We start from the raw sequence: 69,465 nt of genomic DNA, 5'->3' as shown, positions 1-69,465 counted from the left end.
TAAAACTGGGTTCAGGGTTCTAAGTGAGGTCTTACTAAGGCTTTATAAAGCAGTTCTTATAAGTTATGAAGTTCACCATGGTGAGTTGGCTGCAGTGAGTTGTCCCTTCTGGTCTTCCAGCCCCCCCTTGGCGCTCTCCTACCCTGCATCAGCCGGGACCTACTTTGTGGCTGGCATTCCTGCTGGCAGAGTCCATTGCAGCACTTCTTCCGTTGCGGACAATCTTGGTCTGTGCGGCAGTGCATCCCCTTGGACTCCTGGGAACCCTTCTTGTCTCCTGTGCAGAGAAGAGCAACAGAGATGATCAGGGGACTGGCGGCTAACACAGAATTCTGGGAGTTGAAGTCCATGAGTCATAAAAGAGCCAAGGTTGCCTACCCCTGGTCTAGTTTAATGAAGAGAAGGATGAGGGGGGACAGGATAGCAGCCATCCAATATTTGAGGGATTCCTAAAGAGACAAGGGGAGGGGGCTGTCAAACTATTCCCCAAAGCAATGACCAATGGAGCTCATCTGGCAGTTGTCCTTGGAATGGATCAAGGAAAGGATGGCCAATGACCACAACACCACAACTACAAGGGTGCTCAAAGCCTGATTCAGGAACAAGAGGTGAAGAGCGGATGGAGAGAGGGAGGTGGCCACCCAGAGCTGAGTGGGTGGACAGGCTAGAGGAGTGGATGGAGAGAAGAAGGTGGCCACCCAGGGGTGAACGTGTGGATAGGCTGGAGAAGCTGTTGGACTGCAAATGATCCCCTGGTTGCCTTGTGGGGTTCTTCCTCACCTTTCTTCTGATCCTGGTTCTGGTCCTGTTTCTGTTTCTGTTTCTGGTCCTGGTGTTGGTGGAGTCTCTCAGGGGGCACACAGTTCAGGCCACACTTGTCAAAGCAGCACTTCATCCCAGAGGAGCAGGAGAGGTCATCATTGCACTGGTTTGGGCAGATGGTGGGGACCAATGGAATACGCTTCTTGGGGCAAAGGCCATCCGTAACTGGAAGCCAACAGAAGGGAATATTTGTGGCTTAGAGTGGAATGGTGGGGCTCTGGTGGTTTTCTTGCAGGCACTGATGATGTTACCTAGCCTGATAATGAAACATCTGTGAGAAAACCACCAAGATGAGGGTGGAGGTTCTTTCTCCAAGCTGGTGGGTCGGTTTCCAGATGTTTCATTACCAGGCTAGGTAACATTCTCAATGGAATCAGTGTTGGTGTTCTTCTGCTTATGAGGGCTTCAGGCATGGTGAAGAGGTCTTGGGATGGGAGGGTCACGTCAGATGAGGGTCCTGTGATGGGTCTTGTGAAGGGTCAGGTGTGGGTCATGTCAGGTGAAGGTCTTGTGATGGATCTTGTGAGGGGGCTGGTGTAGGTCACATAAGGTAAGGGTCTTGTGATGGGTCTTGTGTTGGGTCAGGTGTGGGTCACATAAGGTGAGGGTCTTGTGATGGGTCAGGTGTGGGTTACATAAGGTAAGGGTCTTGTGATGAGTCTTGTGATGGGGAGGTCATGTCTGGTGAGGGTCAAAACCATCAAGCTCTGAGAGCACCAAGGGCCCCATGGTAGCCAGATGGGAGGGAATGGATTAAGCATCCTGGAGCAACAGGGGCTAGGATTGGGGGTCAGCAAAGGGGAAGGGGTTGCACTCAGACACCCAACCCATCAGAAGCACGGCTCCCTTGGATACCCATTTGGGTTGCTTCCAAGGATTCCGTGTCTACTTTTCTTCCCTCACCAACTGACTCGGTAGGGCCTCTCCTTGAACCAAATTAAAGAGGAAAGTGGATCCTCCAGAGCCTCCAGCCTCATTTCCAGGTGAGCTCAGGGGTTTCCATAGCAACTAAGCCTGGGGGGGGGGCTTCATGGGTCACACATCCACCCTACCAGAAGGTTACCAGGAAGGATCTTGGATGGCCTCTCTCCGTTTGGCAGCTATTTCAGCAGTGGTCAAGTCTGTCTTCTTTGAATGCCCCAAGGGGTGATGATGGCACCCCCTAAAGATGGAGAACTCTCATTTTTTCAGAGTTCACATACCATGAGGCGTCCACCTGAGACCCTCCAGGTAAGAGGGAACCCGTGTCCGGCAGAGACTCTACCTGGCACAGCCTGGACACACTTCCTGTGGCCACCCACCCGTCCTGCAGCATTTCTCATGCCACCCGCACTGATGGTCTCCAGCACAGGGATTCTTGTAGACGGCCTGGTCTTCTCGCCCGGGGCAGTAACCTTGATGCACTGGAAGAGAAAGTGTGGGCAGAGAGTGGGCAAGAAGGTCTCCTGGCATCTTCTGCAGTTGCGTCCGAACGTGTCCCTCAGGTTGCCCACTGCTGGGCAGATCTGCCATCCCAGCCGATTACCACTAGTAGACGCGGCACAAAGAATGTGTGCTACAATCCTATCTGTGGGATTGTTCGGAAGGGCACCGCAGCACCGGGAGGGTGGCATTCTGCCCTTTCCCAAGAAGGAGAGCCCTGGCAAGAGCGGAATCGGATCCTGGGACAAGAGGTGAACTGGGCTGTCCGCCTGGACTCTCCACCTTCCACTTCCGAACCTGTCCCCCCCAACCCTCCATCCATCTTGCCCCAAATTGGGGAGGGGCTCACCCACCTCCTTTAGGAAGGGTGCATTTCCTCACATTCCCCACTTGGCAGCATTTTTCATCCCCTGGGCAGGGTCTACCCTGCATGCAGTATGGTACGGGGTGAAGAGCTGTAGTTGTAGGTGGGCACTGGCCGTATGTGGGGAGACCTGAAGAGGAAGGAAAGCAGACTCGGTCAGCATTGGCCAAAGCAGGGGGGGTGTTCTCTTTCGCAGTCAAGCTGGGCCGCAGCTCAGAAGCCCCCCACTTTTCCTCCGCTATCAGGGCTGCCCTCCTGAGGCAGGGCTGAATGGGCGGGGGTCCTGTACAGGCTGGGGGTCAAGCCAGGGGGCATCGAGGTCTTCGCTGCTCCTTGACCTGAACCCCGGACCCTGCAGGCAGGCAGCAAAGACTCGGAGGCTCCGCTCCAGGAGGGGACGGAAGGGCAGGGGCTCCGTCAGACAGGCAGGCGGGCAGGTCAGGCTTGGGGGGGATGCAGAGAAGATTCCGGAATGAATAGGCAAAATGACAGATGTGTTGCGTCTGGTCACATCTATGCCTAACCCTGAAACAGGCAGGAGGAGGGAAGCAACCTGGGAGGGAGGAGGGGGCTGCATCCCCAGTTCTTCCCCATTTGTGCTACGCCCAGCAGGAGCTCCTGCCTGCGCCCCCATTTCCAGGGGTGCCTGCCTGAAAGGAAGCCCCAAATGCCCAAATACAGCTGAGGGAGGAAAGGGGGAGGGCATGGGGGGAGGGAAGGCTGAGTCCCTTGATGCTGGGACTGCCCCGAGCTCAGCCTTCTGGGTTCCTTCCTTCCCTTCCCTTCCCTTCCCTTCCCTTCCCTTCCCTTCCCTTCCCTTCCCTTCCCTTCCCTTCCCTTCCCTCTCCTTCCTTCCTTCCTTCCTTCCTTCCTTCCTTCCTTCCTTCCTTCCTTCCTTCCTTCCTTCCTTCCTTCCTTCCTCCCTCCCTGGCCCTCCCTCCAGGGGTGTTGGAGAGCGCCCTCCCCCTTATTGCTAGGCTGGCCTGTCGGAGAGGCAGAGAGCCACCCGTCCCCGCTGTGAGGGGCTGCTTCTCTGGAGGGGGAGACACCCATCCTCCACCATCGTGACCCCCCCCCCAGCTAGTCTGGGGGAAGCTGACTCCTCTTCTGGAATAGGTTTAGGAGCGACGGGAACCCACCTAGCTTGGGGGTGGAGCAGGGGGTCTTCTGGGATATATGACTGACAGCATTCCAAGGGGGTCCAGGGTCCCCTTTCCCCTCTTGGCCAGAGGGCCAGACCCCCCAGCACTATCTTGGGGGGGGGGTGCAGGAAGAGTGGCTTCTTTTGCTGTGCTGCTTGGGGGGGCTGGCTCTCCTCCCCCCTTCCTCTTCTTTGCACATGGCCCTCAAGTTGCAGATTGAGGGGAGCAGTCGCTGGACCTTCTGCTCCTTCTTGTGGAGGAAATTTAAAAATAAAAATATATATGCTTTTAGTATTATCATGTAATCATATTTTATATTTTATAAATATCATTGTATAATCAATTGCCTGAGTAGATGCTTTGAGTATATAGGGAACATACAAGCCTCAGGTGGAGGAAGGGGGGAGAACAGGAGTTACTGTGGGCCCAGTTGAGTCACCATCTAGGAATTGTTTTTAAGTACCTTTTGGTGCCTGGTACCCCTACTGGATCTAACAGGTGTAGAAGATGGGAGACATCTCTCCTCTAGGATTGATATAGGATAGTAGGGGAGGGATCTAATTAGTATAATGTATTCTGTTTAGGCGCTTCTGATAGATTGTAACCGCCAAAGCCTAAGCCAATGGGGCCATGGGGGAGGGAATGGGGCGTCACGATAGGATGTATAATAATATGTGATTTTGGAATTTGGGGTGTGGTTCAGTGCTTGGCTCCATTGCATTGCCTTCCTGAATCCACCACGCTTTGCAAACCGTTATTTTTTTTAGACTTGGGTGTGAAGTCTAATAAACTTCTTTTCTATTTGTAACTCAGAGTGGATTTCAATTTGTGACTATTTTTGTGTCTAACATTCTGACCCACCCTTCAGCCACCACTGCCCACCCCCGCAGCAATGCACACCCACCTCTCCAGTGGCATGTCATCTCGCACGCCAAAGAACTCAGGAAGTTGTTGGCATTCCCCCTGCAGCGTCCGAAGATGAAAATCTTGCAGCTTTGGGTGTTCGGGTCATAAAACCACCGTTGTTGGTTGAAATTGCAAGAGCTGCGGTCATGAGGCAGGTGGCAGATGTCTACAGGGTGGATGGGGGGGGGGATAGAGGTTGGCATAAGGTGGACAGCTATATGGATGTGCAAGGAAGGAAGGAAGGAAGGAAGGAAGGAAGGAAGGAAGGAAGGAAGGAAGGAAGGAAGGAAGGAAGGAAGGAAGGAAGGAAGGAAGGAAGGAAGGAAAGGACCCAGAAGGCTGGGCCCAAGGCAGTCCCCCCATCAGGGCACTCAGCCTTCCTTCCCCCCATGCCCTCCCCCTTTCCTCCCTCGGCTGGATTTGGGCATTTTGGACTTCTTTTCAGGCAGGACCCCCTGGAAGTGGGGTGTGCAGGCAATAGCTCCTGCTGGGCACAGCACAAAGGGAGCAGAACTGGGAATGCCTGTACAGGACCCCTGTCCATTCAGCCCGACCTCAGGAGGGCAGCCCTGATGGGTGAGGAAAAGCAGGGGGCCTTCTCATCTGGGGCCCAGCTTGACTGCAAAAGAGAATCCCCCCCCTGGACTCTGGGAAGCTCCCCTCATGCAGCCCCATAAAAGGTGCTAGAGAAAACCCATCAGAGACAGGTGGGCAGGAAAGAGGGGGGCCTCCCCCCACCCCGTATTGCACCCTGAGGTCAGCTGGACCAATGGAGAACCGGGGAAAGCATCCCAAATGAACAAGAAGAGGTGTGAAGCTGGGTTGGGCCTTTTCCCGCAGGGGCTCAGCAGACCCTCCCTCCTGAAGACCCGCCACTCCTCAGCCTTCCCCCATGACCCAATGGAGCGCCAAGGGGAGACCGGGCCTTCTCTACGGGGCCTGAGCCCTGACTCCTCTCTGCCCAGCAGCTGGACTCACTCTTTGGTGCGCAGTAGTGCTGGCATTCCTCCAGGGTGTTGTAGCGGTTGACCTTCATGGGGCACCCATAGTCAACGAAACGCACGCAATTCCTGGACCTGATGTTGTAGAAAAAACGATCTACAGGCTTCCCGCATCGCTCGTAAGGGTTGGGGGAGATGACACAGTTGCCCTCAACTGGCAAGAGAGAAGAGGATTGGGAAACTCAACCCTTTGCCCAGTTGTAGGTGCTCAGGGGGAGGCAGGCGGGTATAGAGCAGCCCCTGAATGCAGGCTGGGGAATTCTGGGAGTGGAAGTCCACACAGCTTAAAGTTGCCTATGTTGGAGACCCTCCCCTTTGCAGTCCTCTCTAAGCGGTGCACAGAGTCGGCCTCTTGCCCCCTATAATCTGGGTCCTCGGAAGGCTGGAAAGCTGAATTGACCTTGAGCCAGTCAGGATCGAACTGCCCAACTGCTGGCAGTCAGCATCAGTGCGGGAAAATGCTGGAGGGAAAGGGGGCTGTCAGGTGAAACGAAGAAGCAAAGTCTTAAATGAAGAAAAAAACTGACCTCATGGACAGGAGGGGGGAGCTCCTCCCAAGGAGCATCGCATGGGGGGGATGCTAAACATGAGCCAGCGGTGTGACACCACCCGCCAAACCCCTGGAGAAGTAGAGACTCTGGCTGAAAAGAAGCCACGATTCCCGGCCTTCTGTGCTGCTACTCAGTTCCCACCTAGGACGTTGCGCTCAATTCTGTGTCCTGAATTTGAGGGAGGAAATTGACGGCCAGGACCAGCATTCAAACAAACAATTGTGGGGAGGTGGGCTTAGCCTTGGGAAGGGAAGGGAAGGGAAAGAACAGGGACAGAATAACGAACAAGGTTTCAGCGATTAATTTGGGGAAATCTTTGAGCATAGACACAACTGTTTGACTCTGGCGTGGACACCCGTGAGAAGTAGGGAACTCTCCTTTATGGGAGGGTCTGAACAGAGCTGGGGGGGTGTGATCTGTCAGGGAGCTTCCTGCCCTAAGCAGAGGGTGGACTAGATGACCTCCCAGAGTCTAAACTCCAATATTTGTATCAAGACCAGTAATTGCCTGTTCTGTTCCTGGGTGTTAATGTTATTATGCTATTACTATTAATAACACTGATTATATTATTAGTACTATTATCATCCCATCTATGGCTTTGCAAAGGAATGAGGACCGCTATTTCCAGAGAACAGAGTATCTGTTCAGTAAAAGTATTCAGTAAAAGAGCCGAGGTGGCGCAGCAGTTAGAGTGCAGTACTGCAGGCCACTTTAGCTGACTGTGTTCAGCAGGTCAGTGGTTCAAATCTCACCGGCTCAAGGTTGACTCAGCCTTCCATCCTTCCGGGGTAGGTAAAATGAGGACCCAGATTGTTGGGGGAATGTAAATATATATATATATATATATATATATATATATATATATATATATATATATATATATATATATACATACATACATTGCTTACTGGTGTACACCGCTTAGAGAGTGCTTGCACTTAAAGCGGTATATAAGTCTCATAAATAAATAAATAAATAAATAAATAAATAAATAAATAAATCTGGGGGTTGCACAGCCATGCAAAATGGGGGGGAGGTTCTCTTGGGCATCCGGGGCGCATCCCTGAGGCTCCAGGTGCAGGAGGTTCAGATGGGAAGGGGACCTTCGAGGTCCAAAGACCCCTCTGGCTGAGGCATCCCACCACCCACCCACCCTCTGCCCCTCCACACTCACAGGAGTCCTTCAGTAAAAGCCTAGGGCTGCAGAGGTCAAAGTCACCCCAGAAGAGGAAGAGGAGGAGGAGGAGGCTGCGACCGGACCTCATGGCACTGGCTGGGCAACTGAGCCACCTCCCACTCCTCTCCGGGCAAAGAGCATGGTGCCTCCGATCCCCCGTTTCCTTCCCCCTGGAGGGCTGGGCTGGGAATCCAGAGGGCCATCAAGATCACCCAGAGTTCCCAGTTTATGAGCAGATGCAGCCCACTAATTTTATTAAGCACACCATGGACCCTGAGCTGGAACAGAGCACAATTTGTACAATGGGTGGGATGTAGACACCGCAGCCTGTTTCCATGGTCCAGTGTAGTTTTTGCAATTTCATGACCAGGAATGTCTGCATGTGGGGCATCCTCAAGGGCAGCCATGACACAAGGATTTATTTTTTGAGTCTGATGAGATCTAAGTGAACATGGATCCCAAAATGCCACCTCCTCATGCAGGTATCTCAAAGATGGTGGTGGGTGGGTGAGGTCTCCTGCGTTCCAAACAATCTGGAGAAATGCCTCCCCTTCCACCCAGGGCAGCTCCGGTTGATGGGCAGTGTCCAGTTCTTGCTGGCATCCTTGGTGAAGCAGGTTCTGCTCACCAATCTGAGTCCCTCCCAGTCAGAGCCCAGGAGAGAAAGACGCCAGCTCCTCCGATGCCAGGGCTTGTACCCACAGGAGGACAGGGGCTCTGGGGAGCAGATCGCTGACCCTCAACTCCTCCTGACTTCCAGAGGGGAGGCTGGGATGGAGCGCCTTGCCCACTTTCGTCCAGCTCAACTTCCAGGCAGAGTAGACAAGCTCAGGGACAGGAAACTTGGGTGGCTCCTGTGTGGGGAGGGAGAGAGGCCCCCCCAGTCCTCCCCCACACCCACCCCCTGTCTATGCTGGCTGCTTCGGTGGGTAGGGCTGGCACATGCTGCCCTCTATGCCTGGCAAGGAGGGAAGAGAGCAGCCAGAGGGGCACCCATTGCTACGGAGGCACGGGGGGGGCACCAGAAAAGTGCCCAACAGGAGTGGCAAACTCTGTGCTTTGGTGGTGAAGGGGGGGGGCAGCCTTTGTGCCCTTCTGGGAATCGCATCCCGAGCAACACCCCTGCGACAGGCACAGAATCCAGGACCACCGTCTCCTCCGGGCAATAATTTATTCCAGAATTCCCTTCCTTCCAAAGGCGCCTGGAAGCTCCCTGCGCCTGGCCTCGTCCTGATGCATCCCTCTTTCTTCAGCACAAAGAAGCAGGCCGAGCTTCCCTCCACGGAGCCCTTAGGGAGAGCCTGGAAAAGGGAAGGAGGCCTCAGAAACGGTCTTCCCTGGGGATGGGGGGGGACAGGGGGGGATTCCCAGCCCTCCCTCCAGAGGTGTTGGACAGCCCCTCCAGCCTCCACCTTCGTGACCCCACCAGGTACTCTAATAGCGCTCATTTTGGGGCAGACTAGCCCCCCCTTCCCTGGGGCGAGGGGAGCCCTTCTAGCTGGGGGGGTGGAGCAGGGGGTCTTCTGGGATATATGTCCTGGGATATATATGGCCAGACGGCCTGATCCCCCAGCACAATCTAGAGGGGGGAGGAGGAAGAGGGCTTCTTTGGCAGTCCTGGGGGGCTCTGGCTCTCCTTCCCCCTTCCTCTTCTTTGCACACAGCCCCCAAGGGGCGGATTGAGGGGAGCACTTGCAGGACCCTCTTCTCCTTTGCACAGGAAACCCCCCACCCCACCCTGCAGCTCCAAACACCCACCTCTCTAGCGGCATGTCCACTCGCACAATGATTTTCTTTTGAAGTTGTTGTTGTTCCCCCTGCAGCCCCTGAAGATTAAACTCTTGCAGCTTTTGGTCTTGGGGTTGAAAAACCACCGTTGTTGTCAGTGCAATAGCCTTCCTCGGGGGGGGGGGCAGGTGGCAGACGTCTGCAGGGAGGATGGAGGAGGTGGAGGTTGGCATAAGGTGGGCAGCTATATGGATGTGCAAGAGAGGGAGGGAGGGAGGGAGGGAGGGAGGGAGGAAGGAAGGAAGGAAGGAAGGAAGGGGAAGGGAAGGGAAGGGAAGGAAGGAACCCAGAAGGCTGGGCCCAGGGTAGACCTAGCATCAGGGGACTCAGCCTTCCCTCCCCCCATGCCCTCCCCCTTTCCTCCCTCGACTGAATTTGGGCATTTGGGGCTTCCTTTCAGGCAGGCACCCCTGGAAATGGGGGGCGCAGGCAGGAGCTCCTGCTGGGCGCAGCACAAATGGGGAAGAACTGGGGATGCAGCCCCCTCCTTTCTCCCAGGTTGCTTCCCTCCTCCTGCCTGTTTCAGGGTTAGGCTTAGATGTGAACAGACGCAACACATCTGTCATTTTGCCTATTCATTCTGGAATCTTCTCTGCATCCCCCCCCAAGCCTGACCTCCCCGCCGTCCTGTCTGATGGAGCCCCTGCCCTTCCGTCTCCTCCTGGAGCAGAGCCTCCGAGTCTGTGCTGCCTGCCTGCAGGGCCTGGGGTTCAGGCCAAGGAGCAGCAAAGACCTGGACGGCTCCCCTGGCTTGACCCCCAGCCTGCACAGGACCCCCGCCTGTTGGGGAAATCTTGGGGGGAGAAATCTTTGATCATAGTCACAGCTCTTTGACTCTGGCGTGGACACCCGTGAGAAGCAGGGAGCAATCCTTTACGGGAGGGCTTTTCAACCAGTGGTACAGGTACCACCTGTGGCACATTGGCACCTGGCAGGTGGTACGCGACTTGCCAGGTACCTAAAAAAGTGGTAGCAGGGGAGGGGAATGAGCTGAACCGGTGGCAGCACCGTACAAGCCTGAGAAAGAGAGATGGCTGGAGCTGCAGGACTGTCAGCAGAAGTGCCAGGATCAGCACTTCTTCGAGATGTCAGGGCTCAGTGGAAGTGCCAGGATCAGTGCCAGGCTCCAGCTGGAGCTTGACGCTGATCCTGGAGCTTCTGCTGAGCCCAGAAGAAGCGCCGATCCGCTGGAATTTATTTATTTCTAAAATTTATATGCCGCCCAATCCCAAGGGACTCAGGGATGTTGCAGCATCTCCAGGATCTTCTGATTTACATTCAGAGACTTGGCAACTGATTCATATTTATGATGGTCACAGTGTCCCAGGGCCATGTGAAGTAACCAAAACCTGCTGCAACCACCCAGAAAACGGGGGGAATAAAACCAAACACCCCCACCCCACCCCTGCTGCCAATCCTCAACAGAAATGCTCACAACAATGAAAACCTCGGACAGGAGGAAGAGCGCCGCCGGGCGGGCAGGCATGTGTCTTGCTTGGCTGTGGCTTTTTTCAGTGTCATTGTAATTTCAAACAGTCAATAAGCAAACTGTTGTAAGGTGAGGACTACCTGTACTTTATCAACCTTTTCCTTTTGGGGGGGTCATCAAGGTTTTGACACCTTGCTAGGCGACTGGTGGTACTCGGATGTTGCCATATCCTAAAAGTGGTACAGTGGGTGAATAGGTTGAAAAGCCCTGGTGTAGGGTCTCCTGCTTGGGTGGGGGTTGGACTAGATGACCTAAAAGTCCCTTCCAGCTCTGTTATTCCATATTTTAATTCCAATCCCCCCTCAACTCCTCTCTTCACCTAGGCTAGGGCAAAAGGACCAGCCTCTCTCAGCCTCCAGGCGTGGGGGGACCCTTGTGCAGACCCGCGGACTCATTGCTGGTGGGAGATTAGAGAGTGACATTTGCAAACTGGGTGTCCTTTAAAAGTCCCTGCCACAATCTGAGCGAGATGTCGAATCTGCTCAAAGCCATGGAAAGCCCCTGTCCTGTTATTATCTCCTTCTGAGGAGCAGCTGTCCGGAGCACTTGTGGGCAATCTCCTGTCTTCTCCTTATCCAGAGATGTTCCAAGGAATCGGTATCCATCACATCTCCTGAACTCCCCCACTCTCACACATATCCCATTTGTCCCCATTCTACCCCCAACTCATGGGTCCAGTGGACAGTCTCACCTCTCAAGGAGGCATCAGAGACTGCAATGGGAAGGCGCCCAGATGTGTGGTGAGCAAGATGGAAGATCTGGTACAGGTGTGGTGAGATACTGGACCACTTCCTCCTGGACCACTTCACAACTCCCGGTTGCAGCCTGGCAGTTCAATAGATAGGGCCCCTCCCCCCCGTGTGCCCCCAACCCATGCTCTGATGAACCTCAAGCAAAAAGAAAAGAAATGGGATCATAAGGGTGTTGATGACAGCTTTTCCTTTTTAACTGTTTCTATCATTTTATTGAAAATATTAAAATTTAACGCAGACTAAACTTAAAAGAGAGATAGAAAGAAAAATAATGTAAGAGAAAAATATAATAAAGAGAAAGCAAATGTGCGGAGTGGCTTCCAATGTCCATCACAGGTATAAAATTCCATGACTCTTCACCCTCTCCAAGGTCACAACAAATATCTCCTCATCCCACATCCCATCTTTATCTAGAAACAATCCTTGTGATAGCCCCCCACCCTCACCAGCCCAGGGCTCTCTGGAGCTCAGCCCTTCCTGCTTCTCATTGTCAGGTTCAGCTTCATCTCCTCCTCAGAACGATCCGGATTGTAGTTCCTGAATTCAGTTGGTGTGGAATTCTCTCCTCCCAAGGAAGACTGAACAATTAAAATTTGTGTTTATCCATGACTTGGTCAACTGTAGCGTTCCTGTCAAGATCACCCAGTGTTCCTCTCTTTATGAGCAGATGCAGCCCACCAATTTTATTAAGCACACCACGGCCCCTGATAATAATAATAATAATAGTAGTAATAGTAGTAGTAAAGTTGGAAGGGACCTTGGAGGTCATCAAGTCCAACCCCCTGCTCAGGCAGGTAACCCTATACCGTTTCAGACAAATGGCTATCCAGTTTCTTCTTAAAAACTTCCATTGTTGGAGCATTCACTGCTTGTGGAGGCAGGTAGTTCCACTGGTTAATTGTTCTAACTGTCAGGAAGTTTCTCTTTAATTCTAGGTTGCTTCTCTCCTTGATGAGTTTCCATCCGTTGCTTCTTGTCCTGCCTTCTGGTGCTTTGGAGAATAGCTTGACTCCCTCTTCTTTGTGGCAGCCCCTGAGATACTGGAAACTGCTATCCTGTCCCCCCTCGTCCTTCTCTTCATTAGACTAGACATACCCAATTCCAGCAACCATCCCTTATGTGTTTTAGCCTCCAGTCCCCTAATCATCTTTGTTGCTCTTCTCTGTGCTCTTTCTAGAGTCTCAACATCTTTTTTACATCATTTTGACCAAAACTGGATGCAGTATTCCAAGTGTGGTCATCTAGTCAGCACTGGATGACTCTCTCTCTCTCCCACCTCACAGGGTTATTGTTGTGGGGACGATAAGGGGAGTGAGGAGTATTAGCTATGTTCGCCACCCTGAGTTAAAATCAAACAGAACTGGAAGGGACCTTGGAGGTTTTCTAGTCCAGCCCGCTGCTCAAGAAGGAGACCCTTGATCTGGAACCACGGAGGACGTTTTTTTGAGTCGGCTTTCTTAATCCTTTTTGCCACCCTCGTTTAATTATTGGGGGGTCCTCGGCCAGCACGTCCCACAGCTGGTGAAATCTGGAGACTCTTAATCTGGATTCATTTTTGTGGCTTTGTGTGTTGCTCGTTGGCTAGTTTATGATGCAGTGTGTGGCGTGAACAGAGAAAAACAGGTTGATTCAGGATCCGGTTGAAGGGAGGTGTGAGAATGCAGCCACTGGGTAGGAAACAGGGAGCATTAACTGGGCAAAATAGGTGGGCGGCTCTTGTGTGTGGGGGGAGAAAAGCCCCCCAGCCCTTCCCCCACCCCCACCCCCTGTCTGTGCTGGCTCCTTGGGTGGGTAGGGCTGGCACACGCTGCCCTCTCTGCCTGGCAAGGAGGGAAGAGAGCAGCCAGAGGGGCACCCATTGCTACAGCGGCACGGGGGGGGGCACCAGAAAAGTGCCCAACAGGTGTGGCAAACTCTGTGCTTTGGTGGTGAAGGGGGGGCAGCCTTTGCACCCTTCTGGGAAACGCATCCCGAGCAACACTCTTACGACACACACAGCATCCGGGACCACCGTCTCCTCCGGGCAATAATTTATTCCAGAATTCCCTTCCTTCCAAAGGCGCCTGGAGGCTCCCTGCGCCTGGCCTCGTCCTGATGCATCCCTCTTTCTTCAGCACGAAGAAGCAGGCCAAGCTTCCCTCCACGGAGCCCTTAGGGAGAGCCTGGAAAAGGGAAGGAGGCCTCAGAAACGGTCTTCCCTGGGGATGGGGGGGGGACAGGTGGGGGGGATTCCTAGCCCTCCCTCCAGGGGTGTTGGACAGCCCCTCCCCTGCTGTGAGGGGCTGCTTCTCTCTGGGGGCGTACCCAGCCTCCACCTTCATGACCCCCCCAGTTAGTCGGGGGGAGGGGAAGCGGACCTGCTCTTCTGGAGCAGGCTGAGGGGTGAGGGGAGCCCTTCTAGCTTGGGGGTGGAACAGGGGGTCTTCTGGGACATATGACTGACAGTGTTCCAAGGGGGGGTCTTTCCTGCTGGCCCAGCACCATGGGGGGGGGCAGAAAGAGGACTTCTTTGGCAGTCCTGGAGGGACTGGCTATCCTTCCCCCCTTCCTCTTCTTTGCACACGGCCCTCAAGGGGATTGAGGGGAGCAGTTACAGGACCTTCTGCTCCTTCACACAGGACCCCCCCTTCAGCTCCCCCCCTGTAGCACTGCACACCTACCTCTTTGGGGGCAACTCTGACTGCACAAATCTTGGTTATTAAAGTTGTTGACATTCCCCAGGCAGCCCCCGAAGGTGAAGCTCTTGCAGCTTTGGGTCTTCGGGTCATAAAACCAACGTGGCTTTTTTAAGTGGCAAGGGCCGGGGTCAGGAGGCAGCTGGCAGTAGTCTGCAGGGTGGAGGGAGGGGATGGAGGCTGGCATCAGGTGGGCAGCTATATAGATGTGTCAGGGAGGGAGGAAGAAAGGAAGGAAGGAAGGAGGGAGGGAGGGACGAAGAAAAGAGGGAAGGAAGGAAGGAAGGAAGGAAGGAAGAAGGAAGGAAGGAAGGAAGGAAGGAGGGAGGGATGAAGGAAGGAAGGAAGGAAGGAAGGAAGGAAGGAAGGAAGGAAGGAAGGAAGGAAGGAAGGAAGGAAGGAAGGAAGGAAGGAACCCAGAAGGCAGGGCCCAGGGCAGTCCCAGCATCAGGGGACTCAGTCTTCCCTCCCCCCATGCCCTCCCCCTTTCCTCCCTCGGCTGTATTTGGGCATTTGGGGCTTCCTTTCAGGCAGGCACCCCTGGAAATGGGGGGTGCTGGGCGCAGCACAAATGGGGAAGAACTGGGGATGCAGCCCCCTCCTCCCTCCCAGCTTGCTTCCCTCCTCCTGCCTGTTTCAGGGTTAGGTTTAGATGTGAACAGAGGAAACACACCTGTCATTTTGCCTATTCATTCTGGAATCTTCTCTGCATCCCCCCCCAAGCCTTACCTGCCCGCCTGCCTGTCTGACGGAGCCCCTGCCCTTCTGTCCCCTCCTGGAGCGGAGCCTCCGAGTCTGCACTGCCTGCCTGCAGGGCCCGGGGTTCAGGCCAAGGAGCGGTGAAGACCTGGATGGCTCCCCTGGCTTGACCCCCAGCCTGCACAGGACCCCAGCCCATTCAGTCCTGCCTCAGGAGGGCAGCCCGCATGGGGGAGGAAAAGCGGGGGGGCTTCTGAGCTGGGGCCCAACTTGACTGTGAAAGAGAGTCCCCCCCCGGACTGTGGGAAGTGCCCCTCATGCAGCTCCACAAAGGGTGCTGGAGAAACCACATCAGAGACAGTTGGGGGGCAGGAAAGATGGGAGCTTCCCCCCACCCCTACTGGACCTGGAAGTCAGCTGCACCAAAGGAGGGCAGGAACCCCAAAAGAACAAAAAGAAGTGTGAAGCTGGGTTGGGCCTTTTCCCGCAGGGGCTCAGCAGACCCCGCTCCCAAAGACCCCTGCCACCCCTCATCCTGCCCCCCCATGGCCTAAGGGTGCACCAAGGGGTGACTGGGCCTTCCCCCAGGGCCCCCAGCACCGGCTCCTCCTTGCCCAGCAGCCGGGCTCACCATCATGCGCGCAGTAATACTGGCAATCCTCCAGGGTGAAGTAGCGGTTGAGGATGTTGGGGCACGCGTAGTCAGTGAAGCGCTCACACTTCTTGGAGGTGATGTTGTAGAAGAAAACTTCTTGAGGCGAACTGCACCGTTTAGATTTGTTGGAGACGGTGGCGCACCTGGTCACATCTGGCAAGAGAGAAGATTTGGGAAACTCAACCCTTTGCCCAGTTACAGGTGCTCAAGGGGAGGGTGGCCAATAGAGCAGCCCACCACACAGCCAGCACCTCAGCTACTCAGGATGTTATGAAACAGCTGAACAATCCACAAACAATAACTCCAACACAGCCAACCAACTCCAACACAGCCAACCAACCCACCTACAGCAACTAAGCCAGCACTCCACACACCCCCACCAATATTTATAGAGAGACGGCAGCTCCGATCACTTTGCTCGCACAAGCACGAAGCCGAAGACCCCAGCCTGAAGATGACGAGTGGGACTTCGTCGAAACGTCGCCAAGATACTCTCAATCTTACACGGGAAAAGACCTGAATACGCCAAGACCTGCATATATATATATATATATATATATATATATATATATATATATATATATGTGTGTGTGTGTGTGTGTGTGTGTGTGTGTGTGTGTGTGTGTCTGTGTGTCTGTGTGTCTGTGTGTCTGTGTCTGTGTGTGTTTCTCTCTCTCTCTCTCTCTGTGTGTGTGTTTTATAAACACAAGTGCTTAAAATATTATCAGCAACATATTGTCTGTGTTTCAATGTCTAGTTTACTAATACATATTAGGTTCCTTTACCTCATTTTTCTAGCCAATTATAAAAAGTATCCCATATTCTAACATAAACTGAATCTTCTTTCTCTTTCATTTTCAATGTCATTCTATCCAGTCTAAGATTTTTTTAATTTACACTTCCTCCACTGGTAAATCTTCATTTTTCCAATATTGAGCAAATACAATTCTTGCTGCAATTAATATATGTAAAATTAAATATATACACTCTTTCTCATAATTACCTACAATTATACCTAACAAACATATTTTTGGCTTAATATCTATATGTTTTTTCATCATTTTCACTAACCATGTATGTATTCTTAACCCAAATCTTTTAGCCTTAGAGCACGTCCACCAAAGATGGTAATGTGCCTGTTTTTTGTTTACATTTCCAACAATTATTTGATACATCTTTAAACATTTTTGCTAACCTCACAAGTGTTAAATGCCATCTAGAAAACATTACCATCTAAAGCAGTGGTTCTCCACCTGTGGGTCGGGACCCCATTTGGGGTCGAACGACCATTTCACGGGGGTCACCAAACAACGCAGTCCATCCCCCCCCCCTTTTCCTTAGCTGTGCTACTCCCTTTTATTCTATTGGCTTTTGAAAGCCAATAGAATAGACTCTCTTGAATAGAGTCTAATTCTATTGGCTTTCAAAAGCCAATAGGAATTGTCCAGGCTGTCTCTGCCCTGCTGAGCCCGCCAAAAGTCCCATTCTGCAAACGGTGCTGCAAGTTGTCTGCAGAGAAGCGAGCTAGGTCTGGAAGTTCCACCCCTCCTGCTGAGGCAACTACTAAAAATGTAAGTAAAAGAGGACCAGGTGGGAAGGGCCGGCGGGCGCAGGAGGGTTGCTTACCTCCCTTGGGCTGGGCCAGAGGGTGGCCCAGCCGGTGGTCGGCCTGCGCCGTCTCTGTCACTGGCCAGCTATGCCTCGGCCGGCGCAGGGGGCGGCACCACGCATGTGCGACACTCCCGGGCAGAGAAAGTCCTTGACTTACGACCGGTTGGGTAGTCCTCGACTTACGACCGATTGGGGGTCACGGCATTAAAAAGGTTGAGAACCACTGGTCTAGCCCTTTCTTAAATATCTCTGGTGATAGAGCGCCCACGATTTCTGGTGGCAAGCTGTTCCACTGGTTTAATTGTCCTCACTGTCAGGTACTTTTTCCTTAATTCCAGGTTGCTTTTCTCTTTGGCCAGTTTCCATCCCTTGCTTCTTCTCCTGCCCTCTGGTGCTTTGGAGAAGAGGTGAGACCCCCCCTCTTTTCTTCCAGTACATAACTGTCATGCTCCCCCCTCCTTTGAGATCCTTCCTCTCTTGGGGCTGAGAGGGGCGTGTGGAATTATGCCTCTTTGCTTCTTTTCTACAGAGACAAAATGGGAGCAAAAGCCCTTCGGGAAGCAGAAGCCCCCATCCAGGTTTGTTTTTTTTTGTGGGAGGGGGGCTCTGAGGATGAGGTTTATGCAGGAAAAACTAGCCATAAATGTGTGTTTGTGTGTGTGTTTAAAAAAAGCTGGGGGATCAATCAATCAACCAATCAATCAAAAGCAAGGAGAAGAGCAAATTTGGGTTGGGAGCTTCAATTTCAACGAGATTTGTATCAAATCTAGTAACTTCCTGCTCTGTTTCTGGGTGTTAATGTTAGTATAATGTTATTACCAATAATAACGTTGATTATGTTGTTGTTGTTATTATTATTTAATTGTTTTTTACTTGGTCTTATAATCTCTAAGCCGCCCAAAGTCGCCTTGTAGGGGAGACGGGCGGCAGAGCAATTTAATAAATAAATGAATATAACGTTAAAATAACCCTGGAGCTGCTGCGATCCCTTTCGGTAGCCTTTGCCCAGGGAGGGTGGGGGGAAGGCCGGGACCGGATCCACCCCCCCGTTCACCGAGGTCTTCTTCTGCACCGGGTCAGTCTCCCCTCTCCGGGATTCTGCCCGAGGAGCCGATTCCGGACCTTCCCCCTCCGCTCGCCCCTTCCCACGACCCCCTTCAAAGGGTCGCGCCCGCCCTGTCTTCCGATTCCGAGATGGGCCGGCACCCCTTCCCGAAGCCCAAAGGGCGCCGGGCCGAGACGGGGACCCCGAAACGAAGCCTCGCCCTCCTCCTCTCGCTTCTCCCATCTGGGGCTTCGCCAAGGGCGGAGGACCGCCATTCCCGCCTCCGGGGAAGAGAACGGGGGTCTCTGGGGGGCGCACAGCCCTGCGGGATGGGGGGCGGTTCTCTTGGGCATCCAGGGCGCATCCCCGAGGCTCCAGCTGGAGGGCGTTCAGACGGGGCGGGGGCTTTCGAGGTCCGAAGACCCCTCTGGCCGAGGCATCCCGCCGCCCACCCGCCCTGGCCCTCGCCCCACTCACAGTCGTTGGACGCGGGGAGCAGGGGGCTCCAGAGGGCCAAGACGCCCCAGAGGAGGAGGAGGAGGCTGCGGCCGGACCTCATGGGGCTGGCTGGGCGACTGAGCCGCCTCCCACTCCTCTCCCGGGCAAAGAGCGCAGCACTCTGACCCCCCCTTCCCTCCCCTCCCCTCCGGAGGGCCTGGCTGGACATCCCCCCCCCGCCCAGCCCCGCCCCGCCCCGCGCCTCCGGAGGACTCCTGCGGGGCTGAGGGTCCGGCGGGGAAACGGCAGCGGGAGCCGGGCGGAGAGGCGGGGAGGGCTCGGTGTCTTCCCAAAGGGGGCGCGGTGACCCCCGATATATCCGCCTCCTTCCCACCTCACCCCGGATAGGACATAAGGACCAGCCTCACTCAACCTCCAGGCGTGGGAGGAGCCTTGGGTAGACCCCCGGACTCATTGCTGGTGGGATATTAGAAAGTGACACTTGCAAACTGCCCTGCCATAAATGTGAGCAAGATGGCAAATCCGCTCAAAGCCATGGAAATTCTCCTTCTGAGGAGCAGCTGTCCAGAGCAGTTCTGGGCAATCTCCTGTCTTCTCCTTATCCAGAGATGTTCCAAGGAATCGGTATCCATCACAGCTCCCAAACTCCCCCACCCTCACACATATCCCCATTCATCCCCACTCCACCCCCAACTCATGGGTCCAGTGGAAAGTCTTAGCTCCCAAGGAGGCATCAGAGGCTGCAATGGGAAGCCACCCAGATGTGTGGTGAGCAAGATGGAAGATCTGGTACAGGTGTGGTGGGATTCTGGACCACTTCACAACTCCCGGTTGCAGCCTGGCAATTCACTAGATAGGGCCCCTCCCCCCCGTGTGCCCCCAACCCATGCTCTGATGAACCTCAAGCAAAAAGAAAAGAAAAGAAATGGGATCATCCCCACCCTCACCAGCCCAGGGCTCTGCGGAGCTCAGCCCTTCCTCTTCTCATTGTCAGATTCAGCTTAATTCTCAGAACGATCCGGATTGTAGTTCCTGAATTCAGTTGGTGTGGAATTTTCTCCTCCCAAGCAAGACTGAACAATTAAAATTTGGGTTTATTCATAACTCGGTCAACTGTAGCGTTCCCATCAAGATCACCCAGTGTTCCCCTCTTTATGAGCAGATGCACCCCACTAATTTTATTAAGCACACCATGGCCCCTGAGCTCAAATGGAGCAGAATTTGTACAACGAGTGGGATGTAGACACGGCAGCCAGTTTCAAGAGTCCAGTGCAGTTTTTGCACATTTGAAATGGCCTGCCGTGTCTAAATCGCACCCATTACACAAATCCTGTTGTGTTTGAGCTCACTGCCGTGGTGTGCTTAATAAAATTCACGGGCTCTGTCTGCTCATGAACAGGGAGCACTCTGTGATCCTGACTGGAACAGTATAGTTGATCAAGTTTTTTTTAACGTATATTTTTTTTATTTGGTTCAAGATCAGGTTAAAATACAAAATTCAAAATGGTTGATGGAATTGAGTATGGCCGGTCCAGATAAAGGGAGGACTAAGGGGTGATATGATAGCAGCATTCCAGCATTTGAGGGGCTCCCACCAAGAAGAGGGAGTCAATGTGTTCTCCAAAGCATCGGAAGGTAAGACAAGAAGCAACGGAGGGAAACCAATCATGGAGAGAAGCAACCTGGAATTCAGGAGAAATTTCCTGACAGTGAGAACAATGAACCACTGGAATGGCTTCTCTTCAGAAGTTGTGGCTGCTCCATCACTGGAGATTATTAAGAAGAGACTGGACAGCCACAGTCTGAAATGGTTTAGGGTCTCCTGCTTGAGCAGAGGGTTGGACTAGAAGACCTCCAAGGTCCCTTCCAGCTCTATTCGGATTAAGATTAAGAAGCTATGGACCTTCCTGCCATCTGAGTTTGGACCAGTTGCCTGATTTCTGTCCCAATAGCTGATCCAGGTTCTGGAGGCAGCCTCTTCCTCAGCTGGACCCAATAAAGGTCTTGTGCTACAGCAAGTATTGGGGGTTTTTCTCCCTGATGGTTGATTGTGACGCTCGGGCTGTGTTTTATGGGACTGAGAAAAGGCAGAGGAAATTCTCCATTTCCATTTATGTCAGTGATGGATCAGCAAGCCCTGTTCCTGGGGGTTGTTTTCTCCAGCAATGAATGAATAACAGAATAATAGACCTGGGGAGGGACCTTGGAGGTCTTCTAGTCCAACTCCCTGCTCAAGCAGGAGACCCTATATCAATTCAAACAGATTGGCTGTCCAGTCTCTTCTTGAAAACTTCCAGCGATGGGGCACCCACAATTCTTGGAAGGAAGCTGGTTTCGTTCCGATCGTCCTTCTGGGCTGCCTCAGGATAGCTTTTCCCCAACTGGTGTGTACAAGAGCCACCGAAGCCACGTTCCGGGAGGTCAACCCATTGTGGAAAACCTTGCAGGCCTCTGGGTGTGTGTGTGTTTAGGCCAGCCCAGGTCTGCCCCGAGGCTCCTCATCCCCTGCTCCACCTCCCCCTGCCCTGGGACCCTCTGGGCCATGGAGAGTTTGGGCAGCAGCCTCTGCAATGCTGGGCAGCGAATGGCCAGCAGGGGGCATCCCTCTCCAGCCACCACACCCACCGCTGCCTCCTGGCTTCCAGGAGAGGAACTCCAGAATGAGGAATGACAGAGTCGGAAAGCACCGAGTTCTGGTCCTGCCTTAGCCATAGAAGCTGGCTGGTGACTTTCTACGGGCTCGTCTCCCTCAGCCCCAGTCCCACCTCACAGGATTGCTGTGGTGAGGACCATAAGGGGAGGGAGGAGTATTAGCTACGTTCACCACCCTGAGTTAGAATCAGATTAGAGCTGGGAGGGATCTTGGAAGTCTTCTAGTCCAGCCCCCTACTCAAACAGGAGACCCTATACCATGTCAGATGAAGCACCCACAACTTCTGTCCAATTGGTTGTCCTCCCTGTTACGGAGTTTCTCCTTAATTCCAGGTTGCTTCTCTCCCTGATTGGTTTCCATCCGTTGCTTCTTGTCCTGCCTTCAGGCACTTTGGAGAATAGGTGGACCCCCCTCTTCTTTGGGGCAGCCCCTGAGATACTGGAAGGCTGCTATCATGTCTCCCGTTCTTCTCTTCTTTAGACTGGCCAAACCCAAGTCCTGCAGCTGTTCTTCATATGTTTTAGTCTCCAGGCCTTGGATCATCTTAGTTGCTCTTCTCTGCACTTTTTTTCCCCCCAAGTTCTCAACATCTTTTTTATGACATGGTGACCACAATTGGCTGCAGTATTCCAGGTGTGGCCTCACTAGGGTTTTATAAAGCGGTACTAATACTTCGCGTGATCTTGATTCTATGCCTCTGTTTATACAACCCAGGATTGTGTTAGCTTTTTTGGCTGCTGCTGCTGCACATGGCTGGCTCACGGTCAAGGGATCGTCCACTAGGACTCCGAGGTCCCTCTCCCAGTGGCTGTTTTTAAGCCAGATCTCACCTAATCTGTACTTGTACCTTTGTTTTTTTCCTAACAGTGAGAAGAATGAAACCAGTGGAACAACTTGCCACCAGATGAGGGTGCTCCATCCCTGGAGGCTTTTAAGAAGTGACTGGACAGCCACTTGTCTGCAATCGTTCTATTCAGATCTTTTTCCTTGCTTCAGCCCAAGCTTGCAAAAAATGTTTTATGAAATCCATTCTTTAAAGTTGACACCATTCTTAAGGTTGCAGCCCTGTTTAGTGGCTCCTTGCAGGGGTCTGGATGGGGCTGGGCTGCATTTTGTCCCCTCCCCCAAACCCTTTTCAAACTCTGCGGGGGGGGGGGGGGCTCCTGGTGCCATCTGTGGTTCTGAGACTCATTTCCCCCCCTCTAAGTCATTAATGCAAGTACTGAGGCACGGGACCCCCAGGACGGCCCCCACTTGATCTGGAGCCATGGAGGAAGTTTTTTTTTTTTTGAGCAGGCTCTCTCTCCACTTCATCCTTGGGCCATCCTTGCCTAATTAGAGGTTTGTGGGGCTCCTGGGCCAGCGTGTCTCACAGCTGGCAAAATCTGGGGACTTTTGTCGGTTTGTGTGTTGCTCTTTGGCAAGTTTATGATGCAGTGTGTGGTGTGAACCGAGAAAAACAGGTTGATTCAGGATCCGGTTGAAGGGAGGTGTGAGAATGCAGCCACTGGGTAGGAAACAGGGAGCGTTAACCGGGCAAAATAGTTGGGCGGCTCCTGTGTGGGGAGGGAGAGAGCCCCCCCCCAGCCCTCCCCCCACCCCTGTGTCTGTGCTGGCTTCTTGGGTGGGTAGGACTGGCACACGCTGCCCTCTCTGCCTGGCAAGGAGGGAAGAGAGCAGCCAGAGGGGCATGCAGTCCGTGGCAAGTGGCTTTATTTATTCATTGTCCAATTTCTACGGAGGCACAGGGGGGGGGCACCATAAAGGTGCCCGGCAGGTGTGGCAAATTCCATGCTTTGAAGGTGGAGCAGTCTTTGCGCCCTTCTGAGCACTGGCACAGTGTCCGGGACCACCGTCTCCTCTGGGCAATAATTTATTCCAGAATTCCCTTCCTTCCAAAGGCGCCTGGAGGCTCCCTGCGCCTGGCCTCGTCCTGATGCATCCCTCTTTCTTCAGCACGAAGAAGCAGGCAGAGGTTTCCTCCACGGAGCCCTTAGGGAGAGCCTGGAAAAGGGAAGGAGGCCTCAGAAACGGTCTTCCCTGGGGATGGGGGGGGGACAGGCGGCTGCAGGAGGGGGGATTCCCGGCCCTCCCTCCAGGGGTGTTGGACAGCCCCTCCCACTTGCTAGGCTGGCCTGTCCCAGAGGCAGAGAGGCACCCCTCCCCCGCTGTGAGGGGCTGCGTCCCTCCGGGAGGGTGACACCCAGCCTCTGTCTTCGTGACCCCCCCCAGTTAGTCAGGGTGGGGGGAAAAGCTGACCTGCTCTTCTGGAGCAGGCTTAGGGGTGAGGGGAGCCCACCCAGCTTGGGGGTGGAGCAGGGAGTCTTCTGGGACATATGACTGACAGCGTTCCAAGGGGGTCCAGGGTCCTCTTTCCTCTTGGCCAGAGGGCCAGACCCCCCAGCACCATCGGGGGGGGGGCAGGAAAAGGGCTCCTTTGGCAGTGCTGCTGGTGGGAGGGGGCTGGCTCTCCTTCCTCTTCTTTGCACACAGCCCTCAAGGTGTGAAGGCCCTTCGCACAGGGCCTCCCCACCCTTCAGCCCCCCCCCCCCCCCGGCAGTGCCACACTCCCACCTCTCTTGCGGCACCTCAGCCGGCACCAACGACGCTTTTTGAAGTTGTTGGCATTCCCTGCACAGCCCCCAAAGTCGAACTTCTGGCATCGCTGAGTCTTCGGGTTGTAAAACCAGCGTGGTAGTTTTAAATCGCAAGGGCCTTCTTCCACAGGCAGCTGGCAGAGGTCTGCAGGGCGGAGGGAGGGGGGAGAGGTTGGCACCAGGTGGGTGGCGATGTACATGCTTTAAGAGGGAGGGAGGGGGAAGGAAGGCAGGGAGGGAGGGAGGAGGGAGGGGGAAGGAAGGAAGAAAGGAAGAAAGGGAGGGAGGGAGGGAGGGAGGAGGGAGGGAGAGTCAGAGGGAAGGAAGGAAGGAAGGAAGGAAGGAAGGAAGGAAGGAAGGAAGGAAGGAAGGAAGGAAGGAAGGAAGGAAGGAAGGGGATCAGAAACCCAGAAGGCTTGGTCCAGGGCAAACTACCAACCAGTTGGAATCCCTAGAAGGGCCCGGGTACCAATCACAGTGAAGTGACATCACGGCCCCTGGACTTTTGGTGCTGGTCCGACTGGCCACGTGGCCTGGTGTGACTGGGCTTGCAGCTCCCAAACATCTGGTAGACCCCAGTGCCCTCCACCATGCCCAGCATCTGCAGATGAGCCGGGGACTCTGCCATTAGCATGCCAGCTGCACCCGGAGGCCTACAGATGGCGTGCGTGGCCTGCCAAGACACAGCCACGGAGGTGCTCACGGCCCATGCCCCCCCCTCCCACAGAGCGGCTGGCTCTGGGTCTCACCTGTGACGGGCTCCATGCAGCGCAAGGAACAGCCGTAGGAGCAGCACTTCTTCGTCTCCTTGCAGCTACCGTCGTGGAAGCACTCTGCCAGGCATGGCACCAGGGCGCCCCGGGGGCTCGGCGGGCAGTAGCCCGGCTTTTCTGCAAAACAGAATCCAGCCATGGGCTCTGGGAAGCGCCACTCGTGCAGCCCCACAAGGACTGGCACAAACCCCATCAGTGTGTGTGGGGGGGCACAGGAGGTGCAGGAAAAGGGGGGAGCCTCCCGCCACCCCGTATTGGACTCCTGCACCCAAGGAGGACCAATCAAGGGTGGGCTGCATCGTGCAGGGGCAGGGGCAGCACCCCAAAAAGCGAGGCTGGCTTGGGCCTTTTCCTGCAGGGGCTCAACAGACCCCCCCCCGCCTCCAGAAGACCCCTCCCTGCCAAAGAGCCAGGCTCACCAATCTTCCCGCAGTAGCGCTTGCATTCCTCCAGGGTGTGGTAGCGGTTGCGGTTCCTGGGGCACCCGTGGTAAACGAAAGGCTCGCAGCTCTTGGAGGTGACGTTGTAGAAAAAACGGTGTTTGGGCTCCCCGCATCGTTCCGAAGCGTTGGGGAAGGTGGTGCAGCTTCCCTCGACTGGCAAGAGAGAAGATTTGGGGAACTCAGAACTTTGCTCCATTGTAGGTGCTCTGGGAGGTGGGGGGTGGAGAGGGATAGAGCAGCCCCCCGAATAGAGGGGTCGCCAACCTTGGCCACTGTGTGACTTGTGGAGTTCAACTCCTGGGCAGTTGGAACTCTAACTTTCTGGGGGATTGAAGTCCACGAGTCTTAGAAGGGTCAAGGCTGGAGACCCTCCCCCTAATAGAATTTGCACCCAGAGCCTTGGGGGCTTTGGGGCTGTCTCTTGACCCAGGGAGGATCCTTCTAAATCCCAGGCTGTTTTTTAAATGTGTTTGTTTGTTTTAGTTGTCTTTGTTAACTGGTTATATTTTAACTGAAACTCAATTACCCAGAGGCCCTGAAGTGAGGGAAAACGTCACACCAGAATGCTGAATATTTTAATCCTCATGCTGGAAGGGACCTTGGAGGCCTTGAACAGAACAGAACAGAACAGAAAATAGAACAGAATAGAACAGAAAATAGAATAGAACATAATAGAACAGAAAATAGAATAGAATAGAAATATAGAATAGAAATATAGAATAGAATAGAACAGAAAATAGAACAGAAGAGAAAATAGAATAGAATAGAAATATACAACAGAATAGAGCAGAAAATAGAACAGAACAGAAAATAGAATAGAAATATAGAATAGAAATATAGAATAGAACAGAAAATAGAACAGAACAGAATAGAACAGAAAATAGAATAGAACAGAAAAAACAGAAAATAGAATAGAAATATAGAACAGAAAATAGAATAGAACAGAAAATAGAATAGAATAAAACAGAATAGAACAGAAAATAGAATAGAATAGAAATATAGAATAGAAACATAGAATAGAAATATAGAATAGAACAGAAAATAGAATAGAATAGAATAGAATCGAAGCTGGAAGGGACCTTGGAGGTCTTCTAGTCCAACCCCCTGCTAATGCAGGAAGCCCTTTACCATTCCAGACAAATGGCTGTAGTCGGACCTGGCTTGAGTTGCATACCCTAATTAGTGATTCTGTTATTGCCTGCTATCCAGAGGCAATGGGGGGGGGGGGAAGGGAGAGGCGTTTTCGACCCAAAGAATTCCAAGGAGCTACTTCCCTCTGCCGAAACTCTTTCAAGACATGTCACAATTTAGCCAGCAGCGCATCGCTGGGGGAAAAGGCTGGAGGGAAAGGGGGCTGCCAGGTGAAACCAGCAAGGCCGTTTCGAAAGAGGCAGAAGAAGCGAAGTCTTAAAGGAGGAAAAAAACCTGACGTCATGGACAGGAGGGGGGAGCTCCTCCCGAGGAGCCTCGCACGGGGGGGGGGGATGCTAAACACGAGCCAGCGGTGTGACACCACCCGACCAAACCCCTGGAGAAGTGCAGACTCTGGCTGAAAAGAAGCCACGGTTCCCGGCCTTTTGTGCTGCTGCTCAGGTCACACCTGGGGCGTTGCGCTCAATTCTGTGTCCTGAATCTGAGGGGGGGGGGGGGAAATCGACGATCAGGATGGAAAGAGAAAAAAGATGCCCGGAGTTGGTTAGCATTCAAACAAGCAATTGTTCGGAGGCAGGCTTAGCCACGAGAAGGGGAGAGGGGAGGAGAGGAGGCAGTGGGAGACCTAGCATCTGAATGGCGTGGAAGATTGCCAGGATTGTCCCAAAGACAGAACGACAAACAAAGGTTTCAGCCACGAGGAGGTAGATTCATTTGGGGAGAACCCCGAGCATAGACACAGCGCTTTGTCTCTGGCACGGACACCCGTGAGAAGCAAGGAGCTCTCCTTTACGGGAGCGTCTGAACAGAGCCGGGGGCTGGGCGTGTGTGTGATATGTCAGGGCCCTTCCTGCCCTAAGCAGAGGGTGGACTAGATGACCTCCCAGAGCCTACAAACTCTTACCTTCTGTAGTTCTACGAACGTTTGTATCAAAAGCACGGTAACTCCCTGCTCTGTTGCTGGGTGTTTATTATAACATTAAACCAGTGTTTCCCAAACTTGACAATTTTAAGGCATGTGGACTTCAACTCCTAGAATTCCACAGCCAGCGTTGCTGGCTGTGGAATTCTGGGAGTTGAAGTCCACATGCCTTAAAATTGTCAAGTTTGGGAAACACTGCATTAAACTATTAAGAACAGGTGCTGGCTGTGGAATTCTGGGAGTTGAAGTCCACATGCCTTAAAATTGTCAAGTTTGGGAAACACTGCATTAAACTATTAAGAACAGGTGCTGGCTGTGGAATTCTGGGAGTTGAAGTCCACATGCCTTAAAATTGTCAAGTTTGGGAAACACTGCATTAAACTATTAAGAACAGGGGTAGGCAACCTTGGCTCTTTTAGGACTCATGGACTTCAACTCCCAGAATTCCTGAGCCAGCATGGCTGGCTCAGGAATTCTGGGAATTGAAGTCCATGAGTCCTAAAAGAGCCAAGGTTGCCTACCCCTGATTAAGAACGTTGATTATACCATTAGTACTACAATATAATTACTTTGCACTGGGTTTTAAAATCTGCAAGCCGCCCAGAGTCGCCTTGTAGGGGAGAGGGGCGGCATAGAAATTAAATAAATAATAAACAAACAAGCATTAAAACAACCCCGCGGGCTGCTGCGATCCTCTTCGGCAGCCTTTGCCCGGGGAGGGTGGGTGGGTGGGGGAAGGCGGGGACGGGCACCCCCCCCGTCCATCGACGTCTCCTTCTGCCGGAGGAGCCGATTCCGCCCCCCCCCAAACCGTCCGAGGCTCCCTCCGAGTCAGCCGCCTGGCGGGGCGACTCCCCGACGGGAGCGAAGCGACGTGATTCATCGGCCTTGCCCAACCCTCCCCCGCCTCGGAGTTACGCACATCGGGCAAACGCAAGCTTCGTGGGAGCGGAAATGCGTGCCGGGCGCCGCCGGGGTCCTCCTTCGTGGCCCCTGGTCCCCGGACGGGCCGGGACGGACCTCGCCCCTCCCCGCTCGCCCCTTCGATGCGGACGCGCCTGGCCTGCCTCCCCGCAGCCGTCCGGGGTCCGCTGACGGCGAGGGGGGGCGGCGTCCTTGGGAAGCCGGGACCCCCTTTTCCCCAAACCCAAAGGGCGCCGGGCCGAGACGGGGACCCCGAAAGGAAGCCTGGCCCAACGGAGCCTCGCTCGCCCCCCCCCCTCCTGTCTAGGGCTTGGCGGAGGGCGGAGGACCCTCGTTCCCGGGTCCAGGGGAGAGAGCGGGGCGTCTCTGGGGGGGCGGAATGGGGGGGGTTTCTCTGAGCACCCCCGAGGCTCCAGCTGGGGAGCGTTCAGACGGGGCGGGGGCTTTCGAGACCCGACGAAGAGAAGGACCCTCTGGGCGAGGCAGCCCGCCGCCCACCCCTCTCGCCTTACCCCCCCCCCACTCGCCCCGGAGCTCGCCCCACTTACACATGCCGGACACGGAGAGCAGGGGGCTCCAGAGGGCCAAGGCGCCCCAGAAGAGGAGGAGGAGGACGGGGAGGCTGCGACTGGACCCCATGAAGCTGGCTGGGCGACTGAGCCGCCTCCGACTCCTCTCCCGGACTAAGAGCGCGGCACCCCGACCCCCCCTTTCCTCCTCTCCGGAGGGCCGGACTGGGAAACCCCCTCGCCCCGCCCCGCCTCGCGGCTCCCGATGACTCCTGCGGGGAAGGTTTCGACGTGCGGGGTCCGGCGGGGAAACGTCAGCGGGACCCGGGCGGGGCGGAGGGGCGGGCTCCGTGGTTTCATAAAAGGAGGGGGGCGGTGACCCTCGATATTCCTCGACTTCTCTGTCCCACCCCCCGGGTAGGGCAGAAGGACCAGCCTGTCTCAGCCTCCAGGCGCGGGAGACGCCTGGCGGGGACCCGCGGACCCATTGAATCGGAATGAAAATAGAGCTGGAAGGGACCATGGAGGTCTTCTAGTCCAGCCCCCTGCTCAAGCAGGAGACCCCATCCCACCCCAGACAAGTGGCTGTCCAGTCTCTTCTTGAAAAATCTCCCTGGAGATTCCACTGGTTAATTGTTCTCGCTGTCTGGAAGTTTCTCCTTAATTCCAGCTTGCTTCTCTCCTTGATGAGTTTCCATCTACTGTTTCTTGTCCTGCCTTCAGGTGCTCTGGAAAATAAATTGATCCCCTCCTCCTTGTGGCAGTCTCTCAAATATTGGAATGCTGCTATCGTCTCTCCCCCCCCCCTAGTCTTTTTTCCCCCTAGACTGGCCAAACCCAAATCCTCCATATGTTTTAGTCTCCAGGCATTTAATGGTCTTTGTTGCTCTTCTCTGCGCTTTTTCCAAAGTCTCAGCAGCTTTTTCGTAATGGGGTGACCAAAACTGGATGCAGGATTCCAGGTGTGGCCTTACTAAGGCTTTATAAAGCTGTAATAACACTTGACGTGATCTTGATTCTATGCCTCTGTTTATACAAGCCAGGATTGTGTTAGCTTTTTTGGCTGCTGCTACTGCTGCACATTGCTGGCTCATGGTCAAGGGATCGTCCACTAGGACTCCAAGGTCCCTCTCCCAGTGGCTGTTTTTAAGCCAGATCTCACCTAACCTGTACTTGTACCTTTGTTTTTTTCCTAACAGTGAGAAGAATGAAACCAGTGGAACAACTGTATCTGTACTTGTGCCTTTGGTTTTTCCTGCCTAAGTATAAAAGCTGGCTTTCCTCCACATTAAATATCATTGCTGGTGGGAAATCCCCCTTCTGCTTCTGGGCTTCACTGACCTGGCTTTGGGGGGCGTCTGAATGCCCTGGAGGTTTTCAAGAAGAGACTGGACAGACATTTGTCCGGAATGCTATAGGGGAGGGATGTCCAATCTCGGGAACTTTTTAAGACTTGTGGACTTCAACTGCCAGAATTCTCCAGGCGGCCTGGCTGGCTGGGGAATTCTGGGAGTTGAAGTCCGCAAGTCTTAAAGTTCCAAAGTTGGACTTTGCTGATCTAGGGACTCCTGCTTGAGCAGGGGGTTAGACTAGAACAGGGGTAGGCAACCCAAAACACTCAAAGAGCCACTTGAACCCGTTTCCCACCAAAAACAAAACACCGGGAGCCGCAAAACCCTTTTGATATCTAAAATGAAGATAACACTGCATATATCCTTTTTTATCTTTATTATAGGTGTGTGTGTGTGTGTGTGTGTGTGTGAGAGAGAGAGAGAGAGAGAGAGAGTGTGTTTGTGTATGTGTGTGTGTGTATACACACACACACACACATACACACACACACGTTAAAAATAAAAGTAAAAATATGACTCTTGGGAATATCCATACTATTAAAACAATGATCACCGAGAGAATGCTTTAAGAGAATAAAATTACATACACACATAGGTAAAAAAAGGATATATGCAGTGTTATCTTCATTTTAGATGTCAAAAGGGTCTCTCTCTCTGTGTCTCTCTCCCTCCCTCCCTCTCTGCCCTTGGTCTGCCACTCCTCTTTCCCCACTCTCTTTCTTTCTCTCTCTTTCCTCTCTCTCTTTCCCCCTCCCTCTCTCTCTCTCTCTTTCTCTCTCTCTCTTTCTCCCCCCCCCCATCTGCTGCTCACCTGGCAAGCTTCAAGTTGTTCTCCAACAATCTCAGGGGTAGGCAACCTCCTGTCTTTTATGATTCATGGACTTCAACTCCCAGAATTCCTGAGTCAGCCTAGCTGGGCTAGCTAGCTCTCTCCTGCCCTTCCTGCTTCCTGCAGAGACGCAGCAAAGGGAGGAGCTCCGCACACACACACACACACACACACACACACACACACACACACGCAGGGAAGCGCAATTGCCTCTCTCTGTCTCTGTCTCTCTCTGCAAAGGCAGAGGAGGCTGGGAGCACAAGGGAAGGCTCAAAGAGCCGCATGCGGCTCCGGAGCCTCAGGTTGCCGACCTGTGGACTAGAAGACCTCCAGGGCCTCTTCCAAGTCGGTTATTCTGAAATTCCCCCCTCTGGCTCCTGCTGGGGCTCCTCGGCTGGCGAATTGCAAGTCTGGGCTGGTCGTGATGGAGCCCCCCACCCATCCAGGGAGATTTTGCGCCGTGGGCCAGCTGCAGCTCTGGGGGGGGGGATGGCGAGCGGCCTGGGGTCTCCTGGGAGCTTTTCATTTTCGCTCCGAAGCTTTTCTCTTTTTCCAAAATGAAAACTAAGGATGAGGATGATACAGAATTCAAAGAATAAATGTAGATAACATTTTTACAAAGCCATACCTCCCTGGTCCCGATGTTGATGACAGCTTTTCCTTTTTAACTTATATCATTTTATGAAAATATTAAAATTTAATGCAGACTAAAAAAAGATAGAAAGAAGTAAAGAATGTAAGAGAAAAATATAAAAATATAAGAAAGAGAAAGTAAATGTGTGGAGTGGCTTCCAATTTCCATCACAGGTATAAAATTCAGTGACTCTTCACCCCCTCCAAGGTCACAACAAATATCTCTTCTATCTGTGTACTGTTCATTTATTGGCTGATCAAGATTACAAAAGCACTGAAAAAAAGTTACTTTTGACCTCTTCTCTTCTCTTCTCTTCTCTTCTCTTCTCTTCTCTTCTCTTCTCTTCTCTTCTCTTCTCTTCTCTTCTCTTCTCTTCTCTTCTCTTCTCTTCCCATCCCATCCCATCCCATCCCATCCCATCCCATCCTATTCTATTCTATTCTATTCTATTCTATTCTATTCTATTCTATTCTATTCTATTCTATTCTATTCTATTCTATTCTATTCTATTCTATTCTATTCTATTCTATTCTATTCTGTAATTCTATTCTATTCTATTCTAATTCCCATATTCTACTCTACTCTGCTCTGCTCTGTTCTGTTAATTCCCATATTCTCTTCTCTTCTCTTCTCTTCTCTTCTCTTCTCTTCTCTTCCCTTCCCTTCCCTTCCCTTCCCTTCCCTTCCATTCTATTCTATTCCTTATATTCTATTCTATTCCATATATTCTATTCTATTCTATTCTATTCTATTCTATTCTATTCTATTCTATTCTATTCTATTCTATTCTATTCTAGGCAACTGACTCATATTTATGACGGTTGCAACATTCCCAGGGTCACATGATCCCCATTTGCGACCTTTGGACCAGCAAAGTCAATGGGGAAGCCAGATTCACTTAACAACTGTGTTACTAACTGAACTGCAGTGATTCCCTTAACAACTGTGGCAAGAAAGGTCGTCCAATAGGGCAAAACTGACTTCATAATAATCTCACTTAGCAACAGAAATTTTGGGCTCAATTTTAGTCATAAGTCAAGTGGGGTGGGGTGGAGTGAGTGCTTGTCAGCCCCTCCAGCAGCCAGACCCTATGATGGCCACAGGGAGGACCCCTTGTAGAGACTGGCTTGGGGGCTCCGCTCCAGTGGGGCTGACCTGGTGTGCAAATGGCCGTGAAGTGGAATTTTTTTCCCCAGCTGAGAGTGTGCAAGAAACCCCAAAGAAGGAAGGCATCCATTGTGGTTGTGTGAAGGAGAGAAAGGGGGATGGCCGGGCGTGGGGAGACGCAGGGACAAAAGAAGGATGGGTGGGAATCTGCTTTGGGGAGACCCCCGGTCGCTCTGTTCTGGGAGGGGGCATTGCAGTCCTTAACTGGACTCTGGAAAAGGGTTGACGTTTTCCCGATGCCCACACGAATCACCCCGCATTGAAGAAATGAAGTTATTGGTGACTTATGAACAGATGGCGTGCAAATATCTTGTGTGGAAAATACAAGGCAAATATCCATATGCGTGAGAAGCTCTCGTATATCTAATCTTTTTTCCTCTCATTCTGTCTTCTTTTGCTGTTTTTTGCCTGCTTCTCTTTTATTTCTGTTCTGCTTAATTTAAATAAAGGCAAAAAGCTTTCTCTGATTGGCCTCATGGCCTCCAGCCAGACCATCCGTGTGGAGCCATCGCAGGATAGCAGAATCCCTGTGTCCACTCCAGATTTACTCTGGAGTAAGCCCTTCGTGGGGACTCAGTTACTGACCCTCAGGCAGCGATTTCTCGCAACAAGAGAGGCTCTTCCCCTGCGGATTCTCTCTGGAAAGCCACATTGGGGAACAGCTCCTCTTCCTCTGACATGGGGGGGGGGGACTCGGGTCAAGGTGGGGAGGGAAAACCCCCAAAGGGGCAGAAGGAGACACCAGAGACCGAGAGGGCAGCTGGAACCAAAGCTTTATTGCAGAGAAGAAGGGATGAATCCAGGGTGGATTTGGGGGGAGGGTCTCCAGGGTGGTCCAGGACAGAAGAAGGCTCTTTGGATCAAGTTGGAACACTGGATCCAATTGGGGTGGGTCTCCTCGTTGGTCAAGCTGTAAAAACAAACATTCAGATGTGAGGTTTCCGCCCACAATTCCCTCCAGGGCTTCACCCTGCCGAATCTTTCAGCCACGGAGACCGAAACTTGAAAGCTGGAGGAATGGCCCGATTGGGAGAGCTAGAAAGCAATGGGGCAGGATCCCCACTGGGGTTGTGGGGCTCCACGACTGAGGGTTTCAAGCAGAATACAGAATTCAGAATAACAAAGTCTGAAAGGACCTCAGAGGTCTTCTAGTCCAACCCCCTGCTCAAGCAGGTGACCCTATACCTCTGTCCAGTCGCTTCTTCAAAACCCTCCCTTGATGCAGCACCTGCAACCTCTGGAGGCCAGCTGTTCCACAGATTGATTCTTCTCCCTGACAGAATTTTTTCCCTTAGTTCCAGGTTGCTTCTCTCCTTGCTGAGTTTCTATCCCTCGTTTGTTTGTCCTGCCTTCAGGTGCTTTGGAGAGTAGCTTGACTCCCTCTTCTCCGTGACAAAGCAAAGATGGGACAAGATCTCTCCAGGATGCTCTTTCTGCCCTGGAGGGTGGTTGGGCTAGATGACCTCCAGTGTCTTTTCCCCATCCTGTCTTTCTAGGAGGCCTCCACATTCACAGGAACTTTCTAATTTGGACATGGAGCGTTTCTCACAATCAGAAAGGTGAGGTTGTGACCCTAATCCCCCAGTGAAGCCATGGTGGACCTTCCGGTCACCTGAGCATGGATCAGTTCTGGTCTGCCCAGGGGATGAGCTGGACCAAAGTGGGCAAGGGGTTCTGGCCCAGCCTCTCCTCCTCCTGGAAGTCCTCCTTGCCTGGGACCTTCTGGCATCCTGACCAGGCTGGCAGGAGGACCATCTTCTTCAACACATTGCCCAACAGCTGAACTGGGGAGGGCATTATCCCAAAGGAGGTTCAGGAGGAGAAGAGGTCAAGGGACAGGGGGAGGGGGAGGGTGAGTCTCATGGCTCCCCCAGAGTGGGGGTGGGGTCCCTGACAGGAAGAAGGGACCCTCTGCACCACACCAAGCTCTGCTTCCACATCGGGGCACCTTCCTTTTATAACATCTGCCCCACCTTTGATGGACAGGAGGAGAGCCTGAGAGACCCCAGAGAAACCTGCAGGTGCCCAGAGCACGTCTGGACCCAGGAGACGCCCCACAGCCGTTCCTTTGCACTGAGCAAACTGCACAAGTGACAATGTGCGGGACCCACCACACTTCCCGTAGACGGGATCCTTGCACTCAGCCAGGCAATTGGAAAGGCAACACTTCCGGTCACTTTCACACCTCACGGGAGGAATCGTGACCCTGCCTGGAGGGGGCTTGGGAGACGCCCCAGGAATGGAAGATCTCAAGGCTGAGAAATTCTCCTGGAACTGGAGCCCCAGAGCAAGCAAGGTCCCGTCTCTGGGCCCCCCAGCAGCCAAAGCCCCTCCGTGCATCCAGGATGAGACGCTGCCAGCTGGAAGAGGGTCCCGCCTCCCCTCCTCCTGCCCCCCAGAGCCCAGCCCAGTCCTTCTGGGGCCAACCTCCCCAGCTGGGCTGGACTTTATTACTGGACTCCTCTCTCTTGACCTGGGATCCTCGTGGTAGAAATGTACACACACACACACACACACACACACACACACACACACACACCCCCCGTTTCTACCAAAGTGGTACTCCTTGTGGGCGTACTGGGGGCCCATTTTGGTCTTCCCTTCCCATCAGGGAGGGATTCCACAGAATGGGGGACACAGTCCTTTTCTCCTGACTCTGCAGACCCCTCCCCAAATACAGAGGAACAAGATAGCACCCCTGAGCCTTGGGGGTGCAGTGGCTACAATGCAGCACTGCCGGCTTCTTCTGCTGGCAGTTCGATTCTCACCGGCTCAGGGTTGACTCAGCCTTCTGTCCTTCCGAGGTCAGTAAAATGAGGACCCAGATTGTGGGGGGCAACTTGCTCACTCTTTGCAACCACTTAGAGAGGGCTGCAAAGCTCTGTGAAGCGGTATATAAGTCTAAGTGTCATTGCTAAGGGCTATTGCTCTCCTAAGCAGAGAATGGACGACCCCCCCCTCCCCAGTTCAGCTGCTGCTGGGCAGTTTGTCTGAAATGGTATAGAAGGGGGTTGGACTAGATGACCTCCAAGGTCCCTCCCAACTCTCTTAGCCTGTAACCAGAGAGGTTGTCTTTCCTTCGGTCTCCCGGAGGAGGAGGAGGAGGAGCTGCAGGGAGCGATGAGTTCAAGTCCTACGGAGGCCCCATCCTGCTGGTCCTCTGAGCCGGCTCCCTCAGCACCCCCGGGGCCCCCTGCAGGCTGATGGGGACTTTGGGCTTCATTGTGAGGCTCTTTGTTCGCTAATTATGCCGAGCTAATCAAGCCCAAGAGAGCCACTCAGGTCTGCTAGTGAAAGCACTAGGCTAGAAAGCAGCCGACTGTGAGTTCCAGTCCTGCCTTAGGCACAAGGCCGCCCTGGGCCAGCCACTCTCTCCCAGCCCTAGGAAGGAGGCGGTGACAAACCACCTCCGGGAACCTTGCCAAGGAAACGTCAGGGAGTGGTCCAGGAATGAAACTGACTTGAAGGCACCAAAACAAACAAAAAATTATTGAAGGATGAACCCATGGATCTTTCTTCCGTCAGCGTTGCCTAATAGTTCTTTCGGCCAGCCTCACGGCTGAACGATTCACGCTGCCAAAGAGCCCAGGGGGACGGGCACCTCTTGAGCAGCCAGGGGTTCACTGGGGTTACATGAACAGCCCTTTTCACGTTGGCCATCTACGGGGCCCTTCTGTGCATCTGCCGGCCCGTGTTTCAGTGGCGCAAGTGAGGATGAGCGTGGGTGTTTGTGATGCGTGGCCAATAAAGCTTTTGTCGATGACCAGAGGGCCCCTGGGTGCTGTACCTTCCCCTGGACATCCCACTCCTAAAAGAAAAGACCCTCGGATGCCCAGGAGGGGGGAAATACACTGGCAATTGTCTGTGGAGATTTGCTCTCGTCCAGACCAAGTGCTTTTTTTTTTTTTGTAAAAATTTTTATTTTCAACTTTACAATACATAACGATCTTACAAATACTTCAGATAAAAAAACAAAACAAATCGATACACACCACATTCGGTCTTGCCCGCCCATTTCCCCCCAAACCGCGTCCCACCTCAAACCAACTTACTTCTTTCCCTCTTTTTCTTCACTCACCCTCTCTCCTCCTTCACCTTCCTACTTACTTCTCACCTTCTTCTTCTCCCTCTTGATGCGGTCCAGGGGAAATGCCCGAGCAGTTCCTCTCTCAAAATTAAACCATTAATATTATATACAATAAGACTATTTCTACTTTATCTGAACTACTTAAACGTCAACCCATCCACCCCCCCCCGACTTCCCAGAGCAAAACACAGGATTATGCAAACATATTAAACATAATCTATTTAAGTTTACTAATTATACAATGAACAAAATCATAAAAACCCTTAACTCTCTTCAAACTTTAACATCATAACTGCTTTTTCAAAAGGCCTCTGCGCTTGTTTTTTCCTTCAAGAAGAAGAGCTGAAGAAATCTGGATGCAATATTCCAGCTGTGGCCTTAACAAGGTCTTGGGGTCCCTGATGCAAGGATAACTGGATCAGGGAAGGCTGAAGAGATCAAGCCTTCCGTTGGGGGGAGGGGTAGATGCCAGGCCAGGGGGGGGGGTCAACCAGGAGAATCAGGGGTTATTTTCTACCAGGGGGTTCTTGGCCCAGAACCAGGGTAGAACAACAGAATAACAAAGTCGGAAGGGACTTTGGAGGTCTTCTAGTCCAACCCCCTATTCAAGCAGAAATAGGGGGCTGCTAAGAGCTTGTGAGGTTGACTTAGAAAGGACAGAATTTTGAACTCTTTCGTCTTATTTAGAAAACCTGCCTGCCTCCCTTCAAGTGGGAATTTTGCCCTCCCTGGCTGGCTTGCAACCGGTGGGAATGTCAAAATATTCTTTAATGCTGAAACAATAATTAGGACACACAACCCACAGAGGCTCAACGGATGGATGCTTTGCCAAGGGCTGGGCTGGTAGCAGCCCCGCCTCAGGCCCACAAAACGCCCTTCTTTGACTGCAGAAGCCCTTTCTGGTGTGTGTGTGTGTGTGTGTGTGTGTGTGTGTGTGTGTGTATAGAATGACAATGACAATGGAGGAGAAAGGCTTCCTCAGCTGGGGGGGGGGAGGGCAACAGGCCTGGGCCAAGTTCAACTCCGCCCAGCTGATTGCAGCAGGAAAACCAGTGCCAGCTTTTGCCCACCCTCCTAACGGTGCAATCCTTGCACAACTCTGTGGGCGACCTCTCCCCAGTTCCCCTCCTGACTGGGAGGCTGGTGCAGCTCAGACTGAGTCCCCACATGGCTGGCAGCAGCACCATGGGCTCCTCCTCGGGTTCCTGGTCCTCTCAGCGGGCCTCACGCTCACTGGGGCTGGAGGTAAGCCTGGATGCCCTCTGGGGTCCCCCCGCCTGGCCTACAGGGAAGCGGAGTCTTCCCCTCCATTTCTCCAGTCCTGGAGTCTTCTGGTCTCCTTGAGATGGTCTCCTGTCCTGCCCCCCACCAACCCAAAGGGACTTCCTGAGGCTGCAGGTTTCAGTGAAGGATGGGGATTTTGGCATTAGCCAGAGGGAGGGTGCCCAGGGCAGGCTAGCAAGAGCCCCCCCCCACATCTGCTTTGCTGCAGATGTCCCAGGCAGGGGTGGTGATGGTTCATGAGGTCCAGGGCTGGAGAAGACCAGGGAAGCAGGATCCCTCCAGGTCTGGAACAGCTCAAGGCGGCTCATATTCAGGACCATAAAAATAGAATAACAGAGCTGGGAAGGACCTTGCAAACACCAGTGATCTACAGAGTGAGACTATTTCGCCCCCCACAACAATCTGGGTCCTCATTTTATCAAGTTTGGAAGGATGGAAGGCTGAGTCGACCTTGAGCGGGTCAGAATCAAACTCCTGGCGGTGGGCAGAACTGACCAGTGAACCAGAGAAAGGAAAAAGAGAGGGAAAGGAAAAAGAGGAGAAGAAAAAGGAGAAGGGAGGGAGGGAGGAAGGGAGGGAGGAAAATACTACAAGATCAATAGCACTTGATATCAATACTGCTTCATAGTACTTTGCAGCCCTCTCTAAGCGGTTTACAGAGTCAGCCTCTTGTCCCCACAACAATCTGGATCCTCATTTTACCGACCTCGGAAGGACGGAAGGCTGAGTCAATCTTGAGCTGGTCAGGATTGAACTCCTGGCAGCAGGCAGTGAGTCAGCCTGCAATACTGCATTTGAACCATTGTGCCACCAGGGTCCCTCCTTCCTTCCTTCCTTCCTTCCTTCCTTCCTTCCTTCCTTCCTTCCTTCCTTCCTTCCTTCCTTCCTTCCTTCCTTCCTTCCCTCCCTCCCTCCCTCCCTCCCTCCCTCCCTCCTTCCTTCCTTCCTTCCTTCCTTCCTCCTCCCTCCCTCCCTCCCTCCCTTCACACTTAGCACGGCGCTCTCTAAGCGGTTTACAGAGTCAGCCTTTTGCCCCCCCCCCCAACAATCTGGGTCCTCATTTTACCGACCTGGGAAGGACGGAAGGCTGAGTCAACCTTGAGCTGGTCAGGATCGAACTCCTGGCGGTGGGCATTCCAACCCTTCCACCATCCCAGCTCATCAGCCTCTTCAGCAGAGTCCCCTTTCAAAGCCAGATAGTTCAAACTCTTGAATTTCTCCTCACAGGGAACCTGTTGGCCAGAATTTCTGCTGGGCACTAGGAGCCTCCTCCTCCTCCGGGCCCACCGGCAGGCGCTCCGGGGCCTGGGAAACATGGCATCTGCATCACCCAGTGCCGGCTGCGGCTTTCTCTGCCAGGCACGGTGCCAGTGGTAGGTCTCCCATTTCACGAGTGGGGGGCGGGGAGTGGGGTGGAGACCGGGAACACGGAAGTGAATGCCTGTCACTTCTTTGAGGCTGACACCCCCCCCCCCCACTGCCGTCAGATGCAAGATCTGATTTTTTTTTTGCTGTGCTGATGTCTCTGTAATACTAATAAAGGCTTTTTAGGTTAAAAAAATGCCTGAAAGTTCTTTGAAGTGTTTCGTTAATCAGACACTTGACATCATGCTAAGAGCTCAAATCCTTTTCCATCGACCTGGAGTCCTGAACTCCGCCCACTGCCTCTAAGCATGAGAGGAGCTGGTAAAGATTCAGGAAAAAAAAATCTATCATGAGAAAAAGGATGTGGAAAACTATGTAAAAAGTTGTACTGTAGGTGCCACAATGAAAAGAATCCCAGGGAAAACCCCGGGGTTACTGCAACCCGTGGCAGACCCTTCTCAACCCTGGGAAGAAATAGCTATGGACTTTATAGTAGACCTACCTGAAAGTAGGGGAAATACTGTCATCTGGACTGTAATAGACCTGTTCATCGCCTACAAAGGACTCCCATCTGCCCAACGACTGACCAAAATGTTCCTGAAACATATCTACCGGCTGCATGGCGCCCCTAAGCAAATAATTTCAGACGGGGGGGGGGGGTACAGTTTCACAAATGGGCAATGCAGTTATTTTTCTACCAACAGAAAAGCAAATTTGTTGCTCAAGGCTGAAATGAGGATCCTTGGTGCTCTCTGAGCTTGGTGGTCTTCTTGCAGACGTTTCATGACCCAGCTAGGTAGCATCATCAGTGCTAGAAGGGAGGGGGGTTTGCAGAGAGGAGGAGGAGGAGGAGGGGGAGAGGGAGAGGAGGACTGTGGGGTCCTTGCTGCTCTTTAGTGTTTTTCTTGCAGACATTTTGTGACCCAGCTAGGTAACAACATCAGTGCTAGAAGGGAATGGGGTTTGTGGAGAGGATGATGATGATGATGATTGTGGGGTCCTTGGTACTCCCTGAGCTAGGTGGTGTTCTTACAGACATTCTATGACCCAACTAGGTAATGTCATCAGTGCTACAATTAAATTAAGTTTGCTCTCTAGTTATGTACAAGTAGTTTGGCGGGAGTGTTAGACCATTTACTGCTTGATCGTTCCCCTAGTGTTGATCTCGATGTTAATCTCTGCTTATTATTTTTATTGTTGGTGAAGAGATGTTTTAGATTTTTGATGGTCTCTCTTGAATGCTACGAAGGTATTGTTTACCTCGGTGTGCCTGTCTGGGCGCCAGGAATTCTCTAGCATTTTGGGGCTGAGCCTGGTCTAGGACGGTCGCTGTTTCCCAGATGAAATGACGGCTAAGCTTTTCTATGTGTTGTGCAATTAGGGAGTTTTCCTCCTGTCTTTTGACTGCTAGTTGGCATTCTTATTTTTCTTTTTGTTCATAGGTTAGTTTTTCAACTTTGCCCTCGACCTTCCTCTCATTCCAAGGCGTAATCTGCCACATTCCAGGCTAATCACCAGTTGGGCCTTTAGATATTGGCCATTGTGACCTTCGTCAACCAGGACCTTTGCAGAACATTCTTAAGCAATGAGGGGAAAGTTGTCCAGCAGCCTTGATCACTCGTTGTCCACTACAGTCCCCAGGATCCTGGGGGGCCCTTTCAACCTGTTTGGGCCAGTCTGTCCCCAGCATCACCCGGACCGGTTTTCCTCCAAGCATTTTGCACAAGCAGAATCTCCAATGTTGGAAGCAGGGAAGAAGGCCCAATTTATTCTCCAAAGCACTTGAATGCAGGACAAAACGCAATGGAGAGAAGCTGGTCACTGGGAGATCCAACCTGGGAGTAAGAAGGACTTTCGTGGCCATGAGAACGATGAATGAGTAGAATGGGTTGTCTCCTGGAGTTGTGGGTACTTCATTTCTGGAGGTTTTCAAAAATAGAAATGGACTCAGATGAGCAGGGTGCTGGACTAGAAGATCTCCAAGATCCCTTCCAGGCCTAGGACTCTATACTCTACACCCTATTTGGAAACCAAAACCCTTCTATATATGTACCACCCACGGGCATGGTGGCAGTCCCCCAATATCTGAGGGGCTGCCACAGAGAAGAGGAGGGGTCCACCCATTCTCCAAAGCACCTGAAGGCAGGGCAAGAGCTAACGGGTGGAAAATCATTAAAGACAGATCTAATCTAGATCCAAGAAGAAATTTCCTGACCCTGAGGACAATTAATCAGTGGAACAGGTGGCCTCCAGAAGTTGTGGGTGCTCTATCACTGGAGGTCTTCAAAAATGAACTGGACAACCTTTTGAATGGGAGGGCACAAGGTCTCCTGCCTTGGGCAAGGGGTTGGACTAGAAGACCTCCAAGGTCCCTTCCAGCTCTATTCTGAGAGAGAGAGATAGGTAGGTAGGGAGGTAGGGAGGGAGAGAGAGGGGGAAGGGAGGAAGGGAGGGAGAGAGGGAGGGAAGGAGAGACAGAGGGAGGGAGGGAGGGAGAGGGAGGAAGGAGAGAGAGAGGGAGGGAGAGAGGGAGGGAGAGACAGAGGGAGGGAGGGAGGAGGGAGAGAGGGAGGGAGAGAGGGAGGGAAGGAGAGAAAGAGAGAGGGAGGGAGAGAGGGAGGGAGAGAGGGAGGGAGGGAGTGGGAGGGAGGGAGGGAGAGAGAGGGAGGGAGGGAGAGAGGGAGAGGGAGAGAGAGAGGGGGAGAGAGGGAGGGAGGGAGAGAGAGGGAGGGTGGGAGGGAGGAAGAGAGGGAGAGAGAGAGTGAGGGAAGAAGAGAGGGAGGGAAAGAGAGTGGGAGACAGGGAGAGAGAGGGGTGGGAGGGAGGAAGGGAGGGGGAGAGAGAGAGAGTGCAGTGTTGGCAACCAATTCTCTAACAAAGAGGATTTGGGGTGAGACAATAGCTGTCTACCAGTATTTGAGGGGTTGCCACAAGGAGGAGGGGGTCCACCTATTCTCCAAAGCCCCTGAAGGCAGGACAAGAATCAAAGGATGGAATCTCATCAAGGAGAGAAGCAACCTGGAACTAAGGAGGAATTTCCTGACACTGAGGACAATTAAGCGGTGGAATGGCTTCCCTTCTGAAGCTATGCAAGGGCCATCCCTGGAGGTTTCCAAGAAGAGACTGGACAGCCACTTGTCTGGGATAGGGTCTTCTGCCTTAGCTGGGGGGGGGGGTGGGTGGGCTAGAAGCCCTCCAAGGTCCCTCTGAGCTCCAGGATTCTAGTGGAGAGATGCTCTGCCCCACAGCATCTACTTACCCCCATCTCAACAGGGCTGAGGCCCATTTAGGGTGCATTTAGGTTAGGTGGTCCGGATGGAAGATTTGCATCTTGGGCCCTATTTTTGCAGAAATACTGAGAATTCGAACAGGCCCACAAGCTTTTAAGCACCCCCGTGCCTCACCAGGAACAAAAAAAGGTGCCACGAGACAAGGGCAGATTGTCCTCGGACGGCAGACCCTCTCTGCGTCACGCCGAGGACGGGCGTTGACTCAGTCGCTTCCCAGCCTCTCCTTCTGGCCGTCTCCAAGCGTGGATCAGGGAAATGTTCTCTCTGTTTCTTCACCACTCGGCATGTTCTAGCTAATCTCTCCCCCCATCGCTTCCTCCTGCTTCAGGTTCCTCAATGCCGTTCCAATCCTGCCCCGGGGGTGCTGCCCTCTCCCTGCCAGCATCAGGGCTGAAGCTGCCAAGCTGTGACTCAGCCCTGGCGCTCTTGGGGCAAAGAAGGGCCTCCCCAGCCAGGAAGAAGCCTGAGGGAGCAGGACGGCAGGCTGCTGCCGGGTGGCTGAGTCAGAGGGTTGGCCAGCTTCCCTGAAGCAACTGCCCTCAGCTCTTCCCGAGACGGGGGGGGGGGGTTTGTGCCAGGCTAAGTAGGCATCTCTCCAGATGGTTTGCCAAAAATACACACCATATTGTTTTTAGAATAGAACAGAATAAGAAATAGAATAAGAAATAGAATAGAATAAAATAGTAGAGTAAAATAGAATAGAATACAATAAAGATGGAATAGAATAAAGATAGAATAGAATAGAATAAAGATGGAATAGAATAGAATAGAAGATGGAATAGAATAGAAAAGAATAGAATAAGAAATAGAATAGAATAGGATATAGAATATAAGAAATAGAATAGAATAGAATAGAGTATAGAATAGAATAGAATACAATAAAATAGAATAGAATAAAGATGGAATAGAACAGAATAAAGATGGAATAGAATAGAATAGAATAGGAAATAGAATAGAATAAGAAATAGAATAGAATAGGAATAGAATAGAATAGAATAGGAAATAGAATAGAATAAGAAAAAAATAGAATAGGAATAGAATAGAATAGAATAGAATAGAATAGAATAGAATAGAATAGAATAGAATAGAATAGAATAGAAAAAGAGAGAAGATGAATAGAATAGAATAGAATAGAATAGAATAGAATAGAATAGAACAGAACAGAATAGAATAGAGCTGGAAGGGACCTTGGAGGTCTTCTAGTCCAGCCCCCTGCTCAAGTAGGAGAACCTATACCATTTCAGACAGGTGAATGTCCAGCCTCTTCTTAAAAATGGGAAAAAGAAAGGAAAGGAGGAAAGAAAGAAATATGAGATGGGGGCATGGATGGATGGAAGGAAAATATGAAAGAGAGAGAGAAGGAAGGAAGGAAAATATAAAAGAGAGAGAGAGATATGGAAGGGAGGAAGAAAGGAAGAAAGGAAGAAGGAAGGAAGGAAAAAAGGAAGTGAAATATGAAAGAGAGAAGGAAGAGAAATGAAAGAAGGAAGGAAAAGAGAGAAAGAAATAAGGAAGGAAGGAAGGAAGGAAGGAAGGAAGGAAGGAAGGAAGGAAGGAAGGAAGGAAGGAAGGCCATTCTCAGCTAACCTACAACTCTTCCATTGGCTTTTATGTTGAATGCAGTGGGTTGCTTAAGAGGGGTGTGTGATGAAACAAAATGAGGACTGGGCTCTGAAGGAGCATGCACTCTGTGTGTGTGTGTGTGTGTGTGTGTGTCTGCCCCTTCCAGAGTAAGCAGCAAGATGGCTTCTCCAACAGTTCTCCTTAAAGTTTCCCAGGCAAGGATTGGCCAGCTCTTCTGATCTTATCTGGAACTCCAAACTTCATTATTAGCATTTTAAAAGGTGACATTAGCACTATTAACATTTAAGTTTTAGGCTTGTGTTTTAAGTTCAGCAAAACATCCCTCCCCCCCCACCTCTTGTTGGCAAAATCCGACCGTTTGGGATACAAGAACTGGTCTTTTCAGTCCTGAACAATAGAGAGCATATTTTGAACACACTTGCAAGTTTTAAGAAAGATACAAACCCAGGTTGGGAAAGAGTAACGTAACCCTTAAAATTGGCCCTGTGGAATGTCATCTAGAATCAACAATTTCTATTGTTCGAGTCCTGTGTATACTCAGAGTCTTTTCTTCTTTGATCGTTGCTTTCTGACGTATCCCAGTATCCCATAGACCCAGTCCTGCATCTTTCGTTTCTGTAACCCAGTGTTTCCCAAACTTGACAATTTTAAGGCATGTGGACTTCAACTCCCAGAATTCCACAGCCAGCGTTGCTGGCTGTGGAATTCTGGGAATTGAAGTCCTCATGCCTTAAAATTGTCAAGTTTGGGAAACACTGCTGTAACCTACTAATAGACTTGACACCCCCCCTCCCCCTTAAAGGCATTTTTCCCTTGCCTGAATCACCTGGGGACTCATATTCTGAGGTGGGCAAGGAAGCCTCTTCGTAAAGGTTGCGAATCCAGGGATCAAGTTCTTATCAATGCCACGTGAGAGACCAGGAGGTCACCGTGACACAGCTGCTCTGTTGCTGGACAGCCCTTACCATTGGCCTGAAATGGTATAGGTCAGTGATGGCGAACCTTTTAGAGATCCAAACTGCAACCCAAAACCCACTTATGCATCGTCGGGTGCCGGGTGGGCATGGCCCATTGGGTGGGCGTGGCCCATTGGGTGGGCGTGGCTGTGGTGGTAATGGCAGACTGGGTAGGACTAAAAAGTTCAATCAATCAATTCCAACTTTGCAAGATCTCCCCCCCCCCCGCGAGAAGTTGAAATTGATTGATTAAACCTTTTTTTTTTTTTTGCACACGGCGGCGGAGGCCTAAAGCAAAAAGGTTTTATAAAACCCAGCTGAAGGCCTAGGACTGGGGTGATGGCACATGTGCCCACAGTGAGGGCTCTGCGTGCCACCTGTAGCACACGTGCCATAGGTTCGCCACCACGGGTATAGGATCTCCTGCTTGAGCAAGGGGCTGGACTAGAAGACCTCCAAGGTCCCTTCCTGTTCTGTTCTGTTCTGTTCGGTCCGGCTTCGTCCCGTCCCGTCCCGTCCCATCCCATCCCATCCCATCCCATCCCATCCCATCCTATCCTATCCTATTCTATTCTATTCTATTCTATTCTATTCTATTCTATTCTATTCTATTCTATTCTATTCTATTCTGTATTTATTCTACTCTACTCTACTCTACTCTACTCTACTCTACTCTACTCTATTCTGTTTTGTTCCGTTCCATTCCATTCTATTCCCTATTCCCTATTCCCTATTCCCTACTCTACTCTACTCTACTCTACTCTACTCTACTCTACTCTACTCTACTCTTCTCTACTCTACTCTACTCTACCCTGTTCTGTTCTGTTCTGTTCTGTTCTATTCCTATTTCCCTGCTCAAGCAAGAGAACCTACACCATCTCAGACAAGTGAATGTCCAGTCTCTTCTTAAAAATCTCCAGTGATGGAGCACCCACGATTTCCGGTGGCAAGCTGTTCCACTGGTTAACTGTGCTCACTGTCAGGAAGTTCTTCCTTAATTCCAGATTAATTCTCTCTTTGGTCAGTTTTCAACCATTGTTTCTTGTCCTGCCCTCTGGTGCTGTGGAGAATAAATTGACCTCCTCTTCTTTGTGGAGCCCCTCAAATATTGGAATACTGCTGTCACATACTGCTTCTTGTCACAAACACGGGTTCCATTGTGTAATGCTGCTGTCTATTATTTATTTGGCTGACACAACCTCAAGATTAGCCCCCAGGGAGAGAGATTCCCCAATGCCAGGAGTGAAATTTTGCCTCCGCTGGTTTTTATCCATGATTCTTTCCCCAAAGGATTTTCTCTCAGCATTCTCCTGGTCAGCCTGCGAAAAAAGGTGAGCATCAGAATCAGCACTTGGATCCTGGAGGTGTCCGGAGTCCATGTTGGGCTCCCAACCTCTCGTGGAAGGACAAGGAAACATTCAGTTTGAAAGATTGTTCGAAGAATCTCCCCAAATTTGGCTCTCAGGGGAACAGAGGGGAAAAAGACACATCTGCCACCCTTTTCTTCCACTTATGAGCTGCAAGGGCTTTTTTTCCCCCAGGGGTGATGGTGGTGGTCAAGTCCCCTGGTGGGAGAGGCCCTGGGAACCTCCACACCAGAATCAAAGCCAACAGACTCTCCTTGGGACCATCTCAAGTGTTCCGCCTGCCCACCCAGGCCCTGGCAATGAGTGGAATCCACCCAGAGCTTTCCTTGTGTGGTCAAGATGAAAGGTGGGGCAACTCAGGGCAGATTTTCCTCCTGAGGGCCACAAGATCCGTCTAGAGAAGAGGAAGCAAGTGGGCCAATTAAAAGAGCCTAGAGGAAAAAAGTGCAACTGCTGTGTCTTTTAAAGTGTGTGTCTGTGTGTGGGGGCGGGTGTTATGGCCTCCTCTTCCTGCACCCCCAAGATGATTCAGTTCCAGAAGTTTAGCTTTTCTTTCTGGGTATAACTTTTACTTTTTCTCCCTTCTCTCTCTCTCTCCATCTCTCTCTCTCTCTCTATCCATCCATCCATCCATCCATCCATCCATCATTCTATCCAACCATTCATCCATCCATTCACCCATTTATCCATCTCCCTCTCTCCATCCATCCCTCTCTTTCCATCCATCCATCCATCCATCCATCCATCCATCCATCCATCCATCCACCTACCCACCCACCCAACCACCCACCTACCCATCCAACCATTCATCCATCCATTCACCCATTTATCCATCTCCCTCTCTCCATCCATCCCTCTCTTTCCATCCATCCATCCATCCATCCATTCACCTACCCACCCACCCAACCACCCACCTACCCATCCATCCATCCATCCATCCATCCATCCATCCATTCACCCATTTATCCATCTCCTCTCTCCACCCATCCCTCTCTCTTTCCATCCTCGATCCATTCTATCCAACCATTCATCAAACCATTCATCCATCCATCCATCCATTTATCCATCTCTCTCTCTCCAACCATCCCTCCCTCTTTCCATCCATCCACCCATCCATCCACCCGCTCATATAGAACAATTGGAGAACAGGTATAGATTGAATTGGGACCACCCACAGTGCCAATTCTGCTGGATATAAAAAGCATTCCCGAAGTTCACAAACGAAAGAAAAATGAACAACTAAGAAATGCGTTACAGAACATTGCAGGCAAATGGGATATACCAGTGATGATGAATCTTTTAGAGACCGAGTGCCCAAACTGCAACCCAAAACCCACTTATGTATCATCAGGTGCCGGGTGGGCGTGGCCCATTGGGTGGGTGTGGCCCATTGGATGAGCGTGGCTGCGGTAGCGGCAGACTGGGTGGGACTAAAAAGTTCAATCCATCAATTCAAACTTTGCGAGATCTTTTTTTTCCCGCGAGAAGTTGAAATTGACCGATTGATTGAACCTTTTTTTTTTTTTTTGTACACGGTGGCAGAGGCCTAAAGCGAAAAGGTTTTATAAAATCCAGCTGAAGGCCTAGAACTGGGGCGATGGCACGCATGCCCACAGAGAGGGCTCTGCGTGCCGCAGGTTTGTCAGCACGGGGATATACCATAAATCAAATCTGGTCTTTGATAGTTACGACTGGCAAGTTATATATTTACAGCTCTGCTGGCAGGGGAATGCTGGGAGTTGAAGTCCACTTGTCTTAAAGTTGGCAAGGTGGGGAACCCTTGCTAGATGATCCGATCCCAGGGCCTCTGCTCATCCCTGGTGCGATCAGCAATCCTGCTTACCGTAAGGGCTGCAGGCTTTCTGGCACTCAGGCCAACTTTCAAAATTGTTCTCATTTCCTCCGCAGCCTGTCCAGGAGAAGGGCAGGCAGGTCTTCTTCTCGTAGTCAAAGTACCACCGTTTCTGCAGGGTGTAGCAGAGGCCTCCATCCGGAGGGAGGATACAGATTCCTGGAGAGGTAAAACAGGAAGAAGGAGATGGCGGGGAGAACGGGAAAAGGAAGGAGGAAGGGAGGGAGGGAAGCTGAATCCCCAGCCTGTCTGTTTTCCCCTTGGCTTGACCTCACTCACCAAGGTCTCCAGAGGCCATGCAGAGGTTGGCCCAGAGCACCAGGGAAGCCTGGAGAAGGAGGAGGGCCATGGACCTTGTAAGGACAAAGAACAGAGTCCAAATCTTGTTCAGGCTGAGGTCCAGTCTAGTCACAAAGCAATGGCTGAGGGCACGATGTGATCGCTAAACTCAGTAATTCCTAGGACAGAAAGAAAGCCCAAAATTGGGAGCTTCTGAGCTTGGCAATTTTCTTATAGATGTTTCATTATCAAATATCAGGGAGACTGTAGATGATGATGATGATTGATGATGATGATGATGATATAATAATAATAATAATAATAATAATTATTATATTAAATATAAGACAAGCACCTGCAACATAACACCCCAGACTTAACAATTGTCGATAAGAAAGACAAAAAAGTCTGGATAGTGGACGTGGCAGTGCCTGGAGATAGCAGAATAGAAGAGAAAGAACTGGAGAAGATAACAAAATACAAAGACCTACAAATAGAAATAGAAAGACTGTGGCAAAAGCAAGCAAGGGTAGTACCAATAGTAATAGGCTCCTTGGGTGCAATCCCAAAACAACTGGAGCACCACTTGAACACCATTGGCATTGACAAATTCGCTATTAGTCAATTGCAAAAGGCGGCCTTACTAGGAACTGCTTCCATCCTGCGACGATATCTGTAATACCATCAAACATCCACATCTGCCTATCCCAGGTCCTGGGTAAGGACTCGATAGGTAGACAAAATGCCAAATCCAGTCTGAACATCTGGCTGACTGTGCGATGATCGATAATAATAATAATAATAATAATAATAATAATAATAATAATAATAAATGTCCAAAAACTTTGCAAAACACATCAAGAAACTGCAGCTTCCTGCAATAACTCCAGCAATGCTACAAAAAACCGCGCTACTCAGAACATCTCACATTTTAAAGAGGTGCCTGGTAGACACCTAGGATGCTGGCAGCCACCCGTGTCAACCATCAGCGCCAGCCAGTTTGAATGTTCAGTTGACTGAGGTTCATGTTTAATGAATAAATAATAACAATTATTATTATTAATAATAATAATAAATAATAATAATAAAGTTGGAAGGGACCTTGGCGGTCATCTAGTCCAACCCCGTGCTCAGGCAGGAAACCCTATACCATTTCAGACAAAGAGTGGAGGAAGAGGAGAAGGAAGAGGAGGAGGAGGAGGAGCAGGAGGAGGACTGTGGGGTCCTTGGTTCTCTCTGAGCGTATTATTTTCTTACAGATGTTTCATTATCAAACATCTGGGAGTGGGGTCTGTAGAGTGGAGGAGGGGGACTGTGGGGGTGCTCTCTGAGCTTCATTCTTTTCCTGTTGATGCTTCATTACTAAACTAGGCAACACCATCTTTGCACCATTCAACCTGAGCTACAAATATTCTGCAGGATCCAATCTGGATCAATCACCGGGACCAGAAGTTTTGTTTCCCAAGCTTTCAGACTCAGGGAATGTCTCTAACACGAGTCCGGAAGCTCGGAAGACAAAATCTGGCCCCGGTGACCGACCCAGATTGGATCCTGCAATGTGATCCTGGTACACGTGGATTTGCCTTCATTTGTACAAATATTCTCTCCTGTTGAAACCAAAATTCCTCGGCACTCAGCAAACTGAACAGGAAACGTTCAATACTCAAAATCTGAAGCTTTTGCATTGCTTTTTGCGTTCCTGTTTCGGGGGTGATTCCGGGGCTCAAAATTCACCCCTTTCAAGCTTTGGCAGGGGGGTAATATTAACACTGCACCGGTGTGGGGAGATTTCCCTCCAGATTGTCTAGGAAGCGGCTTAAATTAAGAGACCACAGCGTCTCTAGGGAGAATTCCGAAGCCTTTGAACCTCGGTCCGTTTGGCGATGAAAAGAACATCTTGTGCATTGCAGAGAAAAATTTCCCTTTGCAAAAGGAAAGAAATTCTGGGTTTAAATCAGGTGCTGTGCACACTATAAGTTCTAGTGAAGGACCTTCGGCCTGGGGGAGGGGAGACAGGTTGTGTGTGTGGCCTAAATGCCCATTCCTTTGAAAGGAGCTGGTAGGGAGGAGGAGGAGGAGGAGGAGGAGGAGGAGGAGCAGGAAGCGGGCCCCCTCTGCAGACAAACTTTCTCACAGTGTTTTTATCAATAATTTTAATGCAAGCTGGGGGTGGGGAATATGGATCAATCTGCAGGAGAATTCTAACACCCCAGAAGTCAGGAAGTAATAGTAATAGTAGTAAAGTTGGAAGGGACCTTGGAGGTCATCTAGTCCAACCCCCTGCTCAGGCAGGAAACTCTACACCATTTCAGACAAATGGCTGTCCAGTCTTTTCTTAAAAACTTCCAGTGTTGGAGCATTTACTGCTTCTGGAGGCAGGTTGTTCCACTGATTAATTGTTCTCACTGTCAGGAAGTTTCTCCTTAGTTCTAGGTTGCTTCTCTCCTTGATTAGTTTCCACCAGTTGCTTCTTGTCCTGCCTTCAGGTGCTTTGGAAAATAGCTTAAGGAAGGAAGCCCAAACTGAATGTTGGCCTGAAAATGACGCCAATGCTTCTAATGAAGGCAAATGCAGCATTCAGCACCAACGTGTGCCTAAGCCAGGGCTAGAACTCATCGTCTCCTGGTGATTGGCCCAAAGCCACCCAGTTGGCTTCTTGTGAAATAAACGGAAGGACTCTTACAAATTCCAAAGGGTTGAGCAGAGAGATTTTATTGCGCAGGTTCAGAAGCAACAGAGACAAGCAATTCTGAACCCCGAGGGCGGGTTCAGACTTCCGTTTGATACATTCCTTTTCTCAGGAACAAAGAACTACACATTATGATACACGTTGTATTACATTAGGTTCATTTCTCACGGGTATACAATGGAAAGTTTGCTACATACACTGTATCCGAGTGCAATGCGCATTTGGTTAGTCACATATTGCTAACGCAGCACTATTCCAGTAATTATGCAGACACATCATTATTTTAGTGATTGTTCATTATTCCACATTAGGCTAGGGAACTAGGGAACTTCATCGGTGCTAGAAGGGAGGAGGAGGAGGAGGAGGAGGAGGAAGACTGTGGGGTCCTTGGTGTTCTTTGAGCCTGGTTTTTTTCTTGAGGACATTTCATGAGTAGCGATGACGTTACCTAGTCTGGATAATGAAACATCTGCAAGAAGTCAACCAAGTTCACATGGTGGGAATCCCTACCTGAAGGGGTACCTGCTGCCTCTTTCTGGAGGCAAATTTCCAGCTCTTTCTGGAGGCAAATATTACCTGTGACAACGGGGGAAGGGATCCACGCAGCCACCCTGTGGAAGCTCCTGTGGGGGCTCAGAAAAGCTCCAGATGGACGGATCTCCTGGCAGGAATGCTGAGAGAGGGAGCTGGAATAATGGAGCTCCCTCCCTCCCTCCCAGCCAACCAAACGAGGCCTCGTCCGTGGGACGGAGGGACCGAAGGCTCATCAAAGAGGTCAGGAACAGCCTTGTGCTCCCGGAGCTTCGGCTGTACGTGGTGTGCCAGCTCTGCGCCTGGCCTCGTGGCACCTGGCCATTCGCCCACCTTTCTGGGCAGACGGTGCTGATCAAGGATCAGGCCGGGCTCCTTTAAAAGAATCATAGAATAACAGAGCTGGAAGGGAACCTGGAGGTCTTCTAGTCCAACCCCCTGCTCAGGCAGGGGTCTCTACTACACCATTTCAGACAAACGGTGGTCCGGTCTGTTTTAAAAAGGCAGGTTGTTCCTCTGATTAATTGTCCTCCCTGTCAGGAAATTCCTCCTTAATTCCAGGTTGCTCCTCTCCTTGATGAGTTTTCCTCCGTTGCTTCTTCTCCCGCCCTCTGATGCTTTTGACCCCCTCTTCTTTGGGGCAGCCCCATAAGTGACCATTTAAAGCAGGGGTGTCAAACTCAATTTCATTGAGGGCCACATCAGCATTGTGGTTGTCCTCGGGGGGGGCGGGTAGGTGTGGCCAGGGTGGGCATGACCTACTGGGTGGGCGTGGCTGGAGTGGGTGTGGCCTACTGGATGGGCATGGCCAGCTCTACATCAAGGGTGCCTGTGGGGGCCTGGGCAGGAGTGGGACAGATCCGAGGAGGAGGAGGAGGAGGAGGAGGAGGAGGAGGAGGAGGAGGAGGAGGAGAGAAAGTCTGTGGGGTCCTTGGTGGTCTGTAAGATAGGTGGGTTTTTTTGCAGACCTTTCATTACCCAACTGAGAACCTCATCAATGCAGTGTTGCTGCATGTGAAGCAGGCATCCAGTTGCAGGCAAGTACAAGCTCAGAAGAAGCGATGCAGGAGAAGACTATACAGAGATGGGAGCAGAGTTAAGTCAGTCATCAGCTTGCAATCACCACGTTCCCACAGACAGTCTAAGTCCAACCTCTCCTGAATTCTGCGGAGCCTTAACTGGTGCCGATTTAACACTGAACCTGCGTTGGCTGGATTCTTGGCTACAGTTAGTCCTGGACTTACCACCCCAATTGAGCCCAAACTTTCTGTTGCTCAGCGAGACCGTTGTTAAGGGAGCTTTGCCCCATTTTACGACCTTCCTTACCACACCTGTTAAGTGAATCGATGCAGTTGTTAAGTTAGTAACCTGGTTGTAAAGTGGCTTCCCCATTGCTTGTCTTCTGAGCTTGTACTTGCCTGCAACTGGATGCCTGCTTCACATGCAGCAACACTGCATTGATGAGGTTCTCAGTTGGGTAATGAAAGGTCTGCAAAAAAACCCACCTATCTTACAGACCACCAAGGACCCCACAGACTTTCTCTCCTCCTCCTCCTCCTCCTCCTCCTCCTCCTCCTCCTCCTCCTCCTCCTCCTTGTAAACCTCTCTCTTCTAGCACCGATGATGATCCCCAGTTGGGTCATGCAATGTCTGTAAGAAAAACCACTATGCTCACAGACCACCAAGGACCCCACAATCCTCCTCCTCCTCCTCCCTGTAAACCCCATTTTCTCTAGCTCTGATGATGTTACCTAGTTGGGTCATAAAACATCTGCAGGAAAACCACCCAGCTCACAGACCACGAAGAACCCCACAATCTATCTTTCTCCTTCTCCTTCTCCTTCTCCTTCTCCTTCTCCTTCTCCTTCTCCTTCTCCTTCTCCTTCTCCTTCTCCTTCTCCTTCTCCTTCTCCTTCTCCTTCTCCTTCTCCTTCTCCTTCTCCTTCTTCTTCTTCTTCTTCTTCTTCTTCTTCTTCTTCTTCTTCTTCTTCTTCTTCTTCTCCTCCTCCTCCTCCTCCTCCTCCTCCTCCTTCTTCTTCTCTTTCTTCTTCTCCTTCTCCTTCTCTTTCTCCTTTTCCCTCCTCCTCCTCCTCCTCCTTCTTCGCCTCCTCCATTCTCCATTCCACATACCCCACTTCCTTTTAGCACTGATGATGATCCCCAGTTGGGTCATGCAACGTCTGTAAGAAAGACCACCAAGCTCAGAGAGCATCAGGGACCCCTCATTTCAACCCTGCGCTATTGATATTGTCCTGTATTGGTCGAAAACCCAGCGGCTTTTCAGCAGCAGAGGGCAGCAGAGCGCAAAGCAGCGGAGTGCGACAGCAGCCTCCGGCAACCGGTCAGAAGAGGCTGATCCTTAAGGAAGAAGCGCTTGTGGGCTGATCCGTGGACCTGGTGTGGGGAAGAAAGCCCGGCGGGCCCCACAGCGGAGGGATTCCGAAGATGCCTGTGCGAACCCGAGGCCGGCAGCCGCAGAGCGCTCTGAAGGGATCCCCCTGGGCTATTCTCCAAAGCGCCTGAGGGCCGGACAAGGAACGGGTGGAAACTGACCAAAGAGAGAAGCAACCTAGAACTAAGGAGAAACTTAACCAGTGGAACAATTAACCAGTGGAACAACTTGCCACCAGAAGCGGTGAATGCTCCAACACTGGAAGTTTTTAAGAAGAGACTGGACAGCCCTTTGTCCGAAATGGTGTAGGGTTTCCTGCCTGAGCAGGGGGTTGGACTAGATGACCTCCAAGGTCCCTTCCAACATTATTATTATTATTATTATTATTATTATTATTATTATTATTATTATTATTATTATTATTAAATCAAAAGAGGCAGTGTGTCAAGAGCACCTGTGAAAATGCTGCCAAAGGGATTCAGCTTGGAAGCCCCTTTGGTTGTTGTCTAGAACAGTTTAAAACAATGGCTGAGCTTTGAGATACACAGGTGGTCCTCAATTTACGTTTGTTTAGTGACCCTTCAAAGCCACAACGGCACTGAAATAAGTGCCTTACAACCAGTTTTCACACTTAACGACCATTGCAGCATTCCCCCAGGGTCACGTGTTCAAAATTCAGATGCTTGGCAACTGACTTGTATTTATGACGGTTGCATAAATATGGGGTTACGGGATTCCCTTTTGCGACCGTCTGACCAGCAAAGTCAATGGGGAGGGAGCAAGATTCACTTAACAGCCGTGTTATTAACAACTGCAGTGATTTACTTAACAACACTTGACAACTGTGGCAAAGTCATTGCAAAATGGAGCAAAACTCACTCAGCAGCTGTCTTGCTTAACAAACAGAACTTTTGGACTCAATTGTGGCAGCTGAAGGCCTATCTGTGATGGACACACAGAGAGAGAGAAAGCAAAAGAGAATGACAGAAAGAGAATGAGAAAGAGAAAGAGAGAGAGAAAGAGAAAGAGAGAGAGAGGAAGAAAGAGAGAGAGAGAGAGAAGGAAAAAGAGAAAGAATGAGAAAGAAAGAGAGAAAGAGAGAGAGAGGAAGAAAAAGAGAGAGAAAGAAAAAGAGAATGAGAAAGAAAGAGAGAGAGAGGAAGAAAGAGAAAGAGAGAGAGAAAGAAAAAGAGAATGAGAAAGAGAAAGAGAGAAAGAGACAGAAAGAGAAAGAAAGAGAATGAGAAAGAGAAAGAGAGAGAAAGAGAGAGAGAGGAAGAAAGAGGAAGAGAGAAAGAAAAAGAAAGAATGAGAAAGAAAGAGAGAAAGAGAATGAGAAAGAGAGAGAGAGAGAGGAAGAAAGAGAAAAAGAGAGAGAAAGAAAAAGAGAATGAGAAAGAGAGAGAGAGAGGAAGAAAGAGAAAGAAAGAGAGAGAAAGAAAAAGAGAAAGAATGAGAAAGAGAAAGAGAGAGAGAGGAAGAAAGAGAGAGAGAGAAAGAAAAAGAGAATGAGAAAGAGAAAGAAAGAGAAAGAAAAAGAGAAAGAGAGAGAGAGAGAGAGAATGAGAAAGAGAAAGAGAAGGGAGGAGGGAGTGAGAGAGTGAGAGAGAGATGCCTGAGAATCATTTCCTGGGCTAAGGAAACTGAAGAAGGATGTTGGGTCACATTCCCAAATGCCTAAAGACTAGCCAGGAAGAAGCTCGCTTCAGGCTTGCATCTGGGCTCTTCCGCAGCTGGAGGGATGGAGAAAGACAGAACTGGTTCCAGATTGACAGGGCAAAGTCTTCCAGGAGCCAAGAAAGCCAGTAGGCAAAAGTGTGTGTGTATGTCTCAGATGATACCGTTTTATTCTGGATAAACTTAAAGCCTTGCACAATTCCATTCCCAGCCACCTTTGTCCCGGTTTGCTCTCTAATTAGAACAATTCATCAGTGGAAGGGTTTCCCTCCAGAAGCTGTGGCTGCTCCATCATTGGAGGTTTTTAAGAACAGACTGGACAATCACCTGTCTGAAATAGCAGGGGGCTGGACTAGAAGACCTCCAAGGTCCCTTCCAGCTCTATTCTACTCTACTCTAATCCATATTCTATTCTATTCTATCTTAGAAACTCATGGATTTGAAGGCAAATGTTGTCTTCAATGTGGCCTTGGAGAGCCAATCCTGTCGCAAACATCTTTCTGTCCCTGGCAGCTGGAGAAGAAAGAAGAACAACCAATCAGTGGAATGGCGGGCCTCCAGAAATTGTGGGTGCTCCATCACTGGAAGTTTTCATAAGAAGACTGGACAACCATCGGATTGGGATGGTATGAGGCTCCTGCCCTGAGCAGGGAGCTGGACTAGAATAGGGGTCTCCAACCTTGGGAACTTTAAGACTGGTGGACTTCAACTCCCAGAATTCTCCAGCCAGCATCGCTGGCTGGAGAATTCTGGGAGTTGAAGTCCATCAGTCTTAAAGTTCCCAAGGTTGGAGACTCCTAGACTGGAAGACCTCCAAGATCCCTTCTAGCCCTAGGACTCTATGTTCCCTTCTACAAGAAGGCCGAGACCAAGCTTAGAGATCCTGGATCATCAGAAGACCCCCCCAAAGTCCCTTCCAGCCCCAGGATTCTATGATTCCTCCTACAAGAAGACCGAGAACCCCATCTTTGTCCTCCAGCAATTATGCAACCACAACTTCTTGGAGTAGCTCTCCTCCCTCCGGCCGCCAGCTCTGCCGATTTCATCCACCGCATTGGGTGTTTTGCTTCCTGCCCAACCCACCAGCACGGCTGAATCCTGAACGGCATCCAAAGACACCCGAAGGACCGAAACTGGTGCAGCAACTTGGCTGGTGCTACAGCTAGAAGCTTCAGCCCCACCTTGGAGAGCAATGCAGTAGAGTCAGAAGATGAGGCTGTGTGATGTGTTTCGAGCCAGGAGGCAATTCAGGGAATGTCAAACAACAAAAGAGAAGATCTTCTCTAGTCCCCCTCCCCTTATTGGTTTCATAATTCTACCTAAGCAAGAACTAAGACTACCCTGGCTTGGAACTGTGTGAATATTTAACCCTAATAGCTGCGGATCACCCATCACAAATGCTTCCTGTTGAGTAAGCGGGGGCTGCTGTTGAACTGTGGGAGGAATCTGTTGCAAGCAAAGCAAACAAACTGAGTCAGCAAACAGAAAGCTTTTTTCATTGTCTGTGCCCACTGGTGCAAACAACAGGACTCAAATGAAAGCGTTATATAAATACAAACATAATGCACAATAATATAAACAAATATTCAGAATGCAGCTTATAGGCGCTATGTGCTTAGAACAGTGGTTCTCAACCTTTTTAATGCGACCCCCAACTGGTCATAAGTCGAGGACTACTCAACCGGTTGTAAGTCGAGGACTACTCAACTTGTGCAGCACCGTTTGCAGAATGGGACTTTTGGCGGGCTCAGCAGGGCAGAGACAGCCTGGACAATTCCTATTGGCTTTTGAAAGCCAATAGAATTAGACTCTATTCAAGAGAGTCTATTCGATTGGCTTTCAAAAGCCAATAGAAGAAAAGGGAGTAGCACAGCTAAGGAAAAGGGAGGGGGGGAAATGGCAGACTGTGTTGTTTGGTGACCCCCGTGAAATGGTCGTTCGACCCCAAATGGGGTCCCGACCCACAGGTTGAGAATCACTGGCTTAGAATGAACGAATGAACCTTTATTATCAAAGTATAACATGTATACAGTGAGATTGGCTGAGCCCCCCTCCGTTCCCCCCCCACAACTCATACAGTGACAACAAACCCACAGACTTATTACAGCCTGTGAGCTAATTACATTTTAATAGCATTTTCTTGGATTGGTTAACAACATTTGACTGAAGCTTTACCCATCTATTTGGGTAAATTTAGTACTAGCTTAAACAAAATAATACTCTGATTTTGTATGAGAACCTCAAGCATTCCCTTGCTCCAACACTTATTGTTAGATGTTGTTTCAAAAACTCTTTGCCTCGCGAGTCTATCATGCATAAAGTTATGTCCCATTCAAGAGCCTGACAGCCCATGGATAGACGCTGTTCTTCAGCCTATTGATATGGCTGGCTATACTTCTATATCTCCTACTTGATGGTAGGAGAGTAAAGAGGTAACAACCAGGGTGTGAGTCGTCCCTGAGAATTTTCCTCACTCTTCCAAGGCAAAGGGCCCTGGCGATGTCATCCAGTGGTGTCAGGGGATAGCCCACAATGTTTTGTACTGTGCTCACCACCTCTGTAATACCTTCCTATCCGCAGAGGTCAAGCCAACATACCAAACCACAATACAGGGTCAGAGGACGCTCTCTATGGTAGACCAGTAAAAGAAGGTCATGAGTCGTTGGTCTACCCTGTTCTTCCGCAAGACTTAGAACTCAAAGCATTGTTAGAGACCCCCATGCACCCACTTTACGGTCTGTTCCTGTTGCTCCTCTCTGAGAGGAGGTTTTGAAGTATTTATAGCAGGGCTCCCCGATGCTGTAACAGCTTTGTTCCCTGTGCCGTCCGTCTGGTAAAGGCGCAAGATTCGTTTTTCTAGCCATGCACATGTATACATAACTTGAACTAGACTGCTGTTTCTTTGTCATATAATATATAACCATAATCATAAAGTTGGAAGGGACCTTGGAGATCATCTAGTCCAACCCCCTGCTCAGGCAGGAATCCCTATACCATTTCATCTTCTCAGCATCTTCCCACAAAAGAGAAGATGGGTGGACGGACGATAGTTAAGCAAAGTGGCTGGGGTCCAGAGCAGCTGGATCTTCAGAAGGGACCCCACCCCTGCTTCTCAAGGTGGGGGGGCACCTCCCTTCCCTCCAAGAGAGGCAGCTTTCCTCCCAAACACAGCTACTTGCACCATCTCCTGTTCTGCACATTCAACAAAATAAACATCATAGATGACGTGTACCTACAGACGCCCACACACCTCAAGGGTCACTCTAAAATCAGCACGTGCACATTTCCACATCCAGGACGAACTCCCCTATAAAACAATGCTTCTGTACCCCATTTTTTTGTAGCTGCCCCTCTAGCCTAATCTCTTTGGTTTTGGGAATGAAATAATTCTCCTTTCCTCAGAGCTGTCCAGATTTCATTTTTATTTATTCTTGCACAACCCTGGCTCCAGTTGGAACCCTGGCTTATTCTTCTGGTAGACCTCATTTCCTGAAGGGTTTCAGATGCAGCTACGTGCACCACTTCCAGGCCCTACAAGGAGTCTAGAAGGGCACGGCTCTAGCCCTGGTCAAGCCGAACACCTCTTCCTCCTTCACTGCAGGCCACAGGCCAAAAGGAGACTTTGTGACCAGCACAGCTTCAAACCCCACCCATGAGGAGTACAGACTGTGGTGAATGTGAGCAATCGTTTGCACAATGTTACGCAAACATGCCACAGAGGCCAGATGACAGCTCTGCCTTCCCCCAGGAGGGCTTGGGCAACCTTAAACAAAACTGTTGGATGGCAAGTACTGATGGAAGAGTGAGTTGTCACCTCCTGATACGTTGTTCCTGTGGTCAGCTCAGGTTCGGCTCGAAGGTGAATCCATGCCCTGCTGGTAATATAAAAAATAGAACAGAACAGAACAGAACAGAACAGAACAGAATAGAATAGAATAGAATGAACAGAACAGAACAGAACAGAACAGAACAGAACAGAATAGAATAGAATAGAATAAGGAATAGAATAGAATAGAATAGAATAGAATAAGGAATAGAACAGAATAAGGAATAGAATAGAAAGAATAGAATAGAATAGAATAAGGAATAGAATAAGGAATAGAATAGAATAGAATAGAATAGAATAGAATAGAAGCTGGAAGGGACCTTGGAGGTCTTCTAGTCCAGCCCCTGCTCAAGCAGGGGAACCTATATCATATCAGACAAGTGACTGTCTAGTCTCTTCTTAAAAACCTCCAGTGAGGGAGCGCCCACAATTTCTGGAGGCAGGTTGTTCCACTGGTTAACTGATGTTGAGACTCTGGAAAGAGTGCAGAGAAGAGCAGCAAAGATGATTAGGGGATTGGAGACTAAAACATATAAACAGCGGTTGCTGGAATTGGGTACGTCTAGTTTAATGGAAGGAAAGATTAAGAGTGACATGATAGCAGTGTTACAATATCTCAGGGGCTGCTCCAAAGAAGAGGGAGTCAAGCTCTTCTCCAAAGCACCTGAAGGCAGGACAAGAAACAACGGATGGAAACTAATCAAGGAAAGAAGCAACCTGGAACCAAGGAGGAATTTCCTGACAATGAGAACAATTAACCACTGGAACTGTTTGCAGGTGCTCCAAACACTGGAAGTTTTTGAGGCAATATTGGACAATCATTTGTCTGAAATGGTATAGAGTCTCCTGCTTGAGTTGGACTAGAAGACCTCCAATGTCCCTTCCAACTCTTTCTGTAATTCTCACAATTGTCCGGATTTCATTTTACTTATTCTTGCGCAACTTGAGTTGGACCTTCTGGGATAGTGGTGACGAACCTATGGCATGGGTGCCAGAGGCGACACTCAGAGCCCTCTCTGTGGGCACGCGCACCGTCCCCCCCAGTTCTGGGCCTTCAACTGGGTTTTATAAAACCTTTTCGCTTTAGGCCCCCACCGCCGTGTGCAAAAAAAAGGTTCAATCAATCAGTCAATTTCAACTTCTCGCAGGAAAAAAAAAGATCTTGCAAAGTTGGAATGGATTGAATGAACTTTTTAGTCCCACCCAGTCTGCCGTTATCACCGCAGCCACGCCCACCCAATGGGCCACACCCACCCAATGGGCCACACCCACCCAGCACCCAATGATGCATAAGTGGATTTTGGGTTGCAGTTTGGGCACTCGGTCTCTGAAAGGTTCGCCATCTCTCCTCTAGGAGGTTGGAGTTATTGGCTGTGGGTGTCCACAGCCACAAATGAATAATCAAAACCACTAACTTTATTGTTTACCGCCTATATTGCAAGAATCTCACCAGACTATTTTCCTTCCCCTGGGAATGATCAGACAAGGCTTCATCAATTTGGGAGGAGCTGAAGCGTATGCCATTTGTGACTACACAAGGATTTCAAGCTAGGCCCTCACTTGGCCCTCTCCTTTCAGCCTGCCTGGCAGTTTCCTAACAGAATAGAAGTTTTCCAGAGTCCCCTTTCAAATGTATGATTCTTTATGTCTGCCAAGAGCAAATATTTATGGTGTGACAAGAATATTCAAGCTATATTATGCCCACTGATGGCCTTCCCTTTCCACCAGCCCAGTTGGGGACTAGAAAAAGATAATAGAAAGAAGAGCTACCATCATATCACTATAGGGACTCTGAAAATGAAGGAAGGAGGGCTAAGATCCTGGGGGCTCAGGAGATGTCAGTGGAAGCCTGGCAAATGAAGGAAGAGTCGAATAAGTGAAACTTGGCTACACAAGTGATGTTAGTTAGAGACATTTAATTTAATTTCTGGGATCATTACTGAGTTATTTATTTATTTATTTATTTATTTTTAAAATTTATAAGCCGCCCCACTCCCGAAAGACTCTGGGCGGCTAACAATAAAAAACACATAAAACATAACAAAACAACAATACAAAAACAGTCACCCAGGGGTCAGGTTTTATAAACCCCAGGCCTGCCGGAAAAGCCAGGTCTTAAGTAGCTTACGGAAGACCAACAGGGTGGGAGCGGTCCTAATCTCCGGGAGCAGCTGGTTCCAAGACGTGGGTGCCATCACAGAGAAGGCCCTCCTCCACGGCCCCGCCAAATGGCACTGCTTGGCCGACGGGGCCTGAAGGAGGCCCAGCCTGTGGGATCTAACCGGACGTAGGGAACTATGAGGTAGTAGGCCGTCTCACAAATAGCCTGGCCCTGAGCCATATAGGGCTTTAAAGGTAATGACCAACACCTTGAATTGGACCCGGAGACCAATAGGCAACCAGTGCAGCTCGCGGAGGATAGGTGTAACATAGGTGTATCGAGGAGCACCCGCTATCACTTGCACGGCTGCATTCTGGACCAACTGTAGTCTCCGAATACTTTTCAAGGGTAGCCCCATGTAGAGCGTGTTGCAGTAGTCCAAACGTGAGGTGACAAGGGCATGAGTGACTGTAAGGAGAGCCTCCCGGTCCAGGTAGGGTCGCAACTGGTGCAACAGGCGAACTTGTGCAAAGATCCTCCCAGCCACAGCCGTCAATTGATGTTCCAAATTCAGCTGTGGATCAAGGAGGACACCCAAGTTGCGAACCCGCTCCGAAGGGGGTATATTTTCCCCCAGAAGAGTCAACACTGGACATTCGACATGAGCCTTGGGAGGCAACATCCAAAGCCACTCGGTCTTGTCAGGATTGAGCCTGAGTCTGTTAACCCCCATTCAGACCCTCACGGCTTCGAGGCAACGGCCCATCACATCGGCCGCTTCACTGAGAGAGGATGGACTCAATAGAAGAGAGTTTTTGTAGCTCAGGATTGAAAGATGTGGTTCTTGGTGCTCACTGAGTTTGATTGTTTTCTTGCAGGCATTTCATGACCCAACAATGCTAGAAGGAGGAGGAGGAGGAGGAGGAGGAGGAGGAAGAGAAGGAGAAGGACCAGGAGGAGCAGGAGCAGGAGCAGGAGCAGGAGGAGAACTGTGGAATCCTTGGTGTGCTTTGAACTTGGTTGCTTTCTTGCAGACGTTTCATGACCCAGCTAGGAAATATCATCAGTGCTAGAAGGGAGGAGGAGGAGGAGGAGGAGGAGGAGGAGGAGGAGGAGGAGGAGGAGGAGGAGGACGACTGTGGAATCCTTGGTGTGCTTTGAACTTGGTTGCTTTCTGGCAGGCATTTCATGACCCAACCAGGGAACATCATCAGTGCCAGGAGATGGACAGTTGAAAGAAAATGTTCCCCACAAGGACACGATAAAATGGTACTTAGCCGAAGGGCGGCCATCTTGAATGGTAGGCCTTAAAACTGACCTGAGATGGAAACCCCAGAGAAAGACTAGAAGGCTCCTGAAGGCAGAGAGCGAGAGAGAGAGTTGCGTTAATGAGGTTGCTTAAGCCACTTGTTGAAAGTACGAAGGACATTGCCTCATAAAATTTATGGCTTTCGTTAGCGCTCAGAGTTTGGGAAATAAAGATTATGGTCCTGCACTCTTAGGGCAGAAACATCCGTGCAAAGTTATGATCTGAACAAAAACCTTATAAGGTGATTCCCCTAACAGAAACACAGCAGTGACAGATATAACCGGTTAAAGAGAATTTATAACGAGGGAGGGTCAGTTGCCCAGTGGGGCAAAAATATCAGAAATCTGAACCAACGACTGTGGAACTATTGTGTAAAAAGCATCCAGGTTAAAATGACAGAGGAACAAGTGAAAGTTTTTTTTTTTAAATAATTTTTTATTTTTCCAAACTCTCCCCCATACATATACCGTGATATTTATCAGATGTTAACATACATTCTTTTAACATTCATATATAAGATACTTTTAATAAAATGAAATAAATACATACACATGACTTTTGATGTTGCTCGCCCATTTCCCCTTTCACTGTATCCACACTCCTACTCTTTCTTTTCTACCTTCTTTCTCCCTTTCTTCTCTTCTCTACTTCCCTCTTCTTCCTCTCCTCTTTCCTTTCCTTCACCACTCTCCTCCCCTTTCTCCCTTCTTCTCCTCTTCTCCTCCAACCTTCCTACTTCCTTCTCCCCTCCTTTACTCTTTTCTCTCTCCCCTCCTTTCTTCCCTCTCATCCCTCTTCAGATACAATTCAGGGGTAATGTCCGAGCAACTCCTCTCTCCAAATTTCCCTTATCTGTCCAGATAACCACAATGAGATGGTCACTGACCTCGAACCAGACATCCTAGAATGTGAAGTGAAATGGGCCTTAGAAAATCTGAGCAACAACAAAGCTAGTGGAGGTGACAGTATTCCAGCTGAGCTATTCAAAATCTTAAAAGACAATGCAGTAAAAGTGCTACACTCAATTTGCCAGCAAATTTGGAAAACTCAACAGTGGCCACAGGATTGGAAAAGGTCAGTTTACATTCCAATTCCAAAGAAAGGCAATGCCAAAGAATGTTCAAACTATCGCACCATTGCACTCATTTCACATGCTAGTAAAGTTATGCTTAAAATCCTACAAGCTAGACTCCAGCAGTATGTGGATCGAGAACTACCAGAAGTACAGGCAGGATTTCGAAGAGGCAGAGGAACTAGAGATCAAATTGCCAACATACGCTGGATCATGGAGAAAGCTAGGGAGTTCCAGAAAAACATCTACTTCTGCTTCATTGACTATGCAAAAGCCTTTGATTGTGTGGATCACAACAAATTGTGGCAAGTTCTTAAAGAGATGGGAGTACCAGACCATCTCATCTGTCTCTTGAGAAACCTATATGCGGGTCAAGAAGCAACAGTGAGAACCGAACACGGAACCACTGATTGGTTCAAAATTGGAAAAGGAGTCCGGCAAGGCTGTATACTATCACCCTGCCTATTTAACTTATATGCAGAGCACATCATGAGAAAGGCAGGGCTAGATGAATCAAAAGTTGGAATTAAGATTGCCGGGAGAAATATCAACAACCTAAGATATGCAGATGATACCACTCTAATGGCAGAAAGTGAAGAGGAACTAAAGAGCCTCTTGATGCGGGTGAAGAAGGAGAGTGCAAAAGTTGGCTTGAAACTCAACATTAAGAAAACCAAAATCATGGCATCCGGCCCTCTCAATTCCTGGCAAATAGATGGGGAAGAAATGGAGGTAGTGACAGATTTTATTTTTCTGGGCTCAAAGATCACCTCAGATGGGGACTGCAGCCAAGAAATTAAAAGACGCTTGCTCCTGGGGAGGAAAGCTATGGCAAATCTAAACAGCATTCTAAAAAGCAGAGACATCACCCTGCCAACAAAAGTGCGTATAGTCCAGGCCATGGTTTTCCCAGTTGCAATGTATGGCTGTGAAAGTTGGACCATAAGAAAGGCTGAGCGCAAAAGAATTGAGGCCTTTGAACTATGGTGCTGGAGAAGACTCCTGCGAGTCCCTTGGACTGCAAGGCGTTCAAACCGGTCAGTCCTAGAAGAGATCAACCCCGACTGCTCTTTAGAAGGCCAGATCCTGAAGTTGAAACTCAAGTACTTTGGCCACCTAATGAGAAGGAAGGATTCACTGGAGAAGAGCCTAATGCTGGGAAAGATTGAGGGCAATAGAAGAAGGGGACGACAGAGAATGAGATGGCTGGATGGAGTCACTGAAGCAGTAGGTGTGAATTTAAATGGACTCCAGAAGATGGTAGAGGACAGGAAGACCTGGAGGAACATTGTCCATGGGGTCGCGACGGGTCGGACACGACTTCGCAATTAACAACAACAATTAACAACAATTATATACAATGATTTTCTCTTACATTAATACTTCTATTTATCTAACCTTCTCGGTATATACTTCTATAAATATTTATACAACCTCCAGAGGAACAAGTGAAAGTGGTGTTGATGTATCAGCTACCAGTTGCTCAGCTAGGGAGAAAAGATGGGTGGTGCAGAATAACAGAAGAGAACAACAGAATAATGGAAGGGATCTTGGAGGTCTTCTAGTCCACCCCCATGCTCAGGCAGGAGGCTTTATACCAGTGTTTCTCAACCTTGACAATTTTAAGGCATGTGGACTTCAACTCCCAGAATTCCACAGTCAGCAATGCTGGCTGTGGAATTCTGGGAGTCGAAGTCCACATGCCTTAAAATTGTCAAGGTTGAGAAACACTGCTTTATACCATTTCAGGCAAATGGCTGTCCAAGCAGAGGGCGAATCTTCCAAAGAAGCATGAAGTCATGGGGTTGTGGGAAGGGGGGAAAGGGAGAAAGGGGGAACAAATGCTCACATGAGCAATGAGGTAGTCATGCAGCTGCCATTACTGACATATTGACATCAGAGGTTGTGATGGAAGTACATAATTGCGACATGTGTGATGATGACAGCAGGCCCCCATTTCGTCAGCCTCATAATTTGTTACAGACGCAGATGCCATAAATTGTAGTTATGGGGGACTTGTCCCTTGTCATTCATCAAAACGCAAGTTCTGCTGAACGTGGCCCTTCTTGGAAATCCCCGACTTGTCTTGTGGGCAACAGTTGCCTTGTGCAACCAATGTTGGTCACCATATCACAAAAAGGATGTTGAGACCTTGTAAAAAGTTCAGAGAAGAGCAACTAAGATAATCAAAGGCCCGGAGACTAAAACATACGAAGAACGATTGGGGGACTTGGGTCTGGCTAGTCTGAAGAAAAGAAGAAATAGGGGAGACCTGATAGCAGTGTTCCAGTGTTTGAGGGGCTGCCACAAAGAAGAGGGGGTCAGGTTGTGTTCACTAAAGCACCAGAAGGCAGGACAAGAAACAACGGTTGGAAACTGACCAAAGAGAGAAGCAACCTGGAATTAAGGAGAAACTTCCTAAGAGTGAGGACAATCAACCAGTGGAACAGCTTGCCACCAGAAATTGTGGGCGCTCCATCACTGGAGGTTTTTAAGAAGAGACTGGACAGTCACTTGCCTGAGCAGCGGTGCTTTTTTTCTAAAAACAAAAGGTGCTGGAACTCACACACGTCATACAACCCACCTTGCCTACTCTACAAGGTTCCATCCAAAAAAGGTGCCGGAACTCTGTTCTGGGCGTTGTATGAGAAAAAAAAGCCCTGCTGAGCAGTATAGGTTCTCCTGCTTGAGTGGGGGGCTGGACTAGAAGACCTCCAAGGTCCCTTCCAGCTCCATTCCAGTTCTATTATGTGGTATGATGGGAGGCAAACAAAATTCAATAAAATAAAATGTGATGTAAGCACAGTAATGCTTGCATCAAATCAAATTTTAAAGTAAAATAAAACAAAATTTGGGTTGATGTAAACACAGAAGGATCGGCTGTCCTTCACTTGATACTAATCAATAGGGAAGTTTAATTGAGAAATGAGGTTTCAGAAACATTGCAGAACGATGCAGTGCTGGAGGTCTTAGATTTTAAAGGAAACCAAAGCTATGTTTTAAGTAGTCAGACGTGTCTCTTGGATTTTAAGTGGCTTTTCATGAACTCAGAGTAATGGTGAGTAGGATTCCATGGCCTTAGAAAGAATGCTTGGAAAGATCAGGACCAATTGAGTATTGAAAGGGCAGGAGTGGGTAAATCCTAACATCTGGGTATCAACCGGCCTGGTGCCCAGCTGGTTGGCCTTCAACCTGAACATCCAGGAAGAGAACTTCATCCATCCATCCATCCATCCATCCATCCATCCATTCATTCATTCATTCATTCATTCATTCATTCATTCATTCATCCATTCATCCATTCATTCATAAATTTATTCATAAATTCATTCATTCATCCATCCATAAATTCATTCATTCAGTCATCCATCCATCCATTCATAAATTCATCCATCCATCCATCCATCCATCCATCCATCCATCCATCCATCCATCCATCCATTCTGTTCACAGATTGCTTTCCAGTGACTATTGCCATTAAACTGATGGCATTTTCATCCCCTCCCGGGCACTGATTGTTATGACTTTCATGTTGTTGTGTTGTGTGTCTGAGGGCTAAAGTCTAAATGGATAGCTTGGAAGAATGTGAGAGGACAATTAACCTGTGTTCCACCAGCTTGCCTTCAGACGTTGTGGGTGTTTCATCACTGGAGGTTTTTAAGAAGAGACTGGACTGTCACTTGTCTGAGATGGTATGGGATCCCCTGCTTGAGTGGGGGGCTGGATAGAAGACCTCCAAGGTCCCTTCCAGCTCTATCCTGATTCTGAGCCTGTCCGTCAGGTTGCTCATGGAGAGGGTCCAAATGGGGCTGGTGCCCACTGAGAGCAGAGCCTAGGTAATTGTGGCAGAGAGTGGAGTGGACACGTTAGATTCCAGGTGAGCTGTCAACGCTGCTAACATCGGATGTTCTTGCTTTGACAATAGATGGAAATGTAGCCATCTTTTCTCTATCGCTTTTAGAGTTCGTTGAAGCTGGGAGGGAGGATGTGGATGAGAGTCCAGTTAGTCATAACAACAAAAAACACAGCCATGGGAACTCAAGGTTACTGAGCCCAGAGTTGATAAAGATTTGGCAGGCTGGAGAGCTGGGGAGAAAGCCTGTGCTTCAAGCTAATTGGGGAATGTGATTTATGACAGTTAATTGGAGGAGGGAATTCAGTTTTTGGCTTCAACTATGTAGTGCCGATACTTTGTTTCTCGAACAAAAGATTCCTTAAGGTAAACAATGCCTCGAAATTCTTTTGAAGAGTTTCATCTGTCCTAACCATGACAAGCAGGCTGGAGAATGAAGTCGTGAATCCTGCAGACTGGAGGAGGTGGAAGTGGTGACGGGACCAGGAAGCGCAAGTATAATTTGCTCTCCTTCTAGGTTGCCTTTGTGTGGGCCAACCAGTTGGAGAAGCACTTGGAAGTCATCCGGAATTGCTTCTGGCCAAGGCGTCGTCCCTTCCTGTTGACTCCCAGCTTGATTCGAGGAGGAAGTGGTCAATTTTCCACGTTGGATGCACCCATCAGCCCTGGAAAAGTCCTGGATGAAATGTGTTTGAATATTAGTAGCTCTGGTTAGGTTTAGGGTGGGCTGTTGATTTGATCTCCGAGCTTGGCAATGTGGCTGCAAACGTTTCATCTCCATTTGGTGTGTGTGTATGTGTGTGTGTGTGACATCTTCAGTGCACCCCGACAGACGAGCATGATTCAAAGTGCACTGAAGATTCTCCCCCACCCCCATGGAGATGAAACGTCTGCAGCCAAATCGCCAAGCTCAGAGATCAACAGCCCCAAGTCCTGGATCTTTGAAGAATTGGGACTTCCGGTGGATTTTGCGTGCGTGATGGCGGCTACTTTGTAGCCGTCCTCCTGGGTAAGTGTAAGAACCGCTATGAACAGCAGACACCAGCTGTTCAGCGGTTCAAAATCCCCCTCCCGGGCAAAGGGGGGGGGTAGAGAGTGTCTGAATAGTGGTAGAGCCTCTTTCGCACCCCCCAAGTTTTTTTTTTTGGGGGGGTGAAAGGAGTGCTCCCACGGAGTTCAGACTTGTCTCCGCTTCCCAGCTGTTTTTGTCCTCAGGGACAAAACGAGCCGCCGCAAACACCTCCGTGCTTAAAGAGAACTGGTGAGTTTTTTTTTTTAAATGGACAGAGCTGAGTAGAGGATTTAGTTTTTGCTTTCTTTGACTTATTTGGATTTTAAGTTTTAAGATTTGTTTCTATTTTTATTCTCTCTTTTTATTTTTTTTCTTTGTTGAAAGGGAAAGTAAAATGGCGATCGGCAAACTCCTCGGTGTTTTTTT

At 50.3% G+C, this 69,465-nt stretch overlaps 3 protein-coding genes and 1 long non-coding RNA gene across 4 annotated transcripts in view; all 4 read right to left on the bottom strand.

The window, feature by feature from the left end:
• Positions 1–7,473, bottom strand: part of LOC120307515 (papilin-like) — a 20,681-nt gene extending 13,208 nt beyond the window's left edge. The window contains exons 1-5 of the mRNA XM_039342371.1: positions 7,383–7,473; positions 5,635–5,811; positions 2,124–2,225; positions 781–987; positions 164–277 (exon numbers count right to left, since the gene is read on the bottom strand). Of these exons, the coding sequence (XP_039198305.1) occupies positions 164–277; positions 781–987; positions 2,124–2,225; positions 5,635–5,811; positions 7,383–7,473 (691 nt within the window). The remainder of the gene's footprint in view (positions 1–163; positions 278–780; positions 988–2,123; positions 2,226–5,634; positions 5,812–7,382) is intronic.
• Positions 7,474–13,409: 5,936 nt separating this feature from the next.
• LOC120307535 (BPTI/Kunitz domain-containing protein-like) lies at positions 13,410–18,736 on the bottom strand. The gene is made up of 4 exons (XM_039342391.1): positions 18,577–18,736; positions 15,420–15,596; positions 14,075–14,242; positions 13,410–13,576 (listed from the first exon to the last, which is right to left on the bottom strand). The coding sequence occupies exons 1-4, from the start codon at positions 18,656–18,658 to the stop codon at positions 13,566–13,568; spliced, it is 438 nt and encodes a 145-aa protein (XP_039198325.1). The 5' UTR covers positions 18,659–18,736; the 3' UTR covers positions 13,410–13,565.
• Positions 18,737–22,898: 4,162 nt separating this feature from the next.
• LOC120307525 (kunitz-type serine protease inhibitor bitisilin-3-like) lies at positions 22,899–28,730 on the bottom strand. The gene is made up of 5 exons (XM_039342380.1): positions 28,571–28,730; positions 25,001–25,177; positions 24,558–24,698; positions 23,786–23,953; positions 22,899–23,215 (listed from the first exon to the last, which is right to left on the bottom strand). The coding sequence occupies exons 1-5, from the start codon at positions 28,659–28,661 to the stop codon at positions 23,205–23,207; spliced, it is 588 nt and encodes a 195-aa protein (XP_039198314.1). The 5' UTR covers positions 28,662–28,730; the 3' UTR covers positions 22,899–23,204.
• A 4,538-nt stretch (positions 28,731–33,268) lies between these two features.
• LOC120307543 lies at positions 33,269–39,248 on the bottom strand. Its single transcript, XR_005556575.1, has 2 exons — positions 38,955–39,248; positions 33,269–33,423 (listed from the first exon to the last, which is right to left on the bottom strand). It is a non-coding gene; the product is annotated as an uncharacterized LOC120307543 (long non-coding RNA).
• Positions 39,249–69,465: the final 30,217 nt, after the last annotated feature.

This window comes from Crotalus tigris, unplaced genomic scaffold (assembly GCF_016545835.1).
Source record: "Crotalus tigris isolate CLP2741 ecotype Arizona unplaced genomic scaffold, ASM1654583v1 scf7180000017791.1120302, whole genome shotgun sequence".
NCBI lineage: Eukaryota > Metazoa > Chordata > Lepidosauria > Squamata > Viperidae > Crotalus > Crotalus tigris.
This window is presented reverse-complemented; position numbering and strand designations above follow the sequence as displayed.

Coding starts and splice junctions, on each gene's coding strand:
- LOC120307535 (XM_039342391.1), bottom strand. CDS start 18,658: ATGAGGTCCGGCCGCAGCCTCCTCCTCCTCCTCTGGGGCGTCTTGGCC. Junction 15,597..18,576: donor GCTCCCCGCGTCCAACGACT/GTGAGTGGGGCG, acceptor CTCTCTTGCCAG/ATGTGACCAGGTGCGCCACC. Junction 14,243..15,419: donor GTATTACTGCGCGCATGATG/GTGAGCCCGGCT, acceptor TCCACCCTGCAG/ACTACTGCCAGCTGCCTCCT.
- LOC120307525 (XM_039342380.1), bottom strand. CDS start 28,661: ATGGGGTCCAGTCGCAGCCTCCCCGTCCTCCTCCTCCTCTTCTGGGGC. Junction 25,178..28,570: donor GCTCTCCGTGTCCGGCATGT/GTAAGTGGGGCG, acceptor CTCTCTTGCCAG/TCGAGGGAAGCTGCACCACC. Junction 23,954..24,557: donor CTGCATGGAGCCCGTCACAG/GTGAGACCCAGA, acceptor TCCGCCCTGCAG/ACCTCTGCCAGCTGCCTGTG.